This window comes from Homarus americanus, unplaced genomic scaffold (assembly GCF_018991925.1).
Source record: "Homarus americanus isolate GMGI-L3 unplaced genomic scaffold, GMGI_Hamer_2.0 scaffold45388, whole genome shotgun sequence".
Classification (NCBI taxonomy): domain Eukaryota; kingdom Metazoa; phylum Arthropoda; class Malacostraca; order Decapoda; family Nephropidae; genus Homarus; species Homarus americanus.
In genome coordinates, this window is record NW_024747974.1 from 226 (window position 1) to 72,314 (window position 72,089).

General features: G+C 41.0%; 1 protein-coding gene and 1 long non-coding RNA gene across 4 annotated transcripts; one reads left to right on the forward strand and one right to left on the reverse strand.

The window, feature by feature from the left end:
* Positions 1–2,308: 2,308 nt before the first annotated feature.
* Positions 2,309–20,824, reverse strand: LOC121879898 (WD and tetratricopeptide repeats protein 1-like; the record flags this gene model as incomplete). Its single annotated transcript, XM_042386683.1, is given in 11 exon segments — positions 2,309–2,389; positions 4,128–4,201; positions 4,204–4,409; positions 5,404–5,604; positions 6,456–6,570; positions 8,597–8,798; positions 9,747–9,934; positions 10,863–10,974; positions 13,063–13,193; positions 13,574–13,764; positions 20,554–20,824. Coding segments are annotated over 10 exon segments (1,472 nt in total), but the record flags the coding sequence as incomplete, so codon positions are not given.
* Positions 20,825–23,667: 2,843 nt separating this feature from the next.
* LOC121879893 lies at positions 23,668–33,374 on the forward strand. Of its 3 annotated transcripts, none has more exons than XR_006091461.1 (4): positions 23,668–23,879; positions 27,080–27,311; positions 27,883–28,061; positions 31,876–33,374. It is a non-coding gene; the product is annotated as an uncharacterized LOC121879893 (long non-coding RNA). The 3 variants fall into 3 exon arrangements; XR_006091462.1 differs by lacking the exon at positions 23,668–23,879 and adding an exon at positions 23,906–24,084; XR_006091463.1 differs by lacking the exon at positions 23,668–23,879 and adding an exon at positions 25,352–26,054.
* Positions 33,375–72,089: the final 38,715 nt, after the last annotated feature.

Here is a 72,089-nt window from a genome sequence, read left to right on the forward strand (position 1 = left end):
TACATCCAGAATAATACACAAGCACCAAGAAATGACCTCGAAAACCCATAAGTGGCGAGTAATTAGCATTGTAAAAGTAATTAAAATATTCTAAAAATCATTTGAACATTTTCTAAAAGCCATTTGAACAAGTTATAATCAAGATATCAAATTTTTGTTAACAGATCCTTAAGCAGCACATTCAGGAGTACCTATACTGAAATTTTGAACAAAATCCATTTTTTGGCCGAAATGACGAAAATTGTAAGTCTATAGCCTTAAAGGATTTTTGGCCAAAAATACGTTTTCTCTCTGAACTAAAATTTAATGTGCCTAACTATTTAAGTACATCCAGAATAATACACAAGCACCAAGAAATGACCTCGAAAACCCATAAGTGGCGAGTAATTAGCATTGCAAAAGTAATTAAAATATTCTAAAAATCATTTGAACATTATCTAAAAGCCATTTGAACAAGTTATAATCAAGATATCAAATTTTGGTTAACAGATCCTTAAACAGCACATTCAGGAGTACCTATACTGAAATTTTGAACAAATCCATTTTGGAAAATGACAAAAATTGTAAAGTCTAAAGCCTTAAACAATTTTTTGGCCAAAAATACGTTTTCTCTCTGAACTAAAATTTAATGTGCCTAACTATTTAGTACATCAGAATAATACACAAGCACCAGAAATGACCTCGAAAACCCATAAGTGGAGAGTAATTAGCATTGCAAAAGTAATTAAAATATTCTAAAAATCATTTGAACATTTTCTAAAAGCCATTTGAACAAGTTATAATCAAGATATCAAATTTTTGTTAACAGATCCTTAAGCAGCACATTCAGGAGTACCTATACTGAAATTTTGAACAAAATCCATTTTTTGGCGGAAAATGACAAAAATTGTAAGTCTAAAGCCTTAAAGGATTTTTGGCCAAGAATACGTTTTCTCTCTGAACTAGAATTTAATGTGCCTAACTATTTAAGTACATCCAGAATAATACACAAGCACCAAGAAATGACCTCGAAAACCCATAAGTGGCGATTAATTAGCATTGCAAAAGTAATTAAAATATTCTAAAAATCATTTGAACATTATCTAAAAGCCATTTGAACAAGTTATAATCAAGATATCAAATTTTGGTTAACAGATCCTTAAGCAGCACATTCAGGAGTACCTATACTGAAATTTTTGAACAAAATCCATTTTGGCGGAAATTGACCAAAATTGTAAGTCTAAAAGCCTTAAAAGGATTTTTGGCCAAATACATTTTTCTCTCTGAACTAAAATTTAATGTGCCTAACTATTTAAGTACATCAGAATAATACACAAGCACCAAGAAATGCCTCGAAAACCCATAGTGGCGAGTAATTAGCATTGCAAAGTAATTAAAATATTCTAAAAATCATTTGAACATTTTTCTAAAAGCCATTTGAACAAGTTATAATCAAGATATCAAATTTTGGTTAACAGATCCTTAAGCAGCACATTCAGGAGTACCTATACTGAAATTTTGAACAAAATCCATTTTTTGGCGGAAAATGACAAAAATTGTAAGTCTAAAGCCTTAACCCTTTGGATGCGATGGGAAACCCCCCAAAATATTATATTAATTAAATGGGCGGATAAGCCTAAAAACTTAAAGAGCCATCGGACATATTGTATTGGTATAGTAATTTTATTTTTGTACTATTTGTGATATTATCTGAATATGTATATATAAATTTTGTTTATTGATTACACCAGATATAGAATATATTGAAATTATTTTGGGGAATAACGTGAAATTGTAAGTCTAAAGCCTTAAGTATCATAACAATAGTGATCACAATTATTGTAGCAGGCTCTTAGGTAGTCTGGCTTGGTTTCTATATTGAACAAAGAAAAAAGTATTGACTACACACACAAACTGAAGTGACTCGTTTAATTCTCTCCTGATGCAACATGCTTGATCCTTTGAACACATGAAAATGTTATTGTCTATTTAATGTAAATAACCGATGCGGCACTTCCCATCACTTCAAATAAATCATCTTAACCCTTCATTATGGGGAAGCCACTTTTAATATTTTATTTGACTAACGCCAGACCATTTTATTCAGCTCAGAGGCGACCTCATACACAAGGAATTAATGAATACATAAATTTCTATCTTAAGACTCTTAAACTATCATTGATAATTCATTTATTGACACAGTGCACAGATACATGAGACAAAATGTAATAATAAAATCTGAATCTAAATCCCAGAAAGGGAATATTTTAATACATCAAACATAAAGAAACTGGATCTAAACTGCTCCATGATGGCTTACACCACTTACCTAAAGTGAGCCTTGACGTGGTGTGGATCAATGTCTAATGCTGTAAAACAATCCCTCAGAGCAGCATATATATCACCTTCCCTGAAAGAGTACATTTAATAGCCTCACTATTCAGTTCCAAATTTGTCACTTTAAGGCGGCATGAAATTATTACTATCGTAATACAATTAAAGATTTCAACACTTCCTGGTGTCATTATTCTAAGTTTAGAACTTCTATTTATACATGAATGCATGTGACTACATTGGTCATGAATTGCTACAATCACTGACCATGTTAAGTGTGGCAGACAGAGTGAAGCAACTGAGGCTGAATCACTCTTACAGGATTTTCACCGGACTGTGCACAGAGTACAGTAATACCCCGCTTTAAGCGGCTCTCGTTTACGCGGTACCCCGCCAGAACCGGAATTCCCACTTTACACGGTGCATCTACTCATATACGCGGGAAGCGGCGCGGGCAGGGTGCACACAAGGTCGCCCAGTCATCAAAACATTACCGACTTCTTCACCCGCCACCCACCACAGCCGGCCCAAGTCAGTGACACTGAGGATATGGACTTATATGGACTTTGAGGGGTTTGACAGAGGCCCTGCAAGCCTCTGTGGTGGATAGTGACACAATTGATACAAGTGATACAGGTGAGGGCCAATAATCTGCCCTCTGCCTCGGAACCAACCCTCCATCCCGTGTGCCCAGCCATCTTTTCTACTAATGTAAGTGTTAAAAAACCTAATATTATTGATTTTTCTTTTAATTATTAATTTTGTGTGCATACCATCATAAAATTAAGATGTTATTTTTACTACAACGTAGGTATTGTGTCTGAAAAAGTGGAGTTTGGGGGTCGGCCCAGTCTCTATTTCAATTAATCCCATATGTTCTGTTGTTCCATTTACGCGTTTCCCGCTTTACGCGGGCCTCCGTGGGTTCAATTGACCGTGTAAAGCGGGGTATTACTGTATCTAATATTTAACTTAGTAAGGGTTAGGGATATGAACCAGCAGGGCACTAGAGAGCGAGTTTCTATATTATTAACCCCTTGACTACAGAATACCACTTTTAATATTTCGTTTGGCTGATGCCAGATGATTTTATTCAGCACAGAGACCCCTCATAGAAAAGGGGTTAATCACAGAACGTTGTACCGTGTTGTTAAAGTGATCTGTCAGCCTCAGATAGTTCAAGAGCAATGTAATGCTTGTTTTATTTATCAATAAGCTTTCACTATTACTGATTACAGATCAAGTGTAAGCCTAAGCAAAGGACCCTCCAGGAAATAAGCACTTGACAGCTTTGTGGTCTATCCTTAGTCAAACTGCTTTACTGTTTACTACTGTTGTACAGCTGCACTGTCTAGGTACATTGGAAACTATATACCTCCATAGTCTATGTGCATTGCAAAACTGCATTGTCTATACAGCAGTGGCATATTCTTAATGAATGCAAGGCATGCATTGCATGCCAAGTTGAAAGCAAAATATATTTTTAAATACTGTAGTATCTTCAATAATACAGATTTAATTTTAGTCTTTACAGTTTTCACTCGGGAAAGTCAGACTCAGCGTCCCTCAATGTAAACAGAAGGATAAGCCGCATGCCCTCAATGGACATATAGTTGTAACCATCCTATCAATGACATGCTAAAATGAACTTTATTGTGTTGGAGCATAAGGAATTTGAGCCAGAATAAAACTTGATAAAATCACACAGGAAAAGGGAACAATATCTTGAATCCAGACAAAGCTAAGGTGCTCCATTGTTCCCCTTTTTCTGTGCGATTTTATCGAGATATATTAAATGGTTTAATGGTACTCACCACTTTCTCTTCATAAGTGCTGCAGCTCGATTACTGTAGAGAACTGCAGAATTTGGACTAATCTGCGCTGCCTGATTATACAGCTGGAGGGCAGTGATGTATTTCTCAGCTGCAAATGCCTGGTTAGCCCTGCCTTCAGTGTTTCTGCTTGAGGGGGAAGGGGAGGCACTGGTGTGTGACAGTAGGGAGGCAATCGGTCTAGTCCTCCAGTAATGTGGCTTGATATACCATTGGTATTTGAGGTTACTGACTTACAGACACCATTTGAAGGTCCATCTGAATCTGAAATTGCGTGAGAATAAATAACTTGCTAATCTTATAAAAAATTATCTAACAGCAAATTCTAAATAATGAGGTGATGAATGAGAGGTCATTCTCAAAGCAAAGTTTGGAGTTGAAGGACATATTGAAGATACACTGCCTTAAGTTAGTAAACACACATATGGCAGCTATGAATGATGGAGAGTGTTGGAAATAAGTTCCAAGTGCTGTAAGAAAAGCCCTTCCTAAGGGAGAACAGACCATAAGTTAACTATGCAGATAATGACCTGAATCCCTTCATTATGTTGCCATCTGGTGCTAAGCACCTTCCTTAAGTCACCAAGTTTTCCAGCTAGGATGTCCTTGCCAAGTTCAGAACACAGCGAAAGTGCCACATGACACAAGACAATATCAACTATGAAAATCCAGAAGCTCCACACACAGATTAAAAACCCAAAACCAAACTGGCCATCATCAGAGTAAACTAAGCAAAATACATAGAAATGAGGGACTGAGTCTGCAATCGCAATCGTTCATAAGCATGGATTGTGTCAAGTTTATAATTTTATATTTTATTCCCATGGCTCCCTGGAACCCTTCACTAGTATGACTGGGCAATACTCCAGAAATGCATGTAAAAATATAAAAGTAAAACTGATCGACCGTATATCAATCAATCATATAACGATCAACACCTGTATTTGGAAAGTTTGCATAGAGGCAGGCTGAGATAGTTTAGGCAGGTGAGAGAGAATGGATGAGACCAACTGGGTCAAGAGGTGCATGAGTCTATGTGGAGGGGTGGGGAGCTAATGGCCGGCCAAGACTGACATGGGGAGCAGTTGTAAATGTCATTTGAATTAAGCACGTGACTGAAAGGCTGCATGAGACCATGCAGCACTAAGAATGGCCATCAGGTAATCACAGGTAACCCACACACGTGCGGATAATGGCCATTAAAACGATGATTATGATGATAAGTTTGAATGTGTGCATAAGTTTTTTTTCTTCTAACCTTTAGAATGAATCTGGTGCTTTAAAGGATTGCCAGCAGTGAAATGCCTGGGATACTGTGGATTAGAAGGGTTGAAGAGGTAGATATGTTCCCCTCCCAGGTTTGCCAGCAGCTCTGTGCCATCTGCACTGTAAGTCAGGTAGTTGGTTGCTAATGTCCGGTAATGGCGATAATATTCCTTCAACTTGTCTGGCAAGTGACCTGGGGGAACAAACAACAAGAGTTTAGTACCTCACTGATACAGTAACAACAATATTGTACACAATTTTGCTTTGACAGAAAAAAAAAGAGTTAGTGTGCAGTCTAACCAGGAAATGGTAAAACAGCCTCCTACATGAACTGATGAGAGTAACCAGAAAGATTTGTGGTTTTGTACTAAAGCTCACCAACACATCAATAAACAATGTTAAAGTTTAATTAGCATGTGACATGACAAACCCGGCATGCTTTAACTCTCCTCTTTTTAGGTCTAGCAGTAAATTAGTTACGGTATATACTGTATGCTTCCATGTCCAGGCTAACCTGAATCATTTTTACAAGGGATGGTCTATAGGTTCTGCAATTCTGGGGTAGAGCAGAATGGCAAGGTTTAAATTTTAGGGGTTATTAATTTAAATGCCTGGTAATCTGTTTCAGTTATTTTGACTAATATGATACAATTTATTGTTTCAGATTTAGAGTTTCAACTATGATGTCTGTGAAAATTATAGATTCTAACAATTTTGAGAATTAGAGTTTCAAAAAATTTCAAACAAAAGTTAAAATCCATTGGCATGATGACTCGGTGGATATGAACATCACTTGCTGTGCATCAACTGTGTCACTGAGTATTTCCAAGCTTTGAACTGATAGTGTACAGTCTCAACACTGGTCATAAAGCAAAATCCCACTGGGTTGCAAATAGTTTATATAAATATGATATAACTTCCACTAAATGTTTGAGACAGTAGGAAAATTACATCAAAAGTATTTACAACCGCTTCTATACAGAGGATCAATGAGGTGAGGTTCTGAACAAGTCACTCTAAAATAAGGAAAAAGTGCACACTTACCCGGTACTAGGTATTGAACACAGCCTGGGGGTAAGTTGTCAGTTGAAGGATCCAGTTGGTTGGTAGCATAGTTAGTTCTCTCCCACTGACTCTGTAGCATTCCTCCAGGAGGAAACTGCAATAAAACCAAACTTTAATCCTTAAATACCTTAAAGGAGATATTATTTCTTGATGATGATGAAAAGATGATTTTTCAGTTGTGCATCAGTTCTTAACAAAACTACATCAGATCTTAGATATGAAATAGTCATGGCATTGTACCTGTTCCCTCTTTCAACTTCTAAAGTACTTTACTGTACGTGGAAGACAACGCTGAAAAACTATGTTTACACTGACATCACTCAACTGAATCCTCTGGTCATCTTTTAACTATAAACTTATGAAATTTCATACACACCTCATTTCTGGTTTCAAAATATCAACATAATTACTTATACTGCACGCCCTTCAAATTTGCGGACTTTTAATTCGCGGATGACACCCTGGATGTACTCGAGAATCTTTTTTTTTTTACAGGGATTAGCCCACCCGGACACAGGTCACTGACCCACATCGGGGCCTGGGGGGCAAAAATGTAATATTAATATTATTAATAATAATAATAATAATAATAATAATAATAATAATAATAATAATAATAATAAATAATAGTCATAATAATTCATAATAAATAAAATTTATGATATAACAAACAAAATAAAATAATAAAATAATGATGATATAATACAGTAACTGTAATAATAATAATAATAATAATAATAATAATAATAATAATAATAATAATAATAATAAAGAACTATAAATACAAAAATGAAAAAAAAGATCAAAAGTAAGAAACGATATATGTATGTTGTGTTGTCAATGGTAAGAGAAACAATTGAGACCCTGCAATTGTGTGTAAATGAAGCAGAAAGTCAGATCAGCAACCTGGGACTTGGTCACAATTTTCGTGATGCCATATGGCAGCAGGGTCTACCATTAGACAACACATTATGCTTCCAATATCTTCCCAGGCAGTAGTACCTCCCTGTTTGGTAGCTGCCTACTACCTACATCTAAGGGTAGTTTTAAAGTTGCTGAGATTTTCGCAGCTGGGACAGGAAGCCATTCATTCTAGAGACAGTAATTTCCTTTACCTGTATTGTATATATGCATGTGTATGTGTATGGACACACACAAAACACATACTGTACAAATAAATAATAATGGGAAAATCCTCTCACAAATAACCAGAAGCAAATGTATTAAAAATATTGAGTCTACCCTCAAGATCACTCCGTGCTTTGTTATTCGCAGCCATTTTGAGAACCTAACCCCTACGAATTTGAAGGGCCTACAGTACAAAGATCAACAGGAAGGACTCCAGCATTTAGCTCAAACTTGACCCCGAGTTATGGACCATCTTCTACCCTAACATACAGTAGAGTACAGCGCAATACAGTACAATACAGTCATCTCAGTAGTTACCACTTCACAAAACAGTACAGTCCCAGAGTTGGAGAAATTTTGTAATGATGGTGGCACTATATTATGTAAATATCCTGGTACAGTAATTTAATAACTGAATAAAGTTAATTACAGAACATTTATATCATCCTGAACCAACACTCATATCCATATATGAGGAGTAGGAATAGATTACAGCCACTCCTCGACTTACGACTGGGTTAGGGACCCAAATCCAGGTCGTAAGTCGAAAATGCGAAAATAATACAGGTACTGTACATAGAAAATCTAAAATGGGTGCTCTTTTTCTTCACAGCACCACAAAACTCTCACTATTTAAGCTTGCCAGCCATTTTAAAGGGAATTACAAACGAAAATTTGGTCAGTACACAGCGCAATCACTAACGTCGGGACTAAAAAATGCGTAATTTGAAAAAATTTCGGTACGACTGGGGCGGTCGTATGTCCGGGTGGTCGTAAGTCGAGGAGTGGCTGTATATAGTGAGCAAACTACAATGCATGGTACACCTGGTCTAACCTCATGGTACACATGGTCATCTTATAACTATGCAGTATTAACCCTTTTACAGCGGGAGGTTATCCTAAGCCGAATAAAATCGTCTGGCGGTAGCCAGAATAAAATGACAAGTGAGTGAAATGCAGTGAAAGGGTTAAGAAAGCAGATTTTAACTTACGGGTAAACTGGTTAATTTGATCATTCTTCTGTCATATATTCTTATATATGGATCACTGGCTCCTACTGCAATTAATTCAGGACGAGTTGGGTTAACAGTTATGCACTTGCACTCTGCAGTTCTGCCAGTGTGGCATCGCAGGTTGATTAAAACATTGTTTGCCTGTGAGTTGCAGTTGTGTGGAGCTCGCATATCATACAACCTGTAAGGATAAAAATTCATTCACAGTTTAATGATTACTAAAGCAGGGTAATTATACAATTTTAAATAATTAGGAGTCAATCCACTTATCTTAATTTTTTTTATCACGTTACACTTCTGTGATCATAATAATACAGTAGTACGTACCTCGATAAACAAGACTAATTGGGGCAGACCCAAGTCCGAAAAAAGTGAATGTATGGAGGGGTCTGGACATGACAATGTTTATCTGGACTGTTTCAAGAATATCAGACATGAGTCTGGTTGTCAACAATAATATTGTTTTCACTGATATGACCGTTTCGTACTACTAAGTGTTAAATGCAAGTAACCACAGAATTTGCTGAAAAGTCATTTCAATGTGCTCATGTGCCTTATGAATAAAGAAAAGATGGGTGATGAGTGTATCTGGGAGCTGGTTGAGGCTGGTTGAAATGGTTTGGGCATTTGGAAAAGCAATTGGGTCAATAGGTGCATGAGTTTAATGTTGAGAGCTGGTGGGCCAAGAATGACATGGGGAAGGTTGTGAGAAATGATCTCCAAGATAAGAAGCAGAGGAGAGAGGCTGTGTCTATGCAGCTTGGGCAGCTGCCATTAGATAAAGTGAAAGTTGGTCCCATAGTCATGACTGCCCGTTAAGTACAGTGGATACAACACACTTATATACTAAGCCTTCAGTACACAAGGAAGCAACAAGGCCGTTATTGCTCTCCACTTCCTCAAGTTGTAAACTTAGGTACCCATTTACAACTGGGTGAACTGGGAGCGCCCAGAAATCGAACCACTGACTCCCGGAACAGGAGGCAAGCGCTGAATCCTTTTGACTGCCGTGCTCCTTACCGTCAAATAAACACAGCTAAATGGCCATAAAACAGAGATGATGATATAGATGCAGACTCTTCTACCAAGAATATATTTGACCAATCTTTCAGGTCAAGGTGGAACTTACATAACAGTACCATCTTCTGATGCAGATAAAAATACATTTGGCAATGTAGGTATTGTAGCAATTCTCTTAACACGTTCACGGTGACATGTACACAGCTGGGTGACTTCCCCAGTCTCTACTTCACGGACTTCCATCCTACCGTCAGCTGCTCCTGATATGATGACTCTGTCTCCACTCTGAGGCACAAACTGGAAAACAAGAGCAAAGTTGAGGTGGTGTAAACTTCAAATTCATCCAATTTAGGAATATCTTTTGAAATGATCCTCTACACCTAATACTGTATAGTAATAACAAGTGTATTTGTTATCCATGCTATGGTTTAGGATGGCCAAAATCACTCCCAACTTTAGTTAATCAATCCCTCCCAGATTTATTTATTTATTTATTTTTTTTTTTTCGGGAAACAGCCCACCCAGGCACAGGTCATCGACCCACAACGGGGCCTAAGGGGCAAAAAAATAGAAAAGAAAAATCTTATACCTATTAATCTACACTACGAAGATGCCGGAAAACCAGCTTTTTAAAGTGAGAGAGATTGTATGAGTGTGGAAACACAGAAGAAGGCAGAGCATTCCACAGTTTGGCTGTGTGAGGAAACAAGGATGTACTATAACTGGTTATTCTAGTATGACCGACATTCACAGAGAAATAGTGGGCACCGCAGGCAAGACGAGTGTTATGAGCCCACGGCCTTGCCAGAGGTACACAGAATGCCAAATCCACCAAACATTGCCTGTTAAAGTACCTGTAAAAGAGTGAAGCAACATTGTGGCGAAGAGAAAGGGAAGAAAGATTATCAACTAAAGGAAGAGAGCTAATAAGACGAAATGCCTTTGATTCCACCCTATCTAACAGTTGGACAGAAGAAGAGCCACCCCAGATTTAGGGAGGATCAAGTCCACTGACCTTAAAATGCGGCACCATTATCTACTCGGCTACACTCACAATACCTGTACTTTAAAGAGTTTGCACGGTTAATCACCATTTTCACCATTAGTGGCCAGGCAGAAAAGTCAGTGTTGTGTAGTCTAGCTCACATTTGACTGAGCTGTCAAATGTGACTTGGGAAAGATGCAGTTCTGAGAAATTTACTTTGATAACATCTAGAAACATTACCTTGACTGAGAAAATATTACCCCTGTGACCGGTATGCAACGTCTTGATTTTTTTTTTTCGATAAACATCCCAAAGCATGACATCATAGTCATCTGACCCAGAGAGCAGTAAGCTGAAAAGAAAAAAATATATATTTACCTGTAATACTCTGGTCTAATGTTGCAAATAATTATATCAGACTGAAAAGTAAAAGTAAATGAATAAAATTACAAAGGATTTTAAATAAACAAAACCCATTTTATAGCCACGGTGAAGAATTAAGTGACCTGTTTTGTCTATTGGGGTCTTTGTGTTTAAGAAAGGTACTGTACACGGTCAGTTTAGTATCAGTACAAATACTGTCAACAGCCACAGGACCAGTTCAACCAGAGCTATGAAGCAAACTTCAACCCCGATCCAAAAGGTTGTTACAAAAACCTGTGAGTCAACTGAAACTCTAACTTGAAAATGAATTCAAATGAATCATTGGCTTTTGGATCCAGACAGGAAGCAATTGACCAAGCAAATCATACCCCACAAAACATTTCCTTAATACAGTATTAAGCATCAAGACCAAGGTTCCCTTTAATTCTTTACAGTGCAGAATAATTTTGTTGCGTGCACCAATGAGGATGTGTACCACCAGTATCCCTTATACAGCATCACATATTAACACTTTATCCCATTCTTGTCCATTTGTTTTATAAATTCTCCTGGAAGCTGATCAACCCCACAAGCTTTATCATTTTCCTCACAGCTGCCTCAACTTGTTTCCAGAATTGGCATTTTGATCTTTATTTCCTTTTCATTTCTCACCTCTACTTTATCCTTATCATTGTATAGTTCTTCTACAGACTCGGCCCATTTCTCTTTTACTTCTGCCTCACACAGGATCTTATTGTCTTTGCTTTTAATAGTCCCACCCCATTTATTTCCTTTTGTGTTCATGCCTTTGTCATCATCTTCCATCTCCTTGCAATTCCTATCTAGATCATCTTCCTTGGCTTGTCTCCAGTCCTGTTTTAATTTATTTGTTAAGTCTTTTTATAAGCATCACTTCAATTTATCATATTTCTTCATATATCCATTTTTTTTATAATTTCAATTGTCATCCACTCATTTTTAGCCTTGTTCCTCATATGCTCTATAAGTTTTTCCCCAGTCTCTAACAATACTTCTTTGTAATTATTATATTATTGTCCTGGTCCTTGTTTATCAAAGTCACACTCTAGCAATAATGGAATCAATTTTTGGTTTCAATTTCATATTCTATCCATGATGTCCCTGTTTTGAGCTTCCATAAGTGAATAAATAACTAAGGGTAAATGTGTGTGTGTGTATTCACTCTCGTCTTTGGCCCTCCTCCAAGAAGTGGGGAAAGGCCTGAAAGAGAAAAGCTAAGTATACACACCTTCAGATGAGTCAGCCAAAACGAGATTATCTATGGTGGTGGAACCCACTGCCTAATTTACTTTGAAAAACACTGAAAATTTGAATTGATGCAAAATGCTGCTGTGACTGAATCACAAATTATAACAAGCCAATCTTGCAACTAGTGGACCATGCAGCATCCACTAAGGCCATTACAAAAACATCAACTAGCCCAATTACCATTAGTCATCACTCACTTCATAATGAGAATGTATTCTGTACAAAAGGCTGTGTGACAACAGCCACTAATGTCAACATAAGAAAATAAATGAAGAGAACAATTTTCCTTAAATTCCATAAATTCAATAGAAAGCAAATGTGTTGAGAGAATGGCACAAGGCACAGCTTATGGCTGATTCTCCAGGTTATGTATAAGGGATGTAGGTCAAGCATACACACCCAAGTGAACCTCTTACATTGCTGGGTTTCAAAGGAACCAGTGAATCAGGGTTGGTGCCTGATGTATAACCTGGGTTTAACTAGGTGAATGAGTTTACAGTACATTTATGTATATCAAATGGATAAAATCCCTGTCTAAAAATGCACCTAGCCCTTTGGACAAAGCAAGTGGTGTTCTTGTAGTGTAGTTTCTGAAGTCACTTTATGAGAGACCAGGAGCTATAAAAGATACATCAACCTCATCTCTCTAAACTGATATTAAAACTTGCAAACTTCAAACTGTACTGTATCAAGTGCTAGTTAACAATTGTCATACTGTTGGACAGCATGGAAAAATTACTTAACTATTAGGAAAAGTATTATAAAATGGATGACACTCCCTGGGTCTCACCTGCCCTCTGTGTTGAATTCAATGCAGTTTACACATCCTCTGTGACCTTCTAATTCCTGTACTATACCAAGTCGACCCACTAGTGAGCGAGTCATCTGGTTTTGCCTCGAAAAACCCTGCCAATTTACATCCTGGAAGGGAAAAACACATTAAAGACTACTAATTTAATGTACTACCATATACAGTAAGTCTTGCCTAATACATGAGGTAACCAGTAGGTTCTGACACACCCTGTCCATTGTGAATATCATGCACAACACTGTACAATACTGTGTATCAATGGCACCCATGAGATGTGAGGTAATATTGATGACCAAAATATATCTCAAAATATGACCACCACAACAGATTTCAACCAAACTTGTCACATCAGCAGATAACAAGTACAGCATATCACAACAAATACAGTTCAGTATTGTCATCATCTTTCCTGTCATAACTGATACACTTTCTTGTTACACTTCTCACCTTGCACAGCTCCAAGATTTCAATACCTGTACCTGTATCTTACCTCAATTTCACGATTTCTTTGCAGTTGCAGCAGACTCAGCCTTTTTGTAGGCTTCCTAAATAGTAAAGGTTGGTGTGAAGTGAGGACAGGCCGCATGGAGTCCTTCACCTCGTTGTTCTGGGAGCTGGTCTCACCTACGACGGGGCCTTCCATCTTCCACATGGTAAAACCTTCTTTGCTGCTGTACTCTTCTGTTACGACGACAAATAATACATTAAATGCAAAAAACAATATTAATTCTTTTTAACCTTTGAGCAAATGAATGTACACTTATAAAGATTATGATTCAACAAAACATAATCTAATTGTAAGCTTTTTCTTATAATATTTATAGGTTACAATTTGATAATAAACTCATCAAAAGTGTCTGACAAAGGTAGTTACAGTATATCTCTTGCTACACACAAGGTACCGATTGCTGCCCAAAAGGATACACTACAATAAATGTCTCTAAAGGTTGGGTGAATGCCACATACAGTATTCAGATTTTCACTTAAGGAAGAGCACAAACACAGCAGCTACCAGAAACATAACATATATGACTTTCATAACTGCAACACACAAAACCAATAATTTAACCCCAAGAGGACAATTTGTAAAACCCAGTGGGAACTAGAATTGCCAAATTAACAATGTGGAAAAGTACAATAAATTCTTCTTGTAATGAGGAACAAGAATGTGTTGGGTGTTGGTGGTACAGCGGGAACTCTCACCAATATGTCAAGGGTTCGAGCCTCGGCCCAGACACACGTGAGAAGGGCGTTATCCAGTGTGACCCCTACCAAAAACCACAGGTTTCCTCATGTACTAACACTTGATAGACCACCCAAACGGCTAGTAGGCTGACAAGTGGCGAATATGATAGAAAAATAAAAAGATAAAAATAAAGTACAGTACAGGAACTATCACCACAATTTTTAATCCTTGTACAGCACAGTACCACATGTCAAATTACACCTCTTTCATAGCAATGTTTAATAAAATTCAAAATTAAACATAAAAAGCTTTACTAGTTAATAAATTAATAGTTAAATAAAGTCCTTCCATGACAAAAGCTGGTAAATGCCTACAGTTTGGCTCCCCAGCACCACACACTCCCACACCGACACTTCTTCCTGGTTCACCGTCGTCTTGTGTAGTGTATAGCTAGATGTCTAAATTAAATAGCTCTGCATTCACAAGCAGAGAGACTGTTTACATTAATACCCCATTCACCCACAAAGAAAATTTCAATTCAACTTCAGTACAGCACATTCTCTACGATGAGGACAAGGTGGAACGTTATCTCCTCTCTTTGTAGCCCTTAAAGACAGCAGACACCTAAGTTTCCCACCATAACACAAGGAGGATGGGTGGGTTACAGCTGAGTCACATTAGTTAACAGTGGTAAGTGTTGAGCTGTAAACCTGTGTGTGTTCCAGTCAGGCTGTCCATATCCCTGGTGATGTAACTTTCTGGCACGTGCAAGGTCACAGCATGTGTGTACAGTACTGTATATGTATTAGCCTATCAGTTTGCCCGAGTACATATTTGTACACTCTCTGCATATACGTACTATACAGTAAACCCTTGCTATTCACGGGTTTGCAATTTCGACTATTTGCGGTAAGCAGACAGTGGCTAGCTTAAGGGCCTGTCCCACAGTGCAATGAGTCACCCCCATGTGCCCGCAACGTCTTCTCTCCCTTTGTTTGTGCTCAACCATTGCCTGCAATGCAGCATCTTTTGTGTTGTATTGAAACTTTAGTGTTTCTGTGTGAAAATGGCCCCTAAAAGACTGCCCAGTGTCAGTGCTAGTAATGCTAGTAGAGTGAAACAATTAGAGACCTCAAAGCCACGAGGAACAACTACCAATCACGATGTTTTTCAAGAAAGAACCAGCCACTCTCCCTGATTCGTCTCCCTCACCTACGCGGTCATCTGCTGCCACCGTTCCACCACCCACCTCCCCGCCACGCGCCTTTCCACCACCCACCTCCCTGCCACGCGCCTCTCCACCACCCACCTCCCTGCCACGCGCCTCTCCACCACCCACCTCCCTGCACCTCTCCACCACCCACCTCCCTGCCACCCACCTCCCTGCCACCCACCTCTCCACCAACCACCACTGCATCCCCCTCTTTCAACAGTGAGCCAGATGAGCTCCCTGTGCTTCAGTAATCAGATTTCATCCTACTGTACAGTACACTTCATTATGCTCCAAACTTCCACATACGAAGAAGAGTAGTACTGGTGACTAAGTTTCTCATACACAGTATACTGGTTTGTGTCTCACCTTATAAAGGTCTTAGTCTCAGACTTAGCGGTCCCGACTACATCACAAAGTTAAGTTAAAGAGCATTGTTGGGTAAAGTACGGAAGGTCACTGGGAAGCATTTGTCAACAACTGAAGTATAAACACTGTGTCCTCGGGTGGACAGTGTACGGTATTTATTAACAACAACAACTAGGAAAAACAAAATTATAACAATTGTAATTCCTCTACTACCTGTACCTGCTTTGGGATATTCTTGTGGTGAGAAAGACAGGAGATGGTTAATACCAAAAGGAGTTTATAGAATTGATTTATTTTCTCCAGAGATCTTATTTGGATGATACTGTAGTAAGTAATAAAAAAATAATATACAGCATATATAATTTTTTCCTTTTATTTTAAGCACAGTACAGTACAGTATAGTCTTCATTTACGCGGTCGATTGAACCCGTGGAGGTCCGCGCAAAACAAAAAAACGCGTAAACGAAATAACAGAACATATGGGATTAATTGAAATAGAGACTGGGCCGACCCCCAAACTACACTTTTTCCGACACAATATGTACGTTGTAGTAAATATAACAATAATATCAATAATATTAGGTTTTTTAACACTTACGTTAGTAGAAAAGATGGCTGGGCACACGGAGTTGGGGGGTTGGTTCCGAGGCAGAGGGCAGATTATTGGCCCTCACCTGTATCACTTGTATCACTATCCACCACAGAGGCTTGCAGGGCCTCTTTGTCAAACCCCTCAAAGTCCATATCCTCACTATCACTGACTTGGGCCGGCTGTGGTGGGTGGCGGGTGAAGAACTCGGTAATGTTTTGGTGACTGGGCAACCTTGTGTGCACCCTGCCCGCGCCGCTTCCCACGTAAATGATGGAATGAACCGTGTAAATAAAAATTGTCGGTCTGGCAAGGAGCCGCGTAAATGACCAAACGCGTAAACCAAATCCGCGTAAATTGAGACTATACTGTAATTATTTTTTATTTTGCTATACCTGTTGATCATAAATGAGGAGCTCCAGACCATAACCTGCTTAGCCATATATTGCTGAAATGTGTTATGTACAGTATTGCACTGTACAGTATTCCCCAACCTCTCCTCTGTCCCCTGGGTAAGTCAGAGAGCCAATTGGGAACCTGTACCTGTGGGTGAGAGTCCGCTGAAAAGACCAATGTATGTCACACATTCCTACAGGAGCATTTTCTCCCATTTTGTTATTTTGGCACTTAGCAGATTAAGGTCCGTAGCTTCTCAAATCACCTGTAGTAGGCGGGGAAATTACAAAATAAAACATGGCAGTAATAAAATACCTCTTAGTTCTCTGTAGGCGAAGAAATAAACTATTTACCATAAAAATGGTAGCATCATTTCTCGACTGGCAACCATCGCACTGGTCCACTCTTAAGATATAAGGATGTGAATCTGATCTTGTGAACATGATGGAGGATCTGATTGGGGGATTGTAATACTGTACCATAATTAATGGATTGATTGTTTTTTGTTTTTCATTTTGCAAGATTCACTTTGTTGTTGTAGAGTCTATGTCTGTGCAAATTCTATATATTTTCCCCCTACTGAGGAATAGGTTCCCAAATCTCTTTTATGTATAAAGGATGAGAGTCATATGGTTGAGATTAAATTCCATAATATGGGTTTGGATACCTTACATTTAAATTGGGAGTTGCACTGTTATTTTTCTTCCTCGAGGAGACACATTGCCTCATGGAAGCAATAATGGCATTTTCTACTGGAAAATCCATAAGTGCTTCTTGAGGATCAAGACTGTGCTAAAGAATTAATATGGGACCATAGACTTATAGAAATGACAAGCAAGTGTCCAAAATGTTGCAGGGAAGTGACATTCAACTGACATTATTTGTTTAAATGTAACAGGGCCTGGGGGCAAAAATAAAATGAAGTAAAAATTAGAGGAGAAAGATTATGTTAATCAAAGTCACGAAAATGCCAGAAAACCAGCTTTTGAAATGAGATACATTGTAAGAGGATGTAAACAGGAGAAGACAGAGCATTCCACAGTTTGGCTGTGTGAAGAAAGAAGGATGTACTATACAGTAGGCTCTCGCCAATAACGACTGCCACAATAACGCTTTCGACAATAACGGTAAGTTACAACAGATACCCATTTTCAATAATAACATCTGGATTCTCTTGAATAACGGAGATTTTGCGGGAAGCGTCCGTGCTCATCAATGATAGCGTTTGTTTGCCGCCATGTTGATGACGTAGTTGTCTGCTCCACCTCGCTCTCACACACGCCCACGTGCGAGATTTTAGCCTCTATAACCATTACCGGAAGAAGTTATCGTCTATAGATAAACTTTCTAAAGTTACCAGTTAGCCCAGACCTGTTCCAGAGTATTACCCATAGTTTGTTGTTACCATCCAGATCTTTCTCTACACACCTGGCCTCACTACTGTCACTCATGTACAACAATAATTTTAGAAAATTCACTCCCAACTATTATCCTAATCCTTCTTGTAGTAAATCAGACTATAAATAATACGCAGTGGATATTTTGCCGTGACCAGCTAAATTCCTACTAACACTATTTTACTGTAAGTGCACTCTGATTAGCTAAGTTCTTTCTGTTTAATATGAATGGGGGTCTGCCCTTCGGCTAGGCAGGTAGGTTTCTTTGGTTGGTTAGGTCAGGTTCTATTTGGTTCTATTAAATGTCGCCTCTTCTATATTAAGTTTCCATGCACAACTTAAATACAGTTTGGTATATTTATAGCTACACAACAATCAATTCATGGCAAAATAAATGCCAAATGCTGCCAGAGTCACGGTCAAATATAGTTCTCGTTGTTTCCCGGCAATGGACGATTAGCCAATCAAAGCGCACTCACGGTAAAATAGCATAAGTAGGAACTTAGCTGGTCATGGCAAAATATCCATTCTGTAAATAATAATTACCAAAATTTGTAAAGTTCACACCAACTATCAAGAAAAATACTGTTTTACTTTTATGACTGCCCAAAATATAATACTTGAGATATTTTTTTTTGTAATTAAAATACAAAAATTCATATATTCTATGATGCTTCTTTAGGCAAATGCTTCTCTTCTGCGTTGAACCTCATCTCCTCGTACAATATTAACAACCCCAACAAAGTGAGCAGGGCTGTCAAGATCAGGGAAATTGTGGGGTGTAATAAAGTTATGCTACACTTGAACCCACGTCTTCTACCTTGTTATGTTTCTTATCATTGAGTTTTGTTTTGTTTGGGGTTATATTATATTTTCATTGTTCCCTTCACTTACTAGAATATTCTTTTGTTCCTTTCCAGATGCCATACTGCCCTTGGTCAGTTATATGAACAATAGACTAGAATAAGGTCAACTCTAGTCTTCTTTTACCACATGGGGTAAAAGTGACGTGATCTAAGGCAAGAAAATTTGAGTGTAATCCGTACCATATGTTTGGTTCAAGTTAATTCATAAGGGATGAGTTGTATCTCCATAAGTCAATTTGCCGAAGAAATGAAGGTGGAATTCATTCATACTACAGTACTATATTGAAATACGGTAAAGGTGGAGACAACGGCTACCACCAGAAGGAGTTTGTTGATTTTCTTTATTTTTCCTATAATGTACTTATTGTTTTGATGATTTTAAGTGTATTAAAAGAAATGACAACTTTCTATTATGATTTTAAGTATCCTTTAAGAATTTTCTCATTTACTCTATCCTACGATCATAAATTCCTTGTCAGAGGGCAGGGCATGAAGGATGAGGGGAAGGATGAGGTAAAAACACGGCAAACACTGATGTTATGGCATTATAATTAAGTCTCTAGGTGCATTTGTGACGCCACATATCATTTTCTTACCTTTCAAGAGACCAGCAGCACATTTTCTTTGTTTCTGCCATTGTTCGTTGTTGACAACCTGTATAAATTCTGTACCATTAATCCTGATCCGTTAAATAAAATAATTAAGCTTCTTTATTAAATTTACATTACGTTAATACCGGTCTATTGCTCTTTTGGTTAGTTATTCAATGCATTCAGCCTTCTTTTCATATCATCTCTATAGAACCAATATATGATGTAAGTGTGTCATATTTTGCGAAGGATGTGATTTTTCATGGCGTGATTTATCAAACCTAGTTCTTGATGAACCTCGCCTGATATCTTTCATTTGTGACTGTGGGTTAATGAAGAACACTTGCAAATGTTCAAAATGGGGAAGAGACATATTACAAAAATAACAACTTTCAATGTAATACGCGATCTTATGATTATGTCCACAGACGCCGTACAATTAATCGGAGTCGCTTCAAATATTAAGGTAAGTTGTTTAAGATTTCCATTTCTGTATTGAATATCATCTTATTAGCATTATATTAAAAAAATGCATTTCAAAATTTTGCAGAGAACCAAATAGAACCTCACCCACCAAACCCTGGGTATATAAGGTTAGGTTCTATGGGGTATGTTAGGTCAGGTTCTATTAGGTTCTATGGATTATCTTTTCCATTTTAATGTTAAATATCATATTAGTGTGTAGAAAAAAATTCAACCAATTCAACAAACTCCTTGTGGTGGTAGCCATTGTCTACACCTTTAACCGAAATACTGTCTACTACAATAAAAACATAATTTCATCTAAAAATTGATGGGTGATTCTTAAACAACTATGGCCGTGGCTGTCTCCTTGGCTCGACCATTGGGTACATCCCTATATCTTACCGTTGACCTTTCTTGACCCAGTTATCCCCTAAATGTTCATATGTTCATCACATTGGTTATCCTGGTGTGGAGTCAAACTTGATGTGAGGAGGAGGTACAGATGTGTAGACAGGTGTGTAGTGATAATCTCATGTTAACGCCCTACTACACACAGTTACTCCACTCAACTTTACTTAATCATGGATCCTTCTTTAAATTAATATCTCGTATATTTTGTCGTGATATATATATATTTATCCACTGTACGTCCTATACCCCCTTTAGTAGCAGAACTCACTAGTCTAGTCGGTTCAACAGCTGTGCACAGGACTACTACTGCACTGAAGTGTTGTTGGAGGCTCATAGAGAATGGAGGAATATGTATGGGATATAATTATATTTTAACAATTATTCTCAGTAACGTTATAATATATTATTTTTTACGTTCTTCTTTTCGCTGCTTCTCAGGTTATTATCTAACTTGGTGGCCAGGTAGTCTGTTATTCTGTAAATAAGTACTGGGTATGTACTGGATTTGAGATTGTACTATCAAGTCTGGTTTTAAATTATCTTTACTCAGATACAGGCAAGGATGGCCAGACTGGTGTGGGGAGAGGGGCTCAACCCCCCTCAATGATTGGCCTCAAGTTGGTCAAGTTGCCAGGAGATGGTCACAGTGACTTCAAAAATTCAGGGAGATGGTCAAGAGGGACACACACGCACACATTGGTAGCAATAGGTAACACAGTGGATCGTGTTTTGAACGGTTATGATGCTTTTATACTTTTACTTTTATCCTCTTCACCACTGATCGGCTCGTTAGCCGCTTGGGCGATCGGTCACGTCTCTGCCACACACTGTTGGCAAGTACTGGGCATGTACTGGCTCCTGAATGTACCTGAACCCGCTCCAGTGTTGGTCAAGTCTTGTCTTGAAAGAGCTCACACTCGGTGCCGTCACAACACTCTCTGGTAGGTTGTTCCAAGAGTTTACAACCCTCACTCCGAAAAAGTTTGCCCTCACAGTTTTCTGGACTTGCGGCTTCTTCAATCTTGCTCTGTGACCCCTTGTGGGGCGAGCGTCCGCCAGCTCCAAGTAAGGACACTCAACTGAGTAGTGCCCCTGAGATGCTTATACACCTCAACTAGGTCCCCCCTTGCCCGTCTGTAGTATAAGCTAGGCAAGTTCAGGCGCTCTAATCTCTCAGGGTAGTTGAGGTGCCGAAGTGCAGGCACCAGTCTGGTGGCCCTCCTTTGAACATTTTCAACCAACTGACAGTCCCTAGCATATCTCGGGGACCAGACGGGGTGACAGTACTCCAGATGGGGAAGCACTTCACTCTTGAAGATTGGTACGATGTTTGGACCATATTCTGGAACAGGGTGGTAATATCGACAATATTTACCTAGATTTTGCCAAGGCTTTCGACAGTGTACCCCACGAAAGGCTGAAAATCAAACTGGAAGGGTTCGGAATTTGGGGAAATGTTGTAGGGGTATCGAGATATTAATGTTGTCTAGCACTCAGGATGGAAGGAAACTCTAATGTGGTTTTCTTGTATAATATAAGTTATATGATAGACAGTCTGGTGCTGGAGGTGCCATGTGGTGAGGAGCTGCTCAGTAGAAGACGTTCGGTGAGTAGCGTGTTGAAGGAGGTAGATGTGCAGGAGCTTCGTTAGAGAAGATGTTGCCTGTTGCTGGCCTCCTGGTTGAATGAATGCTGACAGCGTGGAGCTTGCTGGAGGAGGTGTTGCTTGTTCAGGAAGATGGGCAGAATGAGAGTTGGTTGGTGAGGAAGCTCAGAGAAGGACAGCTGGTGGGTCGCCATGCTCGCTGGCGGGAGCGAGGACCGCCAGGCAGGCGAGGAGAAGCGAAGGCAGCCAGGCAGCGGCGGAGGAGGAGGTGTTGCTTGTTCAAGAAGAATGGTCAGAATGAATCTCAATGGAGAGACAGAGCTTATATACCCAGCAGCCGCTATGAGTCATGTTGGGAAAACCCGAGAAGTCGCCGGTTCCTGGTTCCGTTGCTAAGATACGGTAACATCTGGTTGGTTGCTAGGGAAGGCGGTAGCAGGTGGTGGCTGTGGCTACGCAGTTGTAGGGGAGACGTCCACTACAATGTCCTAACGTGGATAGAGGACTTTCTACATGACCGCAAGCAGTGTGTGGTGATTAATGGCACGAAAGCGTCATCCGTACCTAACACAAGTGGGGTACCACAGGGCAGTGTATTGGGCCCGCTGTTGTTTGTTTGTTTCATAAATGACATGCCTGACGTTGTACACTCCTCCATACAATTGTTTGCTGATGATGCCAAGTTATTTCCGGCAATCAAGAACCAAGCGGACTGTGAAGAGCTGCAGAAGGACCTCTGTGGGCTCCAAGAATGGTCGAAAAAATGGTTGCTGAGATTCAATGTCACGAAGTGTAAGAGGATGCACCTGAGGCGTACAAACGGTAAGGAGGCGTACCATATGTCCCAACGGGATGAAGAAACTGCACTATTTGAATCTGAATGTGAGAAGGACCTAGGTGTGTATGTTGACAATGAGCTGAAGTTCTCAGGCCATTGCGAGAAGAAAGTAAATCAGGCAAATAAACTATTGCGTCTTATAAGAAGGTCGTTCAGATATCTAGACCGTCCGTCCCTCGTAACGATTTTCAGGAGTGAAGTGCTTCCCCATCTGGAGTACTGTCACCCCATCTGGTCCCCGAGATATGCTAGGGACTGTCAGTTGGTTGAAAATGTTCAAAGGAGGGCCACCAGACTGGTGCCTGCACTTCGGTACCTCAGCTACCCTGAGAGATTGGAGCGCCTGAACTTTCCTAGCTTATACTACAGACGGGCAAGGGGGGACATAATTGAGGTGTATAAGCATCTCAGGGGGCACTACTCAGTTGAGTGTCCTTACTTGGAGCTGGCGGACGCTCGTCCCACAAGGGGTCACAGAGCAAGATTGAAGAAGCCGCAAGTCCAGAAAACTGTGAGGGCAAACTTTTTCGGAGTGAGGGTTGTAAACTCTTGGAACAATCTACCAGAGAGTGTTGTGACGGCACCGAGTGTGAGCTCTTTCAAGACAAGGATTGACCAACACTGGAGCAGGTTCAGGTACATTCAGGAGCCAGTACATGCCCAGTACTTGCCAACAGTGTGTGGCAGAGACGTGACCGATCGCCCAAGCGGCTAACGAGCCGATCAGTGGTGAAGAAGATAAAAGAAAGAAAAGTGAAAGGAGGAGGGCCGTAACAATATACCAACAGGAAAATAACCGACCGGCTGAACCATAGCAGTGAGGGAAGATAAACTAAAGATTTTTTTTTTTAATAAGTCTCTTCCTTATTACTGGTAAGGCATATTACAAATGTAGCTGACAGAATTGAAGCAACCCTATTATATCTCACATGCAGTTAATTATATTGTAACAGCTTAGGAAGAATACCGTGGGCGTCACTCGACAAGTTATCTTAAGCTCGTCGAGGCTGGTGACTGGTGATGGAGTGAGTGTTGTGGTGCAGGCCTTTACCTCCCCCCTCGTAACACCCAAGTTCAGGTAGAAACTTTACAAATTTATACTTATTAACAATCAAGGATTAAGTATCTCATTTCTTAAGCATGTTATTTATAAATACTTATTCATGGTAATCTCAATAGTTCAGTTTTAAAGATGTCACCCCATCTGGTCCCCGAGATATGCTAGGGACTGTCAGTTGGTTGAAGAGGATACCCACCAGACCTGACAGCAGTGAGAAGTGATACCACCCCCAGTGTCAAGACCTGACTGAATTACTCACAATAGGCAAACTGTACTACAAGCTTTGTCAATAAATTTGTTAAACTAAAACAAAAGGTAAATTTGCATTGTCAAACCGTTCACTTTTTGCAAGTAAAAAATATATTTTTCTAGTGTATTTGTGTGTGTTGAGACCAAATGTGACCTTCATTTGTGGCGGAAATTAGCCGTTTTGTTTAAGCGATTTTTTTCGTTTGACGTTTTCCGAAAAAAAGCGGCTAAGCGACTAAAAAATACACAAAAAAAAAACACTAGAAAAACAAAAACTTAACCTAATCTCATCTAACCTAACTTAACTGAGTCTCACCATATGATGGAATCACCTATTTCTTACCTTATTGGCCTGGTTCTTGTTCGTCGTTGCATTCTGGGATTCTTACCCAACGCCACATATGTTGGTCTTTGCGATATTTACATTCAGTTTTGCTCTTAGTACACTTTACTGAGGTTGGAAGAACACCATGCGATCGAAAAAATGCTATAGTTTCTTTGTTTTTTTTTTCCAAAAACTCGCAATCAGCTCCATATACTAAGTGACACCCATCGCAGACTTCCATGGTCGGAACTGAACTTGAATTTCAAAATATGAGAGACCCAAAATAAAACTCGATTTTGATTGGGCCAAATATACTCTAAATTAAACCCAAAATCATTTTAATTGGTTCCAAAAGCAAAAACGCTTTTGAGTGGCCGCGCGACGTGTACAGGTACGCATGCACGTGATGATTTATGAAGGAGACGCGAGAGACACGCAGTGTTGGGTGAGAGGCAGACGATAATGGAGGGAGGTTAATGGAAGAAAACAGAATTTTTTTGGGAAAAGCTATCTCCGTTATTATACATTTCCGCCGGTAATGTAATAGATGAAAATTATCTTAAAATTAGACGTCTTATTCGAATATGATAATAGATTAGTGGTAGGAATGAACGGTGTGTAAACGCAATACTTGTAATACCAAAAAAAAAATAGGCCCACAGTGGTGTCAAACTCAAAACCTTTCGAGGGCCAATTCTTATTTTAGTTACCCTCTTCAGGGCCAACGCAAGTGCTATATCACATATTTGCAAGATTGAGGTTTACAGCTTCACACATTGCTTCACTTGGCCTACCAGGAGTGCATCATTTGGGTTTGTCTGATCTTAAGTATGTAAAATTATTTTACTTGACAAACATGATTAACGCTAATAATAGGGTAACAAAAGGCATATACTGCATATGCAGAATTTGATTTGTGTTTTGAAACTAAGAGCTCAATGTAAATTCAATTATTGCCACAATGATGTAAAGATCATTTCAGAATTTACTGACTCGATCATATTTAATTTTTTTCCTTCATATCTATTTTTATCAAATTTCACGGCTGATAAATTTTATCGTCATCCCGCGGGCCACACCTGACCATTCTAAGGGCCACATTTGGCCCGGGGCAGTTTGTTTTTTTAGCATGTCGTGTGAAGGTTGTCGCCAATCTTACATGGACGTAATTTGTGAATTTTGGGGTAAAGACAACGAGACCCTTCAATTGTTTAAAGATCACGGCATTGTTCCTTTACATAGAGACTGTTAATTTCTTACATTATTTTCATCAGTGAGTTCTGATATGATAATCATTTATTGTGGAAACCGCCAACACAGTACAGGTATATCACTCAACCGCCCGGGGTACATAGTGCCGATGTGGCAGCATCATCTCAAGTCCAGAAAATGCCTCAAATTTCACCATATCATAGTAAGTTCTTTCTGTTTAATATACCGGAGGGGCCCCACTAAGGATAGGTAGGTTTGTTTGGTTAGGTTGGTTAGGTCTGTTTTTCGTACCCACAAATGTTAAGTAATGTTTATTTTTTAAATATCCAATTTTTAACATATTTCCACAAACTACAACAATGAAAATCTAGTGTTTTCATCATTTTTTTCAATCAATTCCTATATAATTATCTGGTTTTTTTTTATATATGCTGGGGAGGTCCAAAAGGTGGAACCTCACTGCTAGGGAGTTAGTGTAAGGTTAGGTAGGATTGTTTGGTTAGGTTGGTGAGGTCTTGTAACAACACTTCTGCCGCTTGTTTTTCTTTTCAACTAAGGTAAGGTTCAATTTAGAAATAGCCACTTTTTAACACATTTGCCAAAACTATGACAGTGCCCACTATAAAATACAGTGAAATTGCAGTGTTTTTAAATACTTTTCTATGAAAAATTGGCGGCGGGTCAGTCGTCAATACTAACTGTCCCAAAGATCAAGAGTACTAGTGTACTGTGTGTATAAGCCTCTGTCAAATGCTGTATACGGACAGTAATAGTTATATAAGTGAAGGCTATACACAAAACTATTATATACCTTTGCTTCATCTTGGTGAATTAAGGAATAATATTCACTCCCATGTCACATGATGCCAAGTATAGCCCAGTTTTTGTCTTAAGAATTAAGTTTATAGATTACCAATTTTAAGAGTTGCCTATGTGTTTTTAAATGTCTTCTCATTAACTTATGATGAATACCTGTAATCAAAAGAAAACAAAACAGATGTTGCATAAAATCAACATGATACTGTACAGTATCAAGTGTACTTGTAATAATTTAACCAAAATACTGTACTGTACTGTAAGATGTAAAATGCAACCACTCAACACATGCTTCAAACTATGGTCACAATTTAGCTTGAAAACTTAGCCCAATTGTTTCTTTTCTTCTTTTGCTTATTTGTTATAAGTAACAGTACTCTACTGATGCTTGTACAGTAATTTTATTTTCAGGCATAACATAAGGTACAGCCAGCAGAGTGCAACACAGGCCAGGGACCCAGAGCTTTAGTAAGTAATTGACAATGGTGTCTGCAAGATGGCTATATGGCGACGTGTAAGAAACAGCATGTCTGTACTGTTGCTGCTTATAGTCATTCTTTATATTGGTTACTGCACTGAAGAGCTGTACGCAAGAATACAGAACCATCGCAAGCTTCAGAGGCTCACAGATTATGAAAAAGAGGTCTGTAAATTTATTGAGTTGGTTGGTAGAAAGAACTTGAAATTTAAAGTTTCATTTTTAATTAATGAGGAAGAGAACAAACTTGATGAAGGAAAACAATTATGTTAGTTTGTTAAGAATTTTCATTTACTGTTGTATGTATAAAAAATATACTGGTACAATTTTGTTACCACTGTACAGTACTATTGGGTTAAAGCATATTGATGAGGACAAACTTGTAACAGTTAATAAAAAATTAATATTACAGGTTCATGGCTCATTGCTTCATATATAATGGACATAACATTGACATCTTTACCCTGTGAGGTCATTAATACTGAATTCATTTTGCTGATAAAATGCATTTTAAGGTACTACAGGTACCATTATTTATTAATATAATTCAGAGGAGAGTATCATTGTAGTTGTGTATGTGTCCTATTTTCTCACATCATGGTAATCACAGAATTAAGTCAGTTCACTACCATATCAAATGATGGATCATGGATAGACAGCTGTGTTAACAAATATTTATAGTACAGTCATAGTTAGAAACTTGAATATTCATCAATGATGTTATTTTGCATTACAGATTGATGAGCTGACAAAAATGCTTGGAGAATACAAGAATGATGCCAGCAGTGTTCAGAGGAGCATCAAGTTATTGCAGGAAGCTTTTGGTCACATCAAGCTCAACCAGGAAGCAAAGACAATGAGTGACAGATGATACCTGTTAAAAGTTTATTTAAGACTTGAAATATTAACATACAGGTAAGAATTTTCTCATATTTATATTTTTATTGGTCATGTGAACATGAGTCCCGATAAGGCTGACTGACAGTCTGTTAGGGTCAGTGCAGATAGAGTACACTGGATACTTTGGTATTTTCTCACAACACTCCCCAAATCATTCCTGACCTACCCTTAACTCCTCCTCCCTACACATTCAAATTCATGTATCTCTTGACCAAGTTGGTCTCTCCTGTCCTCTCCACATTCCTGCACCATCTCAGCTCACCTCCATGTAAAACCACTAGTATTCTCAACACCGAACTGCCTTCTTATTTCTGAACATCACATTACACATCCATGTCCGTTCAACTCGCTCAAGTCTACATTTGTCATCCACTTAACTTACCAGGTTTCAGTGCCATAATACAACATACTTCATACACCAGTTACTTTCAACTTTCCTTTCAAGGTTAGAAAAGGTCCTCACACTATCAATAAAGGCAACAGCTCCCTAAATGTCTTTCAGCCACTTCTTCTGACTCTTGCAAGTGATCTAGCTTCAGCACCACACTCAGCACTGATCATGTCACCCAGGTAGCAAACTCATCAACACAATCCAGGGGTATATCCCCACTGTTAATCTTTACGATCCTTGTAGACTCCCGAAGAATCTGAAACCATTCCAAGATGACAAGTCCCATTTTGCTCATTCTCACATCCATTGTGCTCAGGTGTTAGAGGAGTTTTTGTTGAGAGTGTTCATAAAGTGCACTTAAAGTCAGTAGCATCCTGCAATCTGCCATTTACACCACTGCACTACATGTGTACCCACCTTTCACTTACTGTGCATTATTGAATTACTTCACACATCATTCTAACAGAGAGCACATGGCCATTTTTCACTTTCTACCATAAGTCTTCATCCATTACTTTTGTTATTGCCACAATCAAACTCCTACCCTTGATTAAATTCTATTCTTCCATTTCTTAAATTTCTCCACCATCTCTTGAATGCTATCTGCTATCAACTCCCATGGCAGACCAGTCCTGATATCTTGATATTGCCCCAAGCACCATAATAAACAGGAGACTCAAGACAGACCTTTCATAGACCCCTAATTTCACCTTAGATTCCTCATTTTCCTCAACATGTATTCTCATTGATTTTCAAGCCCCCATGCAATGCCGTAACAACTCATACAGTACACTCCTTGACTCCTAACTTTGCTGCACTACCTCATGAGACACCTTAATAAATGCTTTTACTTCATTAAATCTACAGCTATGAAGTACACTTTCTCTCCTTTCCAAAATATTTCTCTTGTTACCTGGCTGTAAATAATGCCTCAGTAGTCCCCTACCAGGGAGAACCCAAACTGCATTTTAATAATGTCCACTCTCGCCCTTACTGATTTCTTGGTCGCTTTTTCCACAACTTTCATAACCTGATCCAACAGCTTCTGGTCCCTGCAATCTCCATGTTCAGATGCATCACTTTTTCCCTTGTAACTACTGTACTATACAGCATATTCACAATCATGTTCTGCGGCCAGTCAGCTGGAACTGTACATGCCATCATAATGACATAAATCTATTTGGTCACCATTGTCAGGCTAACATCATCTGTTGCTTTCAACACACAGTAATCTACTGTAAAACGAACAATAGTCTTGTGGAAGGATTACTGTATTGTATGCATTCCCTCAGCTTGGAACACTAAAATGGGGAAACACTATTTCCTTCATCCAGTTTCTCCATCAAATCCTATTTGAATATTACTAAACACCTTCAAAGGAATGCATTACCCCTTAGTTACAGGTGTAAATGCTGATCTCCCAAAATAAACATTCCAAAATTTAATACTACAGTTACAGTGGAAAAAATCGTTCAGTTGCTCTGCATAACAAAAGAACATGATGTTTGGTACTCATTAGTTTAGAACTAATGAGTATTCAGCTGAGTTCACAAACTGAAAATAAGATATTACTCTTTTCTCCAGTTTGTGATATCAATCGTATTCAGATATTTTAAAACACCTTCAAAAGAACTGACTGTCAGTTACAAGTCAGTCCAAATCTTGAGTTTTCAAAACATATTTCAAAGTTTATTATTAGAGTAATTGAATTACCTCACTAACACCCATGCCACTGGACCTCATCATAACAAACGAGGAGGGTATGGTGGCCAAAGTGGAACATCTAGCACCAGTTGGCACCACCCACCATGTAATGCTAGGACATTTCCCTGAATCCCATACCCTTCCAGTTTAATTTTCAGCCTTGCATGGGGTACACTGTCATAAGCCTTGGCAAAATCTAAGTAAATATTGTCGATATTACCACCTTGATCTTGAATTTGGTTCCAAATATCCATTACCCTGAGTAATTGTGTCAAGCAGGAGCACCCTGGCATAAAACCGTGTTGGCAATCATTTACAAGGTTGTTTCGTAGTAGATGTTCCATCATGGCATCTCTTATAATGCTCTCAAGTACTTTACATATTATGCTTGTTCGGCTCACTGGTCTACTGTACAGTTATTCGTGGAGTGATAATCACCCTAATTGAATATAGGACTCACATAAGCCATTTTCCAATCACTGGGGACCTTTTGCTCATCCAGGCATTTACTGAACAGGATCTTCAGGGGCTCAGCCAGCTCATTGCACAACTCCCTCAGCACTCAGGGATGCACCATGTCTGGGCCGGGACTCTTATGAGTAATTTTGTCACTAGCACGAGACAACACAGCATTGAGAGAACACTACTCTGTTGTGCTAGCTCCCACACATGTAATAAATGCTTAACCCCTTTATATTTTTGACCTTATTGTAATATTTTTATTATTTTCTTTGCATGTTCTATAAAAACGATTGTGTGTGCATGTAACAGAGTAAAAAATAAAACAAATATATATATCTTCCCCAAAATATGAGTTGAAAAATAACAATAACACAGCTCGGGAGGCTGAGATACTGACACTATGCATTCACCCCGTGGCACTACCCTTCCCGTGATTCCTGAGTATTATAAGAAATGTTTATTCCCTTATCAGCCATGTTTGGGGTTAAGAAAAGGTGCTAAAAAGTGAGGAAAAACCTAAATTGAACAGTCTTACAGGCTTAGAAAAGGGCGTTGAACAAGGCAACTGATGCTACAAACCCAAGCACACTGAAACACCTCCCAGCCAAGTGGAGGATAGAAGTACACTGAAGCCGCACTTTATGTGCATTCAATGTACAGTATGTGAATTCACGTTTATGCGATGACCCTATTTCCACCCATAATTCATTTTATGCACAAAAGATTCCCTATTATGCATTCTGTAGAAGATATGGTGCACTAATTTTATATTATATTATCTCTATTTCTAAGCCATATTAGAGTATTTTAATGATTTTTCCACAACTTTTATAGCATTACTGTTGACTTTTAGTAGCTGTGGAACATATCCTAATTTTACCCTAAGATTAAGTATTCACTATACTATATGCGGATTCCTATTATGCTGTGTTGTCGCAGAATGCAGCCACAGCATAAAGCGAGGCTCAGGTGTACAGTAGTTGTCTGCCAGCGAACGTGTTCCGTGAAAACTCTCGTATTTTATTTGTAAATCCAAGAGTGTGTTTGTCAACAGCCGTTCAGGTTCTGGAAAGCTTGTTCATAATACCAAAGTGTCATAACTCAAACATTCATCATTCAGGGTGTTCTTGTAAATGCTTCCACGCTCATATGACAGTTCTACTGAAGAAATATCTTTCTATCTGTTTATTTATTTATTTCTTATAAAAATTAAGACAATACTGTACATAAAAACTTTCTAGAACTACAACTAAATATTGTTTGGCATTACAGACAGACTCCAACATAGAGGAACACTCCAGCAAGACACTAAGTCACCATCCATGCTGTCTAACATCAGTTATTATTCTCATATACAGTACTGTACTTCAATCTCATCATAAATATTCTTTAGTTTGTAGTACAGTAGTTCAGTACTAGTCTTGGCTGTTTCTGGTATATTCTGCTGCACAAGTTAACACTTCACCATTTATTATTGTACTGGACTATTGAAACTTAGTTATGATTTTGTTTTTTCTTATTATTTAGCCTTAAGTATATATATACAATATATATACTACATACAGTATATATATACTATAGTACTGTATTATTGCTAAATCCTGTTGCTTCCAAAATATAACCAGAATTGATGGGATTTTGTTCATGTCATTATCTCTGGAAGTTGAGACAGCTTTATTACCACTGTTTTTATTCAACAGTTTTTTTTTTTTAACATTTTCCAGTATGATGTTCTTCCATTTTGTGAAGAATGATATCTCAAGAGAGTTTATACCCTGTAAGAGAAGAAAATATACTTGTACTTGTAATGCTGATATACAGTATGTTCATTCTGATGTGAAATAATAGGTATTTGTTGCATAACTTAACTAGTTATCTTATTTAAGACTTAAGAGGTCACCTTTATATTCTATTGTCAATGTTGTCCAGACAATTTCTTGGGACATGTTGAATGTCAGAAATGTGAAACTATAACTGGTAAAAACATTGTTTGTGAACATACTGTATGTTGATAACAACTTCATGTTTAATTAATTCAGGGATGTTTTCAGTTTCACAAACAATACTGTACATAAGCTTTACAAAACTTATACTGTACACTTTTCCCACACTCATACTGTGATATAATACTGCTTGCAAGATCAGTTCACAACATCTTGCCTGTTAATTATTTCCACATGTTCAACTTTTCCAGACTATGGCAGTACTGCTTATATTTTTGATGAGAAATGATTCATCAGGTATATGTGTACAGAGAAATGATCTAATGAATATCTGTGTTTGGCTTAGAGGGAAACTCAAGTAGAACTCACAAATTTGTCCCTGAAAGACACCCATTTCTCACACAATCCCTTACCCAGTTGTGTCATGTTACCTTTGATATCTGTATGTACTGTACCTCTTACCATTCATTTCTCTCAGGTATGCTCTTTTAGCAATTACTCTTTCCATGGTCTTGCTCCTGCTATGTTAGGATATAATAAACCCTTGATATATTGCAGTCATTAGTATCACAGTTGGCTGTATCACCACACACTAATTAGGGAATGTATTTTTATATTAAGGGGGGGGGGGGGGCTAAGATTATAGTAGGCTTTGGCTGGCCAGTGAGATCAGCAGCTCCAGTCATCAAGGTGTGGATGGATGTTTCACCCTTTGGATGTTACGACTGTGAACACTTGACCACATCTCCCCATCTCAAATTTTAGCAATATTAAATTAATATTTTAACTAACACATTTTATTTTAAGTACTGTACATTATTTAAAAATGAACTACCCTGTGCTATAAAATGTTTTAATGTAACATACTAAGGCAGGTGTACCAGCCACATGGTGCGTCCACTGCCAACCTGATTTAATTTGTAATTATTTTTAATTTAGCCACTTACAGCAACTAGTTTATTGTGCACCCCCATACTCATCCTGTGAGCGGTAGCACAAAAGGATTACAGAGTAGAGTTCACAATGGGTCTGTATAACTAACCCCAGTGGTCAGGATATTATGGCATTGAATGTCACACAGCATTTCAAATAATTTTTGTTTAGTTATGTACATAAAGGGCAGCTTATTAACAACTGCGTGAGTACAGGAGTGTGAGGCAGTATGTCTGGCCGCTCACTTTGTTATTGACATTTGTGTGAGAGGTATTCAAGCCCATTGTGTGTTTGGTTCTATACATGTGAACTGATATAGCTACTAAGTGCAAAAAAGTGGATGCCCTCTTAATATGTCAGCTATCTTGCCATTAGTGATAAAGTGTTGTGCCATATCACACACAGTGTGCTTGGACCTGTCCTTAAAAGGTTCCATCTTCACACAGTCAAGGGGCATAGTGCCAGAGGTACTTATATCCTAACCTTAGTCTAGCGGTTACAGCATCTTGTAATCTAGTGATCTTGTTACTTGCTCCATATACATGTTTCACTTGATACATCTCATCATGGTAAACAATTGATCGACTAGTGCCTGTTTGCATTTGTCTGCATGCGTCAATTTCATCAATAAGTTCATTCCTAATTACAGTTTTAAGGGTTCTTTTTGACAGACCCAGATTGTATTCAACAGTGTCTTTGTTTGACGAGTTTGGCGAGGGCATCAACTCTGTCATGTTCTTTGAGGCCTATGTGAGAGGAAATCCACAACAGTTTGATCTTGACACCCCGGTCAACATGGTACGCATATTCGTGTCTGGCTTCAGAAACAAGCGCGTGACAACTTGAGTTGAGGGTGTCAAGGGCAAGTAGTGAGGATAGAGAGTCAGTGATTATGAGACTGTCAGTGACAGTGGTTTCAATAGATTTAATGGCTGTGAGTATGGCAACTAATGCAGTTAGTAGATTGGATGTCCAGCTGTTAATTCTAACTCCTTTCTCAATTGTATTACCATTAGGTTGAGTCACTTCCAGCCCTCCCACAGGCGGTGTTAAGAGATCCATCAGTGTAGATGGTCTGTGTGATGTTATCAGTCTGTAGGATGTGTATGTGTTCAAGAGCTCTCCTTATGGTAGTGTGTTGGAGACAAATACTTTGTATAATTAATCGTTTAGGCGGATATGTTGGTATTGTGATATCAGAGGGAACTGTCCGCCAGGGTGGCAGGAAGCGCTGTTGTGTCTCAACTTTGTACAGGTGGTCTAGTCCAAACATCTTCATATGTGTTGCTGCAGTTTGGATCCATTTAGATTCACCAGTCCTATGGTTCATACATTTTAGCAATTTTAAGGAAACATTGTTATCAGGATCACCACGCAAAAGTCTCAGGGCTATCATGAGGTTGACTTCAATTATTCTATCTTTGACACTGGGTATACCTATTTCTTTCCTCATATTCAGTACTTTAATGCTCATGGTACAGCCTAGGATAATTCTGAGGGCTTTATTTTGCATTTTTTTAAGCTGGTCATTGCCTTTCCCATCATGAAGGACCAGGGCTGGTGTGTGGTAATCTATCAGAGATCTTATATAGCCTAGGTACATTGTTTTAACAATTCTAATATCAGCACCATAATGTGGGCTGTACCCGGCTACACTTCTAAGAGGATTCATTCTGTCAGTACATTGGTGGGTTAGCTGTTGTATGGCAGGGCAGGTACAAGGAATGGAAACACCAAGGTATTTAAAAGAAGAGTGATAGTCAATAATGTTGTTCCCTATCTTGAACTTGGCGGGGCTGTATTTGCGGTTACCAGCTTGTTTGTTGAACACCTTAGTTTTCTCAGTGGAGGCAATATGACCGAGGTTCTCACAGGCTGCGTGGACACGGTTCAGGGTGGTTTGCATTTTATGTTGAGTTTTAGTATGTACAAGAATATCATCAGCATAGTTGATATTGCTGGGGTTGTCTAGTGTTAAATTTAATAATGTATTCATAAAAACATTGAACAAAGTGGGACTAAGTACTCCACCTTGGGGGAGGGGTGTGCCATATCTTTAACTTCACTTTTGTAACCATGAAACAGTGCAGCAGCCCTTCTGTTAGTGAGGTAACCACTTATCCAGTGTAACAGCCGACCTCCTATATCTATTTTCACTAGTTCATACAATATAAGTTGCCTATTGGCAATATCAAATGCAGCTTTTAGGTCAAGAAATGTGGTGCATCTGTGTCTTTCATCACCATGTACAGTTAAGTGTAGTGATGCAATTATGTACACCTTTACCAAGTGAAGCCATTTATGTTCGAGGACATATGTTCTCTGTCCTGGTTTCGGTATTGGTACAACAATACTGTTGGCCCATGATGTGGGTAGTTGGCCCTTGGCACACGCCTTAATAGTTTAACGATATTGCAGGTGACACCATCCTCACCAGGGGCAGTGGATCTACCCCTGGCGAGGGCAGCATCAAGCTCTCACTCAGTATATGGAACATCACACTCATCATGTTGTTTGCCCAGCATAAAGTTAGAGATTACTTCTCAATACAGACTTCGTATCAAGGAGTTCTCGAATCCTAATTGGTAGCATGTCATAGCTAGAGACATGAGCCCACATTGTTATTAGCTTTGATTGTGTTTGGATCTTTACAGGCTTTGCTGAGGGGGGTGTGTTGGTTCAGGTTGTTGACATATGTTTCCTATGCATTTTGTCGAGTTCATTTACACATTCCCCGACGGTAGCAAGAGAGGATTGACACCATTTTAACATTTGGGGTGTTCTAACTTGTTTGTAACCCTTACCCAGCCTCCTGACTATAGCCCTGAGTTTTTCTGTTTGGGGTCATTGTAGCTAAGGGAGTAATGAGTGAAAAAAACACTTATTGACAACTCATCCATTATGTCCAATATCCTTTACCCATACATCCCCTGAGGAGGTCATTATTCATCATGCTGCCATCTCATGCAAAGTGGCACCTTATCTACAATCAACAGCCAGAGGAGAAACTGTGACATATGTGATCTTCTGTAACGAGACTGTTAACTGGTAAAGAGTAAACACATCTAGTTAAGAGGGTCTTTGGGATGAATTTTATGTACAAAAACTTGATAAAGATTGTTCACCAAAGATGAACCAACAGCACTCACAACACAACCTTGGCCAAGGATACCCTATCTCTCAGGCTGGTACACTCGGTGGAAAGCAGCACAAGAGGACTGCAAGCATTATAAATCCGTAAAATCCATTTTGATCATAACACTTCATGGTGATTCGTAATGCATACAAGGAGGAGTTGTCAGGTGTATGTATCCAAACACTATCACATGGGAAACAATTCTACTCCACTCAATCCATCATCTCTCTTCTTGTATTATCTAACATTACACTTCTTGGCCTCATGAATTTGCTTATATACAGGTATATATAGTCTGTTCATCTCTTTGTCAGTCTTTCACTTGTAACTCCAGCTTTGCTGTCATAAGTTTAGATTAATATCTCATCTACTGTGCACTTCAAACACTCATCTCACCAGAATGTACTTTGAGCCATTTACCTCTTCTAAGAGTTCCTCTCCCTTTGAAACACCATAACTTTAGTATTCCAGCATTCATCTTTAACAAACTTAATCAGAATATAGTACTGTACAATTTTCTTCATAGTATCCCAAAGTTCAGCAAGCATTGCTAATTTATCATTTATATACAATAGGTGTACAGGGGGTCCTCGTTACCTGTGGTTAATTGGGACCGGAAAAATGCCTCTGATAATTAATGAATCCACTTAAAGCTGCGACTTAATCCTATAAGAAATAATGGAAGTAGTTAAATTTAGGACCATGACATTGTACACGACACTCAAAAAAAAAATTAAGTGATACCTTTTAACAATTATTTACCTTAGAAACATTTGTTAATCACTTGATAACATTATTTTAAGAAATTATTTAACTTTATAAGTTATTTAACGTCCTTAAAGTTCATTGTGTTGAGGTAATGTAAGTTGTGCCAGCTGGTGTACACTCACTCCAGTGATTCATTGAGACAAAATTCTTATTATAATGTTTTAAAAATTTTAAAATATATAATAACATAATAAATTTTTTTATTTTCTGAGCTTCAAACAGAGATGTTTGGTTTGATTGGATTGATAGAGGTGGGAGTTGGGAGAGGAAGATTAGTCAGAGGATGAAAAAGAAACAGGCTAGGTGGATTGTCCACTCCCACTCTTCTTTCCCCTAATCACTTCTAATTTTACATCTATACTATAGTTCGCGTGCTTCCTTTTGAGTGCTACACCACTCTGTTTGGGTTGGTAACTCATGGCTACAAAAGTGATAAAATAATTCACCACAATATGCACTAAAAGACACAACAAAGGCAGGAGTTAACACAACACAACACAGCACCGGTCTGGATGACACATAGCGGGAGAGAGGCACGGGTGTGCATGCATGACGCCAGGAAGAGGATCAAGTTTCAAACGCTTCAGCTAAAAATTCGTAGATTTTATCGGAAGTTTTTTGTTTTTGAGTGGAATCCACTTAAATGCTGGGTCTTTTTATGTGGATGGCCACAAAAAGTTGACCACTTAACTGAAAACACTCTTATAACGAGGACCTTCTGTAACGATTTTTTTTTTTTTTTTTTTTTTTTTAAGTTAAATTCTGCAATTGTTCATTCTCACATATTCTCATATAGCTTGATCCATATACTGTACAATATTGACATTAAAATGCCCAGGTAAACATAACCCCCCCCTAATGTAATCCCTCATTTATTTCAAGTCAATCACTAATACCAACATTAATTCTCACACATGTGCTGTACTTCTTCCACTGTAAACACTGAGAGCATGTGTAGTAGACCTCCACATACAGTAATCATACAAAGTCACTATTTCCTACAAGGCCTTCCTATTTACCTTAGTACAGTACTGTATATAAACACTTCATAAGTATATTGCAAGGCATCATTGTAGTTTTATTATACAGTGCAGTATTCACAGAAATCTTCTCGCACATTATCACATAGTCTCGTATTATAAGATGCATTAACAAGGAAAGTCTTGCACCTCACTCAGCATTAATGACACAGCAGTGTGTAATATATATATTTTTTTTAATGGCCTCTATCCTCCCCTTATAGCCATACCTTCGCCACCATTTTATTACCTTAAAATTAAATATCCTAATACATAAGTAGCTATCCTAGCTGTGTTGAGTTAGTTGAGCCGCAGATCTATGCGGCATTCAGTGACTTGCCTCAGTCAATATCTGCAACTGTTGTCGGCTTTGGAGCCGATGCTCTTTTTCCCCTGAGGCAGAGCAAAGCCGACCTAAGGAGAGAGAAGGACAGTCAACAACTCATCCAGGCTGTAACATAACTTCTGGGCTGCTGCTTCTGTTTGGATAGCACCTCCGCCAGTATGGCGTAGAAGCATCTTGCACTCGGTCCCATCCCACCAGAGGTTGTGAACACTAGAGGAATGAAGCTGCCTTGATCAACGTTCTGAATTCTCTCCTCGTATGCCCTTATCTTGTCGTTCTCGTTCCTCCTGTGTGCAGCATCGAGAGCTAAGTTACGGTGACATGCGGCCATGGGATAAAAAAAATCCCGATGTCGAAGAAGGCTCGCTGTCCCCGCGTCCAGAATCCTCGAGCACTGACGTCAACACGGGCTTCGTTGGATGTGTTTGAAGTCCTATGTTGGAAATTCTCATTGTCCAATGGAAGGAGGGTCGGTTCTACCCTGACATCACGGCAGATTTCCTTCAACATATTTGCAGTGAGACCCCTTACTTCGTCATGCCTCATGCATATGAGGCCCCCTTTCTTGCACACCATGGCGTGATCGACGTCATAGGAAGAGCCACACACGCATTGGGAGGGCAAACCTTCTACTGGCTTACTGTACCTTAGAGCATTGGCATCTGTAAATTCTTGTTTATTGAGACTGAAACCATTTGCCCTTAGCGGTAACGTAGTTAACCAGTTCGAGGCGCCCACCTCCTGCGCTATAGCTACTTTTTTTCTTCAAATTCTCTGGTACTTGCAGCAACAGTTGCTGCAACTTATCACTTTCGCTGTGTTACTGTATAATTAAGTGAAATATGTAGGTTCATATTTTTAGAACAATATACTGTACTGTACTGTATACCCTTAAGCCAAGTGGCACTGTTTATTACAGCAGCTATACTGTACCATGTGGGGTTAAGGATCTCTGACTACACCCCCACTCACCAGCTAGGAGCAATCTGGTTTAGATAATTTGATTTCCCAACCCTCCCTGTCAAACAGGTTGGCCTCAATTGAGGGAGATCAAGTTGAGAGGTTACACTCTGGAGGGAGACAGGAGGTCTTATAAAGCTGTGCCTGCCCAGTCACCACAGACATCATGTCAAGGCTACTGTTCACCATCTTGATTCCAAGTCAATCTGTCATTCTGAATAACAGTGTCCAATTGTTATTGCCAATGGAAAGATGTTTGAGGTACTTGGTTATGGATTTGCTAAAACACCGGATTTATTGATAATTTTTGGTGTGTTGGGCTGGTCCAGACTAACAGTTTTAAATGTGATAGTTTCCACTTTTAATTTACATAAAGTCTGTTTCCAGAACCTACACTACAGTATATCTATGAAACATGATATTTATGAGATAATTTTATATAAATAACATTTAAGGTTAAAGATTATTTTCACAGTGATTGTTTATATGAGCTATTATTGTTCTGTACTGTACTTAGCTTATATTCTGTGATACATAAAAACAAAAACAGTTGGAGTTCTTTGTTAGAGAAAATAATCCTTTCAGTAGGTGTCAGTAATCAAAAGTTTTGTTGATGTACATTAATCTTCTATTTACTTCTTTGTGAAGTGTTACAATCATTACACTCACTGTTCCATAAGCCAATTATTATATATATGTAATTTTAGAGTGAAAGGTGAGCATGTTACTGTAATTACATTGTGTTTACCAAGTGGTGAATTATGTGGTAAGCAACAAGTTCAGTAAAGTCTCATTTGTTGTTTTAAGTATCTCCCCAAAAGAGTAATACAGTACAGTACAGTACAGTACAGTACAGTACTGTACTGTACTGTACTGTACTGTACTGTACTGTACTTCTCTAACTGCTGTACTCAGAGTTATTGTTTTAATAAGCTATGTTGCAATTATTACTATAATTTATCACTCTTTTCCTCTCTATTACGTGATGACAAAACAAATCATCTTGTGCACTGTTCTTTATTCTCTTTTACAACCCAACATCATCTGTCAGCAGAGTGACCATCCCCAAAGACCATTCGGTGCCATGCTCTCATGTCACTCAGCCACACCACTGTTTCCTGGAGGTCAAATCCCATTACTTCCGGAGCATCCTTCACCACAGCCTTCCACCACCTCGGTTTTCCACCTCTTGTTTATACCATTTATCTCAGAATTATAAAAAAAAAATCCCATCTTTCAATGTCTTAAACACCTAAGCACACCATGGTCAGTTCTCTCTCTGCCATTTTTTTCACTTCCTCTACTCCTTATAACTATTTAATAATTTGTGTATCCTGTTCATCCCACAATATGTTCTCAAATACTCAGCTAACCTTACTGGGAACAGTTTTCTTCTTTTCTGACAAAAACTCCCACTTGCTTCCTTCTTCATATAAAGAACTCTGGATGGCATGCTGCAATTTCCCATTTATCTTGTGTGTCATTGTCCTTTGGACTCTCTTTGCATGTTGTTTCTATATCCATAAATGCCTCTTAACAGATTCCTTCCCCTTATACACATAACCTTTTACTTATCTCAACTTACTTTGTATTGTATATTTTATATTTTTTTATATTTTTAACAATTCTCTCAATACCGAGTGCAATTCTCTCAATAATGAGTGCGTTATATACCATACATTGTTGTTTGCTGGAGCGTGGACTCGGCAGCTTGGGATTGGTGACCCCACCTTTATTATGTGACCAAAAAGAAGAGATAAAAGTAAATAGTTTTAGGTTATTGAGGAGAGTGATTGAAAGGATTACGACTGAAAGGAACCTAATTGTTTTGGTCTGTGCAAATACAGGGCTGAATAAGATGGTGGAATGGGGTGAAGGATGCCCTAGAAGTGAGAGGGGGGGTCATTGACTTGAATGAGAGGAAAGCTTGGCAGTGTGTGGTTTTTGTTGATGGATGTGCCACTGATGGGTTATACTGTACTGTAGTAGGTTATGTAAAGTGACATGAAGGTGAACACTAGCAGAATGCATCACATACAGCAGGAAGAGTGAACATATGTGTACTGTGTTTGCTCAATTCCAGCCATCTTGTTTTATAGTTCAAAAAGGCTTAAAAGAGTGAAGAATTAAATGCATTTTTTTTTATTATCCTGTATTCCCTCCTCTTTCCTGCAGAGTACAGTATAAAAACCTAAAGTGGCCAGATAAGGGTAATTTTGTGTGTGCTCAGACTGCTAGACTGGGGAGGCTCACATTGGGTGTGTAAATATACATAGGGTTAATTCCCATTGGAGATTGTTCAAATATCTCGGTTCATGATGGATGATATAGCAGTGAAAGAGGTGTATATTATTAATAAATACAAGTTGTTCAGTAAGTAATACAACTCCAAATAAAATAAACCTAAGTTTGCTGGGGGGGCTCTGGCCTTGTTAAGATACAGTACTGAAGTTGCCCCAATTTCTTGATTCTTCTTGCTATGATGCTGAAATTAACCTCAATATATCAGGAAATGCGAAGATAAAAGAAAGCTATAGGTGGAGTGAGCACAAAATTCATAAAATAATAAGGTGTAATCATCAAAAGGTATACTGTATAATAGAACTTGTAGATTTGTACTTTGTTGAAGACTGAAACAAAGAACATATTGACGGTGTTTGAAGATACTGTAGTTGCCAGGGGAACACTGTACAGTACTAACTCTCTTTACTGTCTGCTCTTTTGCTACACAACATTATTCATTATTTTACAATCGCTAAAAAAAAAGTTCACAAAACATATATGGTAACGTACCCTGGGTATAGTATGCACTCGCATGCTTTGTTTGAGAGATGCCAAAGAAGTGAACCCAATTTTGAGGCAGCTCCAGTCACTTAGCCTGAACCATCAACTGCGGGTGATTGTCAAATCAAGTGAATTTGGCAAACATTGGCCTCATGCCGAAATTTACCTCGGGACGTTGGCAGTGCCAAAACTGCCGAATTATCGTTGCGTAGATACCAAATTATGAATGCCAAACTAATGAGTGTTCAGTGTACTGTAATTAAAATGAGAATATCAACACCAATTCTTTCTGTGGGGGTTTTAAGGTCCGCACTTTCCTCCAGTCACCCTCTTTATGCTGTAAAGTTATGGGACAACAGTGAGAGTGCATTAAACATAGAAATATTACATGATAAGTCGTTGAGTACTCCTATACAGTACAGAGTGAAGAACTAATCAGTCAGGACTTCTAGCAACTATTGTAAATTTAAATCGGTAAATATATGATTAATTTATTTTAATTAAGGGTTGGATTACTTATTGAACACCCTGTAAAAATTTTTATACTGTAGTTATAGGGGAAATGTATACAGCGGACTCTCAAAACTTTCATCCTGATAAACCAGTGTCTTGACTGTAGTTTAAAAATCCATCCATCGGTTAGGAGTGAGAGTAGTGCATGTGGCTGTTAATCAGCAGATATTTTGTTAGCATTTTTGTTGTAAATAGAGTGTTGCTGTTGATATTTGTTCTCTCCTTGGCCCTAAAATTGACTTCTTGATATATTGTTAACCCTTTCACTGCGGGGGACACCACTTTTAATATTTAATTCGCCCAACACCAGACGATGTTATTAAACTTAGAGGTGACTCCGGACACAAGGGTTTATTATTGATTATGTATATTTATCTGAATATATTGTAAGATTAACTAATGGGAGCTTACTGTGAATGCTGATAATACCTGTATCGGGGGTCCCTGAGTTACGTACGGGTTCCTTTCCTGAGGACGTTCTTAAGTCGGAACACATGCTATGTGCATACCGTACTTACAGAACAATGTTTAAAATCCCACTATATCATGGCCTAAGTCCTTATATACATCTACAATCACTTAATTTAAGAAAAAAGAAGAAATATAATGACAAAATACAGTAAATTAAAGTAAAATATAAGTAAGTCATCAGGTAAATAAAATATTGTAAATTTCAAGTTTAACCCCGTTCGTATCGGTGGGTGTTCGTGAGCCGGGGACCTCCTGTAGTTGAATTTTGAGGACAACTGTACCACTTTTATTTTTTATTTATTTTTTATTCTTTTTTATCATCATCAATATTACTTCATTACAGTACTATTTTTTGAATGGGGTCCAACATTTTTGTGTGATCTTCTTGTTGCTGAAAAATTATTTCAGAATTATTGAGAACATTGAGACAATCATAAAGCCCCATTAGTTAATTAACTCACATCCTTGTATCAAAACTCTCAAACCTTAATGAATATGAGAAAATAAATACAAAAAAGGAACAATGTGTTGACATGGTGGTTTTAAATGAATTAGTTTAAGTTTAGTATGGAGGCAAGAGTCTTCCATGGTCATCTTGTACATAAATACTGTAGGTCATAATATTAGATTTTTATTTAAGGGTTTGGTTTATGTTATTAAAAGTTTATACGTATATTTCTAGAAGTTCATACTCAAATATAAAAATTTACTTTCATAATCCTTGTTTAATTATCCAGTGCAATATTATGAAAGATGTCTCTGTTATGACGCTTAAAAAGAATTATCAATAATGGTCACTGACTCTCATCGTGATTCAAGTGTTTACAACGGATTTATGAAAGAGATGATTCATAAACAGTTATGATGGCTAGAAATGAAGTTTTTAGTAGATTACTCCTTTTTTTTCTTCATCAAACTTAAGAAATAGAAAATAACATACTATACAGTATTTGGCTTTACCTTGAAGTTGCATTGATAAATCTTGGATGAACCCCAGAGTTCTGTTCCTGAAAACCCACACCATGTGTCAAACTGCAATATGCAAAACTAATTAACACATAAGAAACAATGTTTTAAAGGGGGGTTTGCATTCCTGGTTGGAAATTTTGGGGATACTGTTCTTGGACATTTCTTGTACAAAAACACTACTGTGTTCAGGGTGTAGGGACCACGTGTAGCTACCTAACATGGCAGGTTTTCTCCAGGTACTCCGGTTTTCTCCTGTATTAGCAACAGACAATATCAAAGCACAGAGAACAGACCAACTGCCTATATGGATATTAAGTTCATAAATGGTGAAATGATAAACAGTTAAAAAAACAAAAACACACATATGGTACTGTATCAAAAAAAATGTGCAGTATTTGTATATGAAATACTGTGAGACTTACATAAGCCGGAACAATTGATGCAGAGCACTTCAGGGAATGACAGATTTCCGGGTAATGAGATGACTCTCAAAGCCAGAAAAAATCCCCCTTCCCTGAAATTTTTCGGGTAACGGAAAAATTTTCTCACAAGTTCCAGAAATTGCCCATTACATCATCTCTCAAACCCATAAAAATACTCCCCATCCCAGAGTTTTCCAGGTACCTGGAAAATTTTCTCGGAATTTTCCGGAAAATGTGCCCTTCGGAAAATCGTTTCCAAAGCTGGAATTTTCTGGAAAATTCTGGCTTTGGGAACGATTTTCCGAGAAAATTTCAATTCCAGCTATTGCAGAGTTCCAGGTTTGAGGGATTCCGGCTAACGTAGATATTACTTTTTTATAAAATACAAATAAGAAGCATAATGGATGATGCTACTTTAGGTTAGACAGGTCTCTGTGAGCACAGGATCACACTCCCATGGGTGGAGTTGGTGTGGGCAGTGTATTTTTAAGAGCATCTGTACAGATGGATTGGCTTTGTTTAGTCTATACAGTAGGTTTTTCCTAGAATGACTGGACCTTCTGGGTGAGTTGAGACTGGATGTTTTATTGGGTATGAATTCCTTCATCCTAACCTTGATGGTTGTGATGTATTCACCAGTAGGACAAAGTTAACTGAAAAAGAGATATAGAAAACCCCAAATCCATCTCAACTTTTATGTTTATCACATATGAGAGTGTTGTCAAATTTCAAGAACAAAAAAGTGGAGTATTAACAATTTTAGCTGAACACTCATGATCATGGTCAAATGACATGCCAGAACCTATACATTCCTCCATACAAATGTTTGCAGATGATGCCAAGTTATTCATTTAAATTATGAACCAAACAGACTATGAAGAGCTACAGATAGATCTCTGTGAGCTTCAAGAATGGTCGAAAAAATGGCTGCTAAATTCAATGTCACGAGCTGGGTAGCACCAATAGTAAGGAGGCGTATCACATGTCCCAACCGGACAAAGAATCTGCATTGATAGAGACCGAATATGAATAGGACCTGGGTGTGTATGTTGACAATGAATTAGATCTCGGACCATTGTGAGAAGAAAGTGAATCAAGCATTGAAACCAGTAGTCTTATAAGAAGGTTGTTCAGATATCAAGTCCTGTTACGAGGGTAACAATCTTCAAGTGAGGTGCTTCCCCGTCTGGATCACTGTCATCCCGTCTGGTCCCCGAGGTATGCTAGAGACTCTGTTCATTGAAAATTTCCAAAGGAGATTAGAATGCCTGCAACTGCCTAGCTTATACAGACAGGCAAGGAGGGGGGGGGGGACCTAATTGAGGTGTATAAATATCTCTGAGGGCACTATGCCTGCTCCTCAAGGGGTCACAGCTCAAGGTTGGAGAAACTCCAAGTTCAGAAAACAGTGAGGGCAAACTTAACTTTTTCGGAGTGATAATTGTGAACTTTTGGAACAATCTGCCAGAGAGTGTTGTGATGGTACTGAGTGTGAGCTCTTTCATGACCAGACTTGACCAACACTGGAGCAGGTACAGATACATTCAGGAGCCAGTTCATGCCCAGTACTTGCTAACAGTGTGTAACAGACGTGTCCTACTGCCGAAATGGCTTATAAGCCGATCAGTGGTGAAGAGGGTAATAGTAAAAAGTAAGTTGACAAATGATACGAGTCTAGTTTCCAAACTGGCATCGCTGCTTGTGTCTTGTTATCGTCACAATCCTTGTGTCGGTCATTTGCCATCTTTCCCTTTATCTTATATTAATACACTTTGAATTAAACTAGTTACTTGTTCAGCCATATTGCAGGTCAAAATATTACAAGTCAAAGTTCTAAAGAAGCAGGCGACACCCGAGGCCAAGTCAAGTCTTAAGTCAAGAAAAAATAGGGTTAGGTTAATGAGACAAAATACCTGGGTGTGTATGTAACTCGCACACTTTGTCAGAACCCTGAAGTCCGCTATCTTCGAGATGTATGCTTTCGGCATCTCGCTCCCCTCTCTACCATGCGCAGGGGTTCCCTTGGTGCCACCATCCCTGTACTTCTCACCATGTACAAGTCCTTTGTCCCTTCCTGTGTCGACTACGCCGCCCCTGCCCTCGTCAACATTAGTCGGACTGCTGTCAACCGTCTCGAAGTTATCCAGAGGAAAGCTGCTCGTATCATCCTTGGGGCTCCTCAGTGGAGACGCTCTACTTCTCTATATACCGAACTTGGTCTTTCCCCCTTACAGGATCGTGTCCAGGAGTTTTACCTAAAAACTGCCGTTTCCATTCTACGGGATCCTCGGGGCAACTATGTCCAAACCAACTTGACTCCTGCTGTCCGAGACCGACCTCCATCTAGAAGACAGTGGCGAGGGTCACTCATCCGAGCCCTTCAGGAACACGACCTCCTGCCTGATATTGTTGTCACCCCTGCTGTTGGTTCGTCTCCTTCTCCCTGGCTGGATTTTCAACCTGAAGTGATTGCCCTCGGTGGACCGCTCCCGAAATCCCAGGTGAACCCTGTTATTCTCTGCAAATACCACCTCTCCAGGATCGCCCACTGGTCCCCAGGTAGGGTCGTCCTCTACACTGATGGTTCTGTTGACCCCGCTACAGGTAGGGCCGGGGCTGGTGTCTACATCTCCCGTCCTGATGCCCCTGAGCCTATCAAACTGTCTCTCAGAGTTTCTGACGGGGCATCCTCCACTCAGGCTGAACTAATAGCCCTCCTTGCTGCCCTTCTCGCTGAGGAAGAAGCAGATGGTTTCTGCCCCTTGCTTGTCTGCTGCGATTCCAGGTCTGCTCTCGACGGGATCGCATTTGGATCAGGGGAAAATAAGGACCTCATCCTCCGAATACGAGGGTTAACATCCACACTTCAGGATGCAGGCCGTCCTGTGACATTCCTATGGATACCCAGTCATGTCGGTATCTTGGGGAATGAGGCAGCAGATGGCCTTGCCAAGACTGGCTGCAACAAGGCCACACCTGACTACGTTGTTCCTCGAACACTTTTACAGCTCAGGACCCAAATTCGCCGCAAACAGAGAGAAGCTCGGGAAGCAGCCATCCCCCTGGACTCCCCGCCCACCTGGTACGATGTCCTCCGTAAACTTCCTGACCTCTCGTACGTCTACGGGAAAGGGTCGCGGAAAGGGGACGTGATTGCTGCCCGTATCATCATTGGGTATGACTTTGCTTGGGAGATTGGTATCCCCGCATCCCCTGAGCAACGCTCTTGTGCATTATGCAGAAGACCCGACAGCAGCACCCTTATCCACTACCTCCTAAGATGTCCCCACACACAACGCTTCCGTGACGCCTGCTGGACCACCACTCCACGACCCCCTGACGGAGACACGATGATCCTCCCCATACTGGCCAGTTATTATGTAAATAACATTGATTATGTGTTAAAGGAATATCCTTTCTTCCTTAGGCTTTAGTAAGCCCCTTTATAATATTTATACTGTATATACTTGTCACACTTGCCAGATGCTTCTGGTGTCATTGTACAGGGGTACCTAGCGACAGCACTAGGATCCCGCTTCCTCTATCAAGGAATAAACAATTGAAATTGAATTGGTTATAAACCCAAGTCAGGCTTGAGTCCCCATCTCGGACTTGAACGTAAACAGGAGGGGAAAAAACAACTGCATCTGGCAAGTATCAAGTTATGTTTGTAGATGTGAAAAAGACTAAAAAAAATCAATCGCCGAGTTTTGTTAGAGAGACAAATTATTGTTTTATGCCGAGGCATAATATGGTATTATAATGTTTGTAAACTAGGTGTTTTGATTATTTTCTTTTCCTAGCAGCAGTTATTTTGGCAAGTTTAGGGAGATTTTCTTGGGTATATTGTTGTATTACTTATGTAAAAAAATTCTAGAATGTATTGCATCATTTGTGTTATGATTTACTTCCTATTGTAAGCCTCGATGAGATTAGAACGTACGAGAACTTGTAGCGTACTGTATGTGGCCAGTTGTCAAATTCTCTTTGTATGGGCTCACATACATACGTGCGTACGTATATGAAAAAAAAGTATATATATATATAAAATATATATACAAAATATAAAAAAAAAAAAATATATATATATATAAATAAATAAATAAATAAAAACAATATATATAGGCCTATATGTATATATGCTGATAACCACAAGGAAAGAAGAAAACACGAAGTTCCCAAGTGCTTTCGTATATATATATATATATATATATATATATATATATATATATATATATATATATATATATATATATACTGTAGCTGTACTCCTACTGCCACCGCTGCCATTTACAATTAAGTCAGTCAGTCCTTTGTGTCAGCACCACCACAACCTTCCCACTATTTCTCCCTCCCCTCAATACGCTCGTAAAGTACGTCACCATCCAGGATGTTGCCTACTGACCTTGGTTAAGAAAAAAATGGATCCCCGCCCACAAAATGACTCAGTCCTCCATCAAGCAAATAAAGTCTCGATGAGGCAGTAACGAGGGCATAGACAGAGAGGGCCCTGCTATCACACGTACGCCGTCCACCCGACACCCAGCGACCACTCCCTCTATCACGGGTGGTGGGGCACATCATCCCTAAACACACAGGATAACATATACGGGTCGTGAGATAATAAAGCTTACAGACAAAATACTGGTGAGTGGTGGGGAGAGCGTTATCTCCCCCACTCGTCACCATCAGACCTCCCGCGAAGATAGTGATCAAGGCCACCACCTCTCTTGTTAATTATGAGGAAGTGCAGCGTCATTATATCTCGCTCTGTATCAAATACATCTCAATAGAACTTTCATTAAGTCAATAAAACAAAAATAAAGACGAAAAGAATTGATACTCCTTATAAAGATACATTTTTAGGGACATTATTGATGAATTATTCCCAGTTGACTCAGATTTCCCGCCGCTCGTGGCCACAGAGTTGTCATAATGAAGTGAACATCTGTATAATGTATTCTACAATAAACACACACACATAAAAACAAATTCTAAAGTAAGTATTTAAGGCACAATATTGTTATCAAGGGATCCAAGAGGAGGGGCTGGGGGTCCGGATCCCTCCTTTAAATCAGAAAATTCCAATTCTCGTTTTTTAACGCAGTATTGTACTCAGGTGTTTTTGCATAGTAATAAGAAATTACTATTGACCTCTGAATATATCTTAATGTCAATTGCACATGGCTTCAAAATGCCCAAGATATTGGTCAGATTTAAAAAAAATTCTTGGGGGCTTACAGCGCCTACCAACTGGGTAGACTCACTGTGCTCGCTTTACCCACAAATTCTTGGACCCCCCTGACACACAACACAACATATCACCCGCCTGACTCGCAACACAACACCCGACTGACTCACAACACAACACCCGGCTGACACACAACACAACACCCGGCTGTCACACAACACAACACCCGGCTGTCACACAACACAACACCCGGCTGACTCACAACAGAACACCCGGCTGTTACACAACACCTGGCTGTCATGCAGCACAACATTCGGCTGTCACACAACACAACAACCGGCTGTCACACCGGCTGTTACACAACACCTGGCTGTCACACAACACAACACCCAGCTGTCACACAACACAACACCTAGCTGTTACACAACACTCGGCTGTCACATAACACAACACCCGGCTGACTCACAACACATCACCCGGCTGTCACACAACACAATACCCGGTTGTCTCACAACACAACAACCGGCTGTCTCACATCATAACAACCGGCTGTCTCACAACACAACACTCGACTGTCACGCAACACAACACCCGGTTGTCACACAACACAACACTCGGTTGTCACAACACAACACCCGGCTGTCATACAACACAACACCAGGCTATCACACAGCACAACACAACACCCAGCTGTCATCACCCAGTGTTGAACCCAAATTAGCCAAACAAAGTACACATAGTTTTTGACTGTGCAGCCAAACACAAAGGGACCTCACTGAACAACCAGGTACTTATAGGCAGATGTGGAGGCTATGTACCATCAAATCCAAGTCGCGCCAGAACATCGAGATGCATTAAGATTCCTCTGGTGGGAGATTGGGGACCTGAGTAGAGAGCCATCAACTTACAGGATGAAGGTGCACATCTGTGGTGGGGTGTGGAGCCCATCATGTGCAACTTACGCTCTTCGGCGCACATTTCGTGACCACAGGTCAGACTTTCCCAATATGGTGGCGCAAGCGGAGGTAAATTTTCATGTGGACGACCTACTCATGTCGCTGGACTCGCCAAATGAGGCATCGATATTAGCGTGTCAGCTTATATGACTACTGGCGCGAGGAGGATTTCGGTTAACTAAGTGGGCCAGTAATCACAAAGGAGTGTTGGCTACCATCCCACCAGAGGAGAGGCAAAATGGACTGAAGGAAATTGAACTGAGGCAAAACAAGTTGCCAATGGAGTGAGCCCTGAGGGATAGGTGGCTCCTGGAAGGTGATCAGCTCGCCATTAAGGTGCAAACACAGTCAAGGCCAGCGACCAGGAGAGGATTGCTAAGCCTTGTCAGTTCCAGTTACGATCCAATGGGGTTCGTGGCCCCATTCATCGTCAGGGCCAAAATATTATTCCAGGATGAATGCAGACGTCGACTAGAATGGGATGAACCTTTATCAGCTATCAAGCTCACGGCCTGGAGAACTTGGCTAGGAGAACTGGCCCACCTCGGGAAATTTAGTGTACCTAGATGCCTGAAAAGAGCATGTGCTAAGGAAATCGTCTCAGCGCAGTTGCAGACATTCTACGATGCATCGCAGGCTGCCTACGGTGCAGTGACTTATTTGAGGCTGGTAGACTCTGGCGGAAGTATTCAGTGCTCCCCGTGTACGGACGGGCCAAGCTGACCCAACTCCAGCAACAACCAAAACCAAGGCTGGAACTTTGTGCAGCTGTCCTGGCGGTGAACGCAGATCGAGCGATTCGCCAATAAATGACCATAACTATACACGAATCTTACTTTTGGACGGATAGCATGTTAGTCTTGCAGTACATCGCCAATTCGAGTAGACGATTTCAAACGTTTGTAGCCAACAGGATAACAGTTATACAAGATTTGTCAAGAATCGACAAGACATGTTAGCATATCACTGAATCCAGCAGATGATGCAACTAGGAGATTACCTGCTCTGGACCTGGTTGCAGGATCTCGGTGGATACGAGGTCCTGAGTTTCTAGTGAAGAAAGAACAGTGGCCAAAAGGAAAGGAATTGCCAGTAGCTCTGAACGACTTACTGGAGTTGAAAGGAGAAACACACCAGAGATCTGTAGTTGCTCTGGCAGTGAGTGAACAGTCAAAACGATCCCTAGACAAACTGTGGCTCAGGTACTCATCATGGTACGGTTTGGTGAAAGGGGTGGCATAGATTAAAAGGTTCATTCGGCGGCTCGGAACAACCATAAGGACCGGAGACCTGCGCCTCAAACTGAAAAGGCTAAGCATTGAGGAATTACAGTCGGCTGAGCAGACAATTATACGATTGGTACAGAAAGAGGTTTATGAAAAAGAAATCCAAACTGTTATAAAGGGTGAGCTGCCCAGGGACAGTAAGCTATATAGACTGGAACCATACTTGGAGGAGCGAACGTTGCTCAGGTCAGGAGGAAAATTTAAAGGAACCCTTCCTTGAGCGAAGTGGTGAGAGCCAATCTTGCTGCCTAGAGACCACCACGTCACCGAAATCATAGTACAGGAAATGCACGAAGAACGAGTCAGACATGCTGGACGAGAGCACACGGTGACATGTGTGAGGTAAAGGTATTGGATCCCTCAGAGCAGATGCTCGCTTGATAGAATCATACGAATCTGTGAAGTGTGCCGACGGAACAACTGGAGAAGTCGGCATCAAAGGCAAGCTGACTTACCAATAGATCGTGTCACTCCTGGAAAGGCTCCATTCGTTTACACCGGAACGGACTGTTTCGGTCCCTTCATAATCAAGGTAGGGAGGAAACAGGTCAAGCGTTGGGGGATGTCTGTTTACAGGTCTGACTATTAGGGCTGTTCACCTAGAGGTCCTGGCCTTCCTTAACGCAGTAACAAGGTTCTCACGACGCAGAGGTACTCCAGAGCGTATGAGGTCGGATAACGGGACAAACATGGTACGCGCAGCCAAAGAGCTCAAACTGGCGGTGAAAAGTTGGGAGCAAGATGATTACCTTTATGTGATTTATTATTTGAAATACTCAGAATGAATTGTTTTCAACAGATTTTACCGAATTATAACGCTCGAGTGTAATGTGACTGGTCTCATTACCCATAATCACTATAAAGGCGATATCACTAGTGGCCTATCGACATGGGAATAATTTGTAACCAGCAATTTAGTATTCGACAGGTAACTCACGTGAGTAAGTTTATCCATGTTTCGGTGAATGCTATTATATCGATTTTTTCGGTACATACCAACGCCTTGCTTTCATCCTTTTTGTTTCCTAGACTTCTACTGTTTGCATAGTAGACATTTACTATAAGTTAGTCGTGTTCTGAGTCCTCTCTTTGTCGCGTTTAAGTTTTAACTCCCTGCCTAATTTAGTTTTGTCATCATTCCTAGCACTATTTCTATGTAACTTTTCACTTTGTTTACCCAGACCTACTGCAGTCTCCTCCACCTCCGTGCCCATATGTTCCCCTAACAGTTTAAATACTTCGACATCTTTTGAACTACCCTCTCGAGAGAGCCAGCCAGGGTTGCCACCCCCATCCATAGCATGAAGGTCCCTTCTGCCGTAAAGGTTGTCCCAGTTGTCATGAATGGGACTGATATTGAGTTGCAATATCTGTCAAGACGGCCGTTGACACCAACTGCCCTTGACAACCATTCATTGCCAACTCTCCTTCTAGGCAGGACACCACATATGATAGGGATCCCTCCCTTCACCCTAATACGTTCTATAGCTGTCTTGAACTTATCAAGGAGCTCCTCACTCCTACACCGGCCAATATCATTGCCTCCTGCACTGAGGCAGATAATGGGTTTGTTCCCATTACCAGATAAGATATTGTCCATCCTGTCAACTACATCCCCCACCCCTCCCTCCTGGCAAACAAACCCTCATCCTAATTTTATTTTTACCACAAAAAGCTCTATCCAGGTACCGTACCTGGGAATCGCCAACAATTAAGGTTTTCGTATCTTCCTTGTCAGCTTTGTCCCTGACTATGCTAACGTCCAATTCGTCTCTCAAAAGACTAAAACAGTTTTTACACTTATCTGTTGTCGTTTCCTTGGTGTCTTTTCTCACCACCAGTTTGGTCGTTCCTCCCCTCACAACCTTCCATTCGCCTGAGTTTTCGTCAGACACGGGCTTTCCTTGTCTCGTGTCTTCTTTCTTCATCCTCGCTATCGCTTCCATTAATTTCAAGTTTTCTTCTTTGACCTTCACTAACTCGGCCCACAGAAGGGCACAGACCTGCTCACAGCTAGCACTAACAATTAATCCCCGGGAGCTAAATCGGCCGTGACCTTTCTTCTAGCAAGGTCAGAACACAACTGAGCAAAGTCAGAACACATCCAGGGCTACCAACACCGACACGGTGGCCTGAACATGTTGATGACCAGGGTGACCATGGCCACCAACACCGACGCTGTGGCACGGACACGTCGGTGACCAGGGCCACCAAAACCGACACGGTGGCCCGGACACGTCGGTGACCATGGCCACCAACACCGGCCTGGTGGTCCCAGAGTGGCGGAGACACGATAATCTGCTCTGTTCAGTGTTAACGGCTACCTAAGTATTATACATCAACTATTTCTCTATTATTAGTCGCTCACATAACATCGATTCCATCTTATCTTCTCATAATTTTTATAAAATTCCCTTGCTAAAATATTATAAATTAATGAAAACAAAAATAGGAATCATGGTCATTTTAAATCTGAAATTGGTCATTGCGAACTGATGGTCCATTAGTTACGCAAATTGTTATTGACCGCTCAGCACCCGCGTGGACACTATGGGAAATCTATGAGGGGCCAGGGGGAAGAAATGGCCATCTACATAACAATTGATTTCTTGGGCCACCTCACATCCAGCGGCTGAGTTTGCCACGGCTATCGGTCCCGGTGATAAAATGGTGCATGAATGGTCGAGATCTCTCCCGTAATCGACTACCATTTGCCGGCTACAGGGACATACTCAACAATTTGTTACTATATTAAACCTTACTCTTTCTGCATGTAAGGGTGAAGATGTCCAGTAAAATGTTAGAAAACAACGAATGATAAATTTAGTCTCTATGTCCAGGAAATTTACGGGTCATTGTTGCTTGATACTGATGGCTGGTGAGATCTGGACGACACACTTACACACATTATTAACACGATCAGTCTAGAGGGTGATCCTGTGAACAGTTCTGGCACTAATATTAACCTTCCAATGTTCACTACAACAAACTTTTATTTCACCATAAACATTTTCGAGAAAAATGACCATAAGTATTATTATACAGAAAATGTTTGTTTAATATATATATATATATATATATATATATATATATATATATATATATATATATATATATATATATATATATATATATATATATATATATATATATATATACAGAGAGAGAGAGAGAGAGAGAGAGAGAGAGAGACTGTTGCAGTAAATAACTCGGTGACTATGATACACAAGACGGTGTGTGAGGCAGGAGAGGGGACCTCCATACACCGTAAATAATGCTTCAAGTAGTGTGTGGGATAGCTCTCTCTTGCTCCTTAACCCACCCCTCATCCCTCCATGGATTGGTTTCCAAACAATTGGTGAGCTCTTAATCCCGCCCCATTGCTGGCCATTACCAGGGCCATTAATCCTGGTGGCTGAGGGGTCCGTGCGGGAGGTCCCCGACCCGCCTCCCTAACCCCCGTCTCATTTACTCATAACGTCTCCAAAGCTTCATACAGTACTTACCGTAACTCTGTACAGGAGAGATGATACACCGGCGCGTACGGCGTTGGCGCTTGTCAGCCTCGGTATGCAGTCGGGCTAACTCGAAAGCATTGACACCTTCTCGAGTGGTGCTCCTCCAAGTGTTACGATGTGGAGTAATCGTCTCCCAGGTGAGGGGGTCGATTTGGCACTTTTTCAGGTTTGTCTAAAGACTATCCTTATACCTTTTCAGTTGCCCGCCAGTGTTGCGTTTACTATTCGTCCATGCGGGTAACATGGCCAGTCCAGCGTAGTTGTTCATGGATAATGGTAGCCTCGATACTCCTACATTTGGTGTTAGTGAGAATACTGGCATTTGTTCTCTTGTCTTCCCAGCGAAATCGGATGATGGAACGTCGACTACGTTGGTGAAAGTTTTCAAGTGCCTTGAGGTGCCTCCTGTATGTGACCCATGTCTCACTGCCATATAGCAGGGTGGGGAGGACCACTGCTTGATATACGTGTAACTTTATTGATAATTTCAGCTCCCTACAGCTGAAGATACTGTACAGTTTCGGAGTCTGCTAAAGGCTTGAGATGCACACCTGATCCGATGTTGAATCTCTTCATCGATGTCCGTGGTGATGGACAGGTGGCAGCCGAGATACCGAAAGTGGGTAACATTAGAGAGGGTAGTACCGTTAAGCTGGATGGATGGTGGAGGTGTGGCTGTACCAGGGATAGGCTAAAAGAGAATCTGAATCTTACGTACATTCACCTCAAGGCCGAAGTGTGCATACGCATCTGCGTAGGTGTCCAGGATCTCCTGTAGGTCGCGTTCAGTGTGAGCGACAAGGGTGAGGTCGTCTGCCTACTGAAACTCAATAATAGAGGCTGCCGACACTTATGCTCTTGCCTGGAGTCGTCCTATGTTGAAAAGATCCTTCATCCGGTACTCGATGTCCACCCAGCAAGCTAAATTGGCACTGGCGCGAGTAAGGAAGGCAGCCAAGAAAATGGAAAACACAAGAACATAAGAACAAAAGATTAGAGGAAACTGCAGCGGGCCTATTGGCCAAAATTGGGCAGTCCCATTTACACCCAACCCCTATCGCTCATATAGCCATCCAGCCTATGTTCGAAGCTATCCAGCATATTCGAGTTATTGATGATGTTTGGTAACTTGTTCCACTCGTCCACTACTCTATTTCCAAAGCAATGTTTACCTATTTCGCGCCAAAACCTAAATTTTTCTAATTTAAAACCACTGTTACGAGTTCGCTCCTGGTTGGATAGTTTGAGTACCTTTGTTATATCAACCTTTGTTTAGCCCCGACTTCCATTTATACACCTCGATCATATCGCCCCTCACTCTACGTCTCTCGAGGGAGTGCAAATTAAGATGCTTTAACCTGTCTCCGTACTCAAGATTCCTAGTGCCCAGGATTAGTCTTGTCATTCTCCTCTGAATTCTTTCTAGGGATTCTATATCCATTCTGTAATACGTATGGGGAAGAACTCAGACTGGGTGCCATTGTGCAGGACGCTGCCGTTCATGTCATCGTGGAGTTGCCTTACAATAGCTATGAATTGTGGTGGGCAGCCAAAACGGCTGAGTATCCACCAGAGGGGTTCCCTGTTGACCGAGTCGAAGGCCTTGGTTAGGTCGATGAAAACCATGTACAGGTCACGACGCTGTTCTCTGCACTTTTCCTGTATCTGATGGGTAGAAAAGATCATGTCAGTGGTGCCACGTGATGGTCTAAGGCCACATTGAGATTCTGGGAGGAAGTTTTCCGCCTCAGGAAGAAGTCTGTTGAGGAGGATTCTGGTGATAATCTTACCAGCTACGGATAGCAGCGAGATCCCACAGTAGTTGCCACAGTCTGACCGGTCTCCCTTGTTCTTATAAATATTGACGATGGAGGCGTCTTTAAGAACTTGAGGAATTTCCTCCTTTTCCCACATATTCTCCAGGAGAGAGTGGGGACGGCTGGTAAAGCAGAGGTCCTCCTGCTTTATACACCTCGGTTGGGATTCCATCAGGCCCTGAGGCTTTTTTATTTTTCATCTGCTTGATGGCAGTAGCTACCTCATCCAGGGATGGAGGATAGCTGAGGTGGGTCAACTCTGGTTGCCTTCTTCGTCTTTAATTAGGGAGTTACCATCGGATGAGTGGGGGGCTGTGTCATGAGTGATTGGCCCATAGTTTTAGTGGAACTGAAAAATTCGCACATCTTGTGCTGATCTGCAAATTTTTGTGTTTCACATGCTTTATTTTTAAACCAGTCGTTCTTTAGATTGTGAAGTTTCCACTGGGCCACAGCTTTCTTCTTGCAGAAGGTATCAGCTTTGGTCCGAGACTGAGGGTTGTTCTGCCAGTCAGTTAAAGCAGCACGTTTGTCATCGACGAGTACATTGATTGCCGGGTAATTTTCATCAAACCAGTCCTGGTGTAATCTTTTGATCTGGCCGGGGGTCTCTGCAGGTTTTTGTCATGACAGTGCCGAGAATATCCCATTCGGCACTGGGACTTCGGTTGTTTGTTGTCGGTTGTTTATCAGCCCATGTCCGAGCTGCTCTCTGAAAGCATGTGCTATGGCTGGATCCTCCAGACGCTTGGCGTTAAATCCTCTTCTGGAGGTTTGCTGCCTTTGCCGTTCTGGGGTGACGTGAAGTGAGAGCTTGGCTCTAGCAAGCCGATGATCAGTGTCGCAGTGGTACTACACCCATTTTTAAGGAGATTTTAAACAACTTTGCTAAGGGCAGACTAAGCTCATCCTTATATTCCTTTAATACTCTGGCAAATATCTCATTAGGACCAGGTGACTTATTAGGCTTCAGTTAGTCTATTTGCTAACTAACATCGTTACTAGTCACTACTATCTCGCCTAATCTATTTTCTTCACTATCTCTGTATAGAGTCGGTGCCTCGGGTATTATGTTTAAATTTTCGGTGGTGAAAACCTGTTGAAAAATATTTATTCAGATTATTGCTCATTTCTCCGTCGTTATCAGTTAGCTCGCCGGTATCTGACTGTATTTGTCCAATCTTTTCTCGTGTTTTAGTTTGATACATTTGAAAGAATCCCTTGGAGTTTGACTTCGCCTCCCTTGCTATCTTCAGTTCATTATTCCTCTTTGCTTTTCTTATCTCAGTCTTAACCCTACTGGCCAATACCTTATAATAATCTCGGGGGCACAGCAGGAGTCTTGATGGTGAGGAGGCTGTGTACTGGCAGGGGAAGATTTGAGCAAGTTGCTTCCCTGTTCGCCACGAGGGCTAGCCAGCAGCGGTAGCTGAAAGCGAGAGGGAGCAAGCAGTACTTGCACCTTAACACTAACATAATGCTGCCACACTAGACGCATTTCACCATTCAGTGTACGAAAACACACACACACACACACACACACACACACCAAATAACCAGTAGGTTCGTGTGGGGTTGCCTCCACTCCGGTGCTTGGTGGCGCGACTGAGTGAGAGAACAGCTTGGAACAGGCAAGAGGGAAGCCAACACGGGTGCATGAGCCTGAACTGACGGAGGGATATAAGTGAGCTCCACGGCAGAGTTAGGACGGGTGTAGAGAAGTTAAAATAAGAGAAAATATATTTACTGAGATAAGAAAGAAATACACGAAGAGAGATTGTAGTAAGTAGTAATGGTTGTGTTGACTAGTGGCCGGATATTGATCGTTGTGATGACGGCCGGATACCGTAGGCTGTGTTGATTGGTACATCATGGTAATTTTTGAATTGTCCGTGTCAGCCTGGGATGTCCGTGTCAGCCTGGGGTGTCCGTGTCAGCCTGGGATGTCCGTGTCAGCCTGGGGTGTCTGTGTCAGCCAGGATACTCGCGCGGGACAATCTTGGCGGAGATGTGAACGCCATGTCATCGTGTCAGGTTAGTGCCGCCAGGCGTGGCTCACTAGCGTCATGTTTCACAATGGATCGTTCTCACCAGCGATCCCTTTCCATCATCCAATTCCAGCAACAGATACCTTAGATTAACAACAAAAATAACATGAATTACTTAACTGTGTGTTTTTAATTCTCCTTGGTACAGTAATAGAAAGAATTAGATCACATTGTCTCAAACTCCATATATGGAAAAGACGTTACCACAAGCTGAGCGAAATGTATCGGTTTTTGGTCGATAGTTGGCAGTGAGGTGAGGTGTCAATGAGCAGACAATTATGTTAATGTTATGGACTTATTGATTGTGATTTATGACCGGGACGGAGGGAGCGACTGCCCGCCTTTTCTTAACCCCAACATACACCCATTTTTATGTACACCCGCCCGGGGCCTTGAGTTCCTGCAGTCTACTCAAGTGACGGCGCCCAGGGCAGTACTGTGTAACTACTGCTACCCAGATGAGAAACTCGGGTCCTGTGGTGTTATGGTTCATTCTTATATTCATTCTCATTCATTTATAATCACTGTAGCAGCATATAGATGATTTCACATAGCTCTGACCCCTCCCCCCACTTACTGTCCAAGTCTCAAGTGATATGACGAGTGACATTGATTGTATCTCTCTCTCTCTCTCTCTTACACACACACAATCGCTCTCAAGCATATACACTCACTAATGTACTGAAAGTCCCTCCTTGTCAGTCTCGCATTTAGGCTCTGAGTCTCAAACTCACTTCCACACTCCTAATCCAAGACTCACGCTCTCGTAATTTCACGCGGACACTCACTCACTCACAGGTCTTTCACTATCACACCTACAACCGCTTTAACTCACACACTATGTCCACACTTTTAATCAATCAGTTATGTTGTGTCAAACTTTGTCAAGAATGAAATAATGTATATAATGGGGATAGTATACCACAAGGCATAGTCTATTGTATAAGAAAAATGCGTTTATTCACACATTTCTTCTTTAGTGTTTTTTAGGAAGAAATGGCAGAAGGAAAGACCAACGCATCTGACTGGGTTAGGATCATGAGAGCTCAACGATCCCGGACGCTACTGGTGTCTGCCGGAACAATGTCCGGAAGTGGATCAGATTCTGGGCAACAGGCGCTGGTGGTAGAGCGGTACCGCTCTTGCCTCGCAAGCAAGATGTCATGGGTTCGATTCCCGGGCCGGCGGAAGTTGTTTGGACACTCTTCCTAGTCCCCTTGGTCCCTGTTCACCTCGCAGTAAAGTAGGTACCTGCTGTAAATCGAAAGTTGCGAATTCGTATTCAGGGACAAGTTGTTGGAGCTTCCAATAACTTGCTTAGACATAAACCATTGACTCTTCAGGCTTCTACGCCCTTGACTCTTCAGGCTTCTACGCCCTTAACTCATGAGACATAAGGCAAGCATGAACTTAGCATGCTTCCCTGTTGGGTGCTGTAAACGCTTCTGCGCTTCACCTTACAAACGGATGTAGGGGGGGGGGGATGCCAATAAAAAAAAAAATTCTGGGCAACAGGCCGCGCTGCACTCCCAGGCACCAGGACGAGCGCTCCATGAAGACTGTACATGACAGTCCTACGGCCTCCACAGTGCATATAACTGAGGAGTGAGGACCTTCCATTACCTGTCTCCTCTGAGCAGCCAGAAGACGCCAACACGAAAGAAAAACGTCCTTACGGTGGACACATAAGGAAACTAAGAATGGTTTCACGTTTCAGTTTAGTGCAGTGAACGCGGATTACTGGAAGAAAGTACTAGACATGGCTGTAGGATAATACTAAATGTCAGATAGAATGACCAAAACACAGAGGCAAGAGCAGTGAGTGATAGAGTGAGCTTATCATTATGGGCCTGAGTGTGGGCGTACGGCTGGTCAGTTAGCGGCCGCCTCACTAGGACAGTATGTGGACCTCCCCGAGGATGTTTTGTTACCAACTGTTGGTGACATGGCTGTTCCTGCACCTGAAACAGTTATCTTGGTTCAGGACAGAAATTGAGGTGCTAGACTGGCCAAGGAAGGTTTGTGACATAACCTTATAGAGAAACTTTGGGCGGTCATGTGTGGAGTGTGGAAGGTAGACGAGGTAACCGGAGGACAGGAAGGTCTACCTCTGTCTCTACCTGTCCGGGAGAGTTAATGACGTGAGTGGTGCTCGAGGAGGTGGACAGGCCATTATTATACTGTACGGCTCTTAAAGCTAAATTATATACAACTCGTAAAATTAAAATAAAGTCTTGGTTGATATCATTATGTATTTTATGACCAGTGAAATAATTACTCATAAAATATTTACAATAAATAATTATTGTGACACTTCAAATGTTAATACTCGTCAGATCACTACAGAGAAGAGATGATGAACACAATAGGTAGGAAGATATGGTATAGAGAGGAGGGCGAGAGGGAGTAGGGAAGGTGGATAGGAAGGAGAGAGATACGTGTGTTTGGGGATGAGGGAGCAGAGGATACGAACCAGGGAGGGTTGTAAAGGGAGGATGTGAAGGAATGAGGGAGGGAGGGAGGGAGAGGGTAGGTGAGGGGGGAAGGTGGAAGCGAGTGCGAGAGGGAGGGAGAGCGGCGACCCGTTAAGTCAAACGTGGCAATCATGGCGCCTAGAGTTGAGTCCCTCGGTATCGTTTACACTTCAGGCCCTTCACAAAAACAACGACACTCATGTTTTATTTCCTTTTATTGTTCGAGACGACGAGGGAGGCGTGAGTCGCATGGTGGCACACTCGACCCTCGCCACGTATAAAAAAAATAATACTAGAGACGAAATTTTGTACTGAAAAACCCCACCACCAGTAGTAGTCTGATGTGTCTACCTTCACCTACAATGCCTACTTTACCGACAGTACACACCTATCCTACCGACAGTACATGCCTACCTTACCGACAGTACATACCTATCCTACCGACAGTATGTGCCTACCTTACCGACAGTACATGCCTACCTTACCGACAGTATATGCCAACCCTACCGACAGTACATGCCTACCTTACCGACAGTACATACCTTACCGACAGTACATGCCTACCTTACCGACAGGCCAGTACATCGTTGTAATCTTATTAAGTAAACCATTGATCATTGTTCCTCATGTGTGACTTAGTTTCTGATAAACACTTTAGTCTTACATTTGTTTTAGTTTCTTTTACACACAACTCTTGTAAACTTCAGACTGGGGATCTTATTAAAAATTTGGACTGTTAAATTTTGTTGAAAAATTTGTCGCTAGTAAATTTTTTTATGCTGATTCTAAGTATGTTAAGCATGATTGGCCAGTACTTGTGATTCACAGACCTGTAAGTCACAAATTAAGCATTTCCGCAAAACATGAGTTTCACATTTAAAATCCGCACGAAAAACTGTATCTTTAATGCAAGTTTAAAAATTTGGAACGCAGCCCAATTTTTTTATTAAGACCCCAGACCGGTATTATAGTCAATTCATTCATAACTATATACGACAAGTACAGCAGGTCATTCCTTGATGGCTGTCTCTTGGGCCGTATTCAAGAACGTTGAGCTTAGGTTATCTCTACAGGGATTCATTATACCGGTGTCGTGCTCCAGGACTGCCAACAAGCGGCGGTCTTTTCGACTCTTGGTATGCTTATATCTCAGTTAATATTAAATTGCAAAAAAAATGCCACAAAATAAAATAGAATCAAAATTAAATTCTACAGAAGAAGAACCTACAGTATTGTCATCCTACTCTAACGATTACCGAAAACTTAAAAAATTACCCGGTAAACCTGTAAGAGGTGCGCGGGTTAACGGGCAATATAAGGAAACTTATCAATAAAAGAAACTTCTTCCTTTCTAAACAACATCCCAATTATTGAGGAGGATTAAAGTTTCGCCTAGCCTAACCTAACCTAACCAAACAAGAAAACAAAACACGTAAGGAACCAAACCTAACGACTCATACAGTATATCAGTACATGACTTACCATCCCGGCCACACAGCCTCCAGTCTGCCCAGCGGGTGGACCACTTCCTATTCCACTAACTGGTGTAGACCGTCCGTCCTGACAGCCTCAGCACACATCCTGGTGCACGAGAGTAATGGCGATTCATTTAGAATCGTTCATGGCCAAGGAAAAAAAAAAAAAATATATATATATATATATATATATATATATATATATATATATATATATATATATATATATATATATATATATATATATATATATATATATTATTTCCCCAAACAAACTGCACTTAAGGCACACACAAACCGCTCCTAAGCACCAACCAACATGTGGATGTTTAGTTAGGAGAGTTATTGTAAACGAAATCGCTTCCATAAATAATGTAGTTTTTTAAACAACAATGGTGTTCCTACAAATTAGCCAGTTTTCTCTCATTATTAATTTTTTTTATTGTATTCAAACACGTTCTACTATACGAGCTATTAAATGTATGGATAATGAAGGTGTTTATCATAGGGTTTACTTGAAGGCCGCCCTCCACCTTCACATGAATATTCCATAATCATTCCGAATATCCGTAGGCATTCACCACGCCGTGGGCGTTAACTACGCCTTCTGAATACCAACCATAGGCATCGTCTATAGCAGGGGTCACCAAACTATGGCCCGCGGGCCGGATCCCAAGTCCTTCCCCGGCTCGTGGTAGCTCAAAACTACGCTCTGACGTTTCCAGAGCTTTCGTTCTGGCTTGCAAGTATTGAACAGAATGATTATGCGGCCCGCGCTCGTCATTCTTTCAGTTATCCGGCCCACTGTGAAAAAAGTTTGGTGACCCCTGGTCTATAGGGACACCCTACGCTCAACGTTCTTAATATGGACCATTGTTTTGAAGTTCAGTCCATAGTCAGAGTAATTCACACCGTCTACACCGTACTGTGGTTGACATGATAGTCTCATAACACACAGGTTCACATGATAGGTGAAGATGTCCTCCAGTACCCTGGAGGAGAATGAGGGATCAGGAAGACCTCAACTCCTTTCATCTCTTTGTTTTGTGGATCTTTCCTTCCCTTCACTTTTAGACTCCTCTCCTCTGATACACATTCTATCACCCAGATGTATAGTTCTGCCGACACTTCCTTCTCACTTAACAATGTCACAACCTCAGTTTCTATGCCTTCGTGATGTCAACTTCCACGTCTTAGTGTTCTTATCTACGAGTGTGTGTCAGGCCTACAGCTGTCACCTCTCTCTTACCCGATATACGTCCTTCCTTACCCGATATACGTCCTCTCTCTCTTACCCGATATACGTCCTCTCTTACCCGATATACGTCCTCTCTTACCCGATATACGTCCTCTCTTACCCGATATACGTCCCCTCTCTCTTACCCGATATACGTCCTTCCTTACCCGATATACGTCCTCTCTCTCTTACCCGATATACGTCCTCTCTTACCCGATATACGTCCTCTCTTACCCGATATACGTCCTCTCTTACCCGATATACGTCCTCTCTCTCTTACCCGATATACGTCCTCTCTCTCTTACCCGATATACGTCCTCTCTCTCTTACCCGATATACGTCCCTCTTACCCGATATACGTCCTCTCTTACCCGATATACGTCCTCTCTTACCCGATATACGTCTTCACTACATAATGCACACCCACTAAAGTATAGTTTCATCAGTAATTCTCTATGGTAACATTATATGGTATCTTGGTATGAATTTGTGCCTCCAAAATTATGCTCTTGTCACCTTCCCACTCCATGATGCTCAAGACACAGGTTTGTCTATATGTTTACAAAGACAATGTCCCACTCATCCCCATAGGTGGCCCTCTCTTCCTTACTGTAACTATATAAAATCCTTCCCCATAGTGTAGGGTTCTCTAGGGCTCGTCCCAACCTCAGTGTCTCTATAGAGTCATCAGTATCTCCTCTAAACACATAGTATAGTCCAGGATCCCCGCAAACTTTAGATCCTATGATTACGCAACTTTTTAGGCACAGTGGATCTACAAACTTCAGCTCTCCATTGTGTCACATATTTTTCAGGACTCTTCTAAGCCTTTCTCGTGACCTCACTCACTCTCTCCCTTGACAAGATACCTGCACTGTTCTCTACTGACCTCACAGTTCATCTAAAACTTCCCAAACCTGCTCTGCGGTCACAGACTCTCTGGGTTTTCATTCCTTTCCGCCCCAACTTTACAGCCGTCCTCACTGCTACAGATTTCCTTACATGGCTACAGAATGTGTCCCTAGCTTCCCTAGACGTGCCATAAGAGGTGGTTGTGAGGGAGAGAGCCGCCGGGCCAGCGTGAGCATTACCATCAATCACATGTACAATTAGAACACTTGAGCATCTGCCGGCTACCTCGCCCCTGGCCGGGGACACTGAGGCGCGCTCTGTGCTGCACCGTAAACTCACGAGCCTCTCTGTTTGACTTGCAACCCGACCCCCTGCATCTTCAACTTACCCAGCAGGGGGCCCTGTAGCGCCTGTGGGGGGAGGGGGAGGGGAGAGGGCCGTACTGATAATGGGGGGGAGGGTAGGGGTAGAGAGGGCTGGCAGAGGGGAGGGAGGGATGGTCACGGGACAAGGCGGGTCCAGCACACGCTCCTCCCGTCCCCCTACTGTGTCCACCCTGCTGAGGGTTGTGTAGTGGCGAACTGTGTAGAGGTTGTGTAGTGGTGAACTGTGTAGAGGTTGTGTAGTGGTGAACTGTGTAGAGGTTGTGTAGTGGTGAACTGTGTAAGGGGTTGTGTAGTGGTGAACTGTGTAGAGCAGGGGTTCTCAACCGGGGGAAAATTTCTCCCCCTCAGGTTTTCAGGGGGGGGGAAAACTGATACTAATATGGAAAAAATAAAGGATTTTCAGTATTATATGCATATTATTTGGAATGCACTTTTTGAAGCAGACAATCTTGGAAAGGAGCGGGGAATGACATTCTGACATATTCTGAAAGGGGTGTATGGTGAGCAAACTGTGTTGAGAACCACTGGTGTATGAGGGGGCAAACACGAACCTGTGAACTGTGTAGAGGGTTGTGTAGTGGTGAACTGTGTAGGGTGTGTAGTGTGTGTGTGGACTGTGTGTAGTGGTGAACTGTGTAGAGGGTTGTGTAGTGGTGAACTGTGTAGAGGGTTGTGTAGTGGTGAACTGTGTAGAGGGTTGTAGGTGAACTGTGTAGAGGTTGTGTAGTGGTGAACTGTAGAGGTTGGGTAGGTGAACTGTGTAGGAGGGCTGTAGTGTGGAACTGTGTGAGAGGTTGTGTAGTGGGGAATCAGTAGAGGGTTGTGTAGTGTGTGAACTGTGTAGAGGGTTGTGTAGTGGTGAACTGTGTAGAGGTTGTGTAGTGGTGAACTGTGTAGAGGTTGTGTAGTGGTGAACTGTGTAGAGGTTGTGTAGTGGTGAACTGTGTAGAGGGTTGTGTAGTGGTGAACTGTGTAGAGGGTTGTGTAGTGGTGAACTGCGCATGTACTGTATCTGACCTGGTCCGTTGTTTGAAGTACACCGTGGCTGCACCGCTCCCTGTGGCTGCACCGCTGCCTGTGGTAACATCTCCCCTGTGGCCACATTACCATCCGCTTTCCTCGTCAGGAGCGTCAATATAGTGGCGGCGACAGACGGAGGTCATACGTCACTAGATGCCGCGCCAATCAGCCTCGCACCATAAATATCCCTCACGTTAACTACAACACCTATTTTTCAGTACATGGAGGCACTTATGACCCACTTGGTGATCTGTCAACACGTGCTTGGGTGGCATTCGTTAAGAACGCCTGCAGCAGCACCACACGGCCGGGAAGAACAGCTGCAGCCTCTCAGCACCACACAACCTCTCGCGCCAAGAGACTCTCACAACCACCACTAAGGAAGACACTCAGGTTAATAGATACACCCCGAAGGAACACTTACACGAAGAGAGACACTATGAATGACGCGCTGAGGCCAAGTGAGACACACACCAGACTAAGAGATCATCACACAGGTGGAATCATCGTTCACCTGGGCGCGTCTGTCTGTTGTGTCCTGACAAACAACAGCAACAGAGAGAGGTGTTAAAGTTTATGTATGAACACTGCATTTATGTACAACTAGGACATACGCACACTTACACACACAAGCACCCCTGACACACACACAGATACACACAAACACCAGGAGTGTGTTAATGGTGTGTCCAGGAGTGTGTTAATGGTGTGTCCAGGAGTGTGTTAGTGGTGTGTCCAGGAGTGTGTTAATGGTGTGTCCAGGAGTGTGTTAGTGGTGTGTCCAGGAGTGTGTTAATGGTGTGTCCAGGAGTGTGTTAATGGTGTGTCCAGGAGTGTGTTAGTGGTGTGTCCAGGAGTGTGTTAGTGGTGTGTCCAGGAGTGTGTTAATGTGTGTGTCCAGGAGGTGTTAATGGTGTGTCCAGGAGTATGTTAAGTGTGTGTGTCCAGGAGTGTGTTAATGTGTCAGTGGTGTCCAGGAGTGTGTTAATGGTGTGTCCAGGAGTGTGTTAATGGTGTGTCCAAGAGGTGTGTGTGTCCAGGAGTGTGTTAGTGTGTGTCCAGGAGTGTGTTAGTGGTGTGTCCAGGAGTGTGTTAATGGTGTGTCCAGGAGTGTGTTAATGGTGTGTCCAGGAGTGTGTTAGTGGTGTGTCCAGGAGTGTGTTAATGGGTGTCCAGGAGTGTGTTAATGGTGTGTCCAGGAGTGTGTTAATGGTGTGTCCAGGAGTGTGTTAATGGTGTGTCCAGGAGTATGTTAATGGTGTGTCCAGGAGTGTGTTAGTGGTGTGTCCAGGAGTGTGTTAGTAACAGAAACAGCAGTGTCTACCGCCACTTATTGCTTGTCTGGTTTATTTTGCATATACCTGGGAGTGACTAGTTTATTGTGCACCCCCATAGTTTATCCCTTAGTGCAGTGAGACGAGTAAAAATATATATAATATTTGTATGTTAATCTGACAGTGTGTTGCGCACGTCATAGTGTGTTGTGCTCGTCATAGTGTGTTGTGCTCGTCATAGTGTGTTGCGCGAGTCATAGTGTGTTGCGCGCGTCATAGTGTGTTGTGCTCGTCATAGTGTGTTGTGCTCGTCATAGTGTGTTGCGCGCGTCATAGTGTGTTGCGCGCGTCATAGTGTGTTGCGCGGGTCATAATGTGTTGTGTGAGTCAATGAGGCGGCTCCACATCCCCCCCCTTATAAGATAACTGTTTACACGACGTTGATGACGATGCGCCTTTTAGCCCTCACCATAAATTACCAGATTGGCTACGATGAATTTCTCTAGTGTTTGTTTAGCCTTCCAGGGCCGTTTGATGGCCAGGACTCATAGCCAGCCCTTGTTCCTGAGTCTGGCTTATTGCAGGATATTGGCCAACACCCACCACCGCCCACACAACGCCCGCTGGCTGCCTCACCCACACACATTTCAGCACGCCGCGATATTACCCCGAAGAACGTTTGGGTGACTTGTTTTGTACTATTAAGGCCAGATGATTTCATTCAACACAGAGGAGAGCCCCGTACTCAAGAGGTTAAACAGACTAATAACCATTTTGTTCTGTTACAATTTCAAAACAAATGATTGTTATTCTATTTTGTTTTGTAAAGTATAATTTCCGGTTCACTGATGGCTATCTCACTGATGGTACAGAGGAAGATCAGTGGTTCACAAGATGGTACACCCCCCCCAAAAAAAAAAGTGTATTCTGCCAGTCCTCTCTTCCATTCATGAACCCTGAGACTCATGAACCTGTGAATCCGAGACACGAACTTTAACTGTATATCCTTCATATCCTGATTATTTTATTATTGTGGTGAGGGAAAGACTGTATTAGGAAGAATAAAATTGAGACCAACACTAGGACAAGCGAGTGATGATCGAGAAAAGAAATAAGAACCATTATAGTATTTCTCACTCTCTTTTACTTCTCCAGTCACGGTCAAAAGTCCTGTCGCTCCTCCTGCTGCTCCACTGTTCGGGTACGTGGAGCAATAGGGGACGCGACAGTACAATACTTTTGACCGTGAGTATACTCGACCCAGGTAGACACATACCTTGGTGAAAGAGTCTATTAAACTTAAGAAATAATTAATGTTGTATAGATGAAACACGAAACACGAGTGTAAGAATAATTGAACAACTTTCAAATTCATCCTGGTAAGACAAAGTTACTTATAAATATACTTATAACTTCAAATCAATGCAGGGAACACTTATGGAACATTATATGTCGTCTTATCCTCACAATAACAAAGTTCATTCACGCCTGTGCTCTCCACCTCCCCGATACTAGCGTTCATTATATATCAACAGCTATATATCAACAGCATTTGTTCTACATGGAAAAAACATCATTCACACTCTCCAAGTTCCAGCCTAAACTAACGAATCAAAATGTGTTAAAACCCTGTAAGCTCTTTGATCATTCACTAGACGCAAGTTATGATGGTCACTAGTGGCCCCATCTATAAAATTTTCAGGATATTCTATTAGTGGAGATAGTCTTATAGTGGAGATAGTCTATCAGTGAAGATAGTAAAAATATAAATTCACCTCCGCTTTCCTTCTTTCACTTGTACACTTAACAGGCTGGAGTGCCTCAAGGCCATTGGTTATATTGCACATAAGTCAAGGGGATACAAAGAGGAAGGCTAGCAAAGTTATATTTTTAACCAAGTTGTTATCGGCAGAATATCGGAATGTTATCGTGGTGATGGCTCAAGTTACGGTAAGTATCGTCCCAGTGGTAAACATTGAGATATCGTAACGGTTATCTTGTGCTTTATTTGATTCACTTTTAATATTGTTAAGACACAAACTCTTGATAACTGTTCACACTTCATACACCTGCCAGTAAAGTAATTAAGTCTTCCACCAACCAGAGTTGTCATTAGGCAGAAACAAAAGACGCTGTAATGTTTTCTGATGTTACTACGAGTCTTTGTTTGTCCTTCCGTAGAATTTGTTTTACTGTGTAGTGCTGTGTTCTGTTGTGGTGTGCTGTGATGTGTAGTGCTGTGCTTTACTTTGCTGTGTTGTGCTGTACTGTACTGTGTTGTGCTGTACTTTGCTGTATTGTTCTGTGCTGTACTTTGCTGTGCAGTACTGTGCTGTGCTGTACTTTTCTGTGCAGTGCTGTGCTGTGTTGTGTTGTGCTGTACTTTGCTGTGTTGTGCTGTACTGTACTGTGTTGTGCTGTACTTTGCTGTATTGTTCTGTGCTGTACTTTGCTGTGCAGTATGTGCTGTACTTTGCTGTGCTGTGTAGTGCTGTGTTCTGTTGTGTTGTGCTGTGCCTGCTGTCAAGTGCTGTGCTGTGTTTGCCTGTACTGCTGTGCAGCTGTGCTGTGTGTGCAGTGCTGTGCTGTGTTGTGTTGTGCTGTACTTTGCTGTGTTGTGCTGTACTGTACTGTGTTGTGCTGTACTTTGCTGTATTGTTCTGTGCTGTACTTTGCTGTGCAGTACTGTGCTGTGCTGTACTTTTCTGTGCAGTGCTGTGCTGTGTTGTGTTGTGCTGTACTTTGCTGTACTGTGCTGTACTGTGCTGTACTTTGCTGTGCAGTACTGTGCTGTGTTGTGCTGTGCATTTTGTTGTACTCTCTTGCTGTGCTGTGCTGGGGTACTGTGTTGTACTTTTTGCTGTGCAGTACTGTGCTGTGTTGTGCAGTACTCTGCTGTATTATTGTGCTGTACTGTACTGTGTTGTGCTGTACTTTGCTGTATTGTTCTGTGCTGTACTTTGCTGTGCAGTACTGTGCTGTGCTGTACTTTTGCTGCAGTAGTACTTGCTGCCTTTTGCTGTGCTGGTGCTGTGTTGTGCTGTGTTGTGTTGTGCTGTGGTTGTGCTGGGTAATTGTGTTGTGCTGTACTTTGCTGTGCAGTACTTTGCTTACTTTACTGTGCTGTGCTGTGTTGTGCTGTACTGTGTTGTGCTGTACTTTGTTGTGCAGTACTGTGCTGTGTTGTGCTACAGGACGACCACTAAATATATTTGAGGTAGCCAGAAGGCTTTTATTGTTCCCCGTCTATACCTATAATTCCATCTTCTTTGTTATAGAATTATATTTATGAGAGACAGAGAGAGAGACAGACAGAGACAATACGACGGGTTACAACAACAGATTTCAATAATAACATACACCACTGCCTCAAGAGTCTCGTAAATTCCCAAAAGCTTATTACTTCACGCTCGACTTACGGATCAGTTCTAAACATTTGGCGTAATCTTAATTGCTTAATCAGGTGGGCGAGAGTTAAATGTTGACTCAGTTAAGGGGTGAATGGTGGTGGTGATAATGGAGGGTGTTGTTGGTGGTGGTGATAATGGAGGGTGTTGTGGGAGGAGGAGAGGGGTGTGTGTTTACCGTGCCGCCTCCCACACCCATGAATCATACACCCAAGGGCCTTCATGACAGTGCCCGTGGGTGGTCATCGCTGTGTGTGTGTGTGTGTGTGATGGAGGGCTGA